Source organism: Polypterus senegalus, chromosome 8 (assembly GCF_016835505.1).
Source record: "Polypterus senegalus isolate Bchr_013 chromosome 8, ASM1683550v1, whole genome shotgun sequence".
NCBI classification, from domain to species: Eukaryota; Metazoa; Chordata; class Cladistia; order Polypteriformes; family Polypteridae; genus Polypterus; species Polypterus senegalus.
In genome coordinates this window covers 160,073,963-160,140,487 of record NC_053161.1, presented here as the reverse complement: position 1 = coordinate 160,140,487, position 66,525 = coordinate 160,073,963, and the positions used below count along the sequence as shown (strand labels likewise).

The 66,525-nt window shown below is 40.1% G+C and overlaps 2 protein-coding genes and 1 long non-coding RNA gene across 3 annotated transcripts; 2 read left to right on the top strand and 1 right to left on the bottom strand.

Moving 5' to 3' along the window:
* Positions 1-6,554: 6,554 nt before the first annotated feature.
* LOC120534438 lies at positions 6,555-7,392 on the bottom strand. Its single transcript, XR_005634747.1, has 3 exons — positions 7,304-7,392; positions 6,759-6,816; positions 6,555-6,648 (listed from the first exon to the last, which is right to left on the bottom strand). It is a non-coding gene; the product is annotated as an uncharacterized LOC120534438 (long non-coding RNA).
* A 17,539-nt stretch (positions 7,393-24,931) lies between these two features.
* On the top strand, positions 24,932-25,469 carry LOC120534648 (C-reactive protein-like). Its single transcript, XM_039762238.1, has one exon. The coding sequence runs from the start codon at positions 24,939-24,941 to the stop codon at positions 25,467-25,469; it is 531 nt and encodes a 176-aa protein (XP_039618172.1). The 5' UTR covers positions 24,932-24,938.
* Positions 25,470-34,981: 9,512 nt separating this feature from the next.
* LOC120534435 (pentraxin fusion protein-like) lies at positions 34,982-56,295 on the top strand. Its single transcript, XM_039762007.1, has 3 exons — positions 34,982-35,057; positions 51,463-51,534; positions 55,444-56,295. The coding sequence occupies exons 2-3, from the start codon at positions 51,471-51,473 to the stop codon at positions 56,049-56,051; spliced, it is 672 nt and encodes a 223-aa protein (XP_039617941.1). The 5' UTR covers positions 34,982-35,057; positions 51,463-51,470; the 3' UTR covers positions 56,052-56,295.
* Positions 56,296-66,525: the final 10,230 nt, after the last annotated feature.

Here is a 66,525-nt window from a genome sequence, read left to right as displayed (position 1 = left end):
CTGGAAAGTTTTGTGGAGAGTTGTGAGCAAAATGGGCTCTGATACTGTATTTACATTAAATGTACAAAAGTATTGGGACACACTTCTTAATTATTGAATTCAGACCCAATGCCACAGGTGAATAAAATCAAGCAGCTAGCCATGCGGAAGACCATGTAAACTCAAAGAGTGGGGTCAACAACTGCTAAGTTTATGGTGCATAAAAGTCAGCAACTCTCTGCTGATTCCAAAGCTGAAGAGTTCCAAACTTCCACTGGCATAAACTGTGTGGCAGGAGCTTCATGGAATGGGTTTCCATGGCAGAGCAGCTGCATGCAAGCCACACTTCACCAAGTCCAATGCCAAGTGTCAGATGGAGTGATATAAAACACACCGCCACTGTACTGTGAAGGAGTGGAAACGTGTTCTATAGAGCGACGAAACACACTTCTTTGTTTGACAGTCAGATGGGTGAGTCTGGGTTTGAACACACAAGTCGCTAGTGTAGACAATCAATGGAAGTACTTTTTAAAACAATATTAATAATCTTCCACATTTATATAGTGGTTTTCTCATTACTCAAAGTGCTTTTACATGGAAAGGGGGGACCCATTTCAACCACCGGCACCATGCAGCATGCACCTGGATAATATACGGCAGCCATTTTTGTGTCACTATGCTCACCACACGTTAGTTATTAAATGGTGACAGTGTGGAAGAGATAGTCAATTAGAGACGGGGGGGTGAGTGGGGGCCAGAATGGTCAGACTATGGTGGCCAATTTAGCGTGGACATTAGGATACACCCTACTTTTTACAAAGGAGACCCATGGATCTTTTTTAAGCACAGTCCAAAAGACTGTGTCATTTTTACAACTCGGTGTTCCCGTCCCTACACTGGGGCTTTGGGTATACTCACAGACCTCAGGGTAAGCGCTCCCTGTTGGCCTCTTAAACACCTCTTCCAGCAGTAAGCCAACCTTTTCCTAGCTGGTCTGCCATCTACAGTAAGTACTGTATGGGCCTAAACATGCTTTGCTTCAGGGGAATTCCCTGTTCTAAAGTATATGTGGCATGGCTGTTTTATGAAGCACAAAGCAGGAGAGATGTAAGAATCTCACAGGCAAGAACAGGTGAAAAGAAAAAATATAGTGAACCATGCACATTATTCACCATGTCTCTAGTCTGGCCATGGGAGACCCCTTAATTGAGCTGTGCTAGCATTTAGAATGACCAAGTGATGCCATCCTGGACCCAATGACACAACCATGGATGTCACTTCCTCTTCTACTTCTCTGCTCCTCCTGTTTTATTTCTAGTAAATCGCAACACCTAAGCTAACAGCCACAGCACCTGGCACTCACATTCGAGCTTTATAGTGGGTTTGCTAACCACATCAACCTTGTACTTCACTGACCTTTCTTCCTGCCACTTCACAGCTCATCTACAGTATATGCCAAACGTGTTCCTGTCTCTTTTTCTTGTCCAGTAGAGCCCCACTCTTCCCTCCACCCGATTGGCCAGGTAGCTCTACGTGTACCCCACCCATTGCTTCTGCTGGCAGCCTTCATTTGCATAAACCAGCAAGCCCTGTCTCAGCTATTTTTTTTTCTTTAATGTCACCAAATTTCTATCAAATCAGTATTATTAAAGATTTTGGGATCTTTAGCTTTTCTGTTGGAGTAAATGCTTCTATATATATATATATATATGATAAATATGGACAAATACTGCCTTAGATGTACAATTCTTCAAAAAATTTCAGTTTTTAAATTAAACGAGAAACAGTGTATTTATAAATGAGGTAGTCAGTCAGTCAGCTAACTTTGAATTTTTAAATATATAGATTTCATTATGAGCTAGGACATACTCAACAAGAATAAATTACTTTGATTTGAATTGGCTTTAACACACACTCTAACTACACACTATTTAAGACTCCTTTTTAGAACAATTTGAATTCAATCCTTACCTTCTTGCACTTGCAATGAGCTTTTCAGCTTCATTGCTTTTGTCTACAAACTCCCTGAATTTAGAAGGAGGACCTAAAGAAACAAAAATGTTTACAATGAAGAGCAGTAAAAGTAAAACTAACTAGAAAAACACAGGACACACGGTAACAGGAGTGCCATGTGATCTTTTCAGAGCACAAATGTTAACAGTCTGCTGGCATTGAATGTGAAAGGGCAAATCTATCTATCTATCTATCTATCTATCTATCTATCTATCTATCTATCTATCTATCTATCTATCTATCTATCTATCTATCTATCTATTATATAGTGCCTTTTGCACCATCATGTTGTAGCAATGACAAAACTAAAGTGGTGGAAAGAAAAGTAGCACTGCAAGAAGATATTAAACAAACATATTTAAAAATTAATGTTATGCTATAATGAAACTGAAACATAAAGGTCTATCACGTCAGGATTACAAATATATTTATAAGTAAAGCAGAAAAAAAGTTATGTGAAAATAATTTAGCAAAATATTTCATTAATACTTAATTCATAATTTATTTATGCCATTCTATTGCTGTTCTGAAAAATGACAGTTTAATTTTTCTAGCAGAGGGGAGTAATAGATACTATATAATATCACTATATAATAGATAGATAGATAGATAGATAGATAGATAGATAGATAGATAGATAGATCGAACGAACGAACGAACGAACGAACGAATGAACGAACAAACAAACGACCTACAGTGTATATTTGTACCCTGGGGGAAATTTGGCTTTTTACAGAAGCTCTTTAAATAAAAAAACACATAAATAGATAAGTAAATAAATAATACACACATACTTTCATCTGAACACACATCGGAATGACTATAAAGCAAGAAAATTCAAAAGATAGAAAACTTCTGACTTGGCAGTTTTAGGCACAATGAGGTATTAAGCAGAGATATCACTGTTGGTGTAAAGGAGCCCCCATAATGTTTCTTGACACACTTCTACTGAGTGATTCGTTGGCTGAAAGTCCTCAGTGTTGGGGTGTCAGAGAAACCATGTGCAGCGTTGTTCATAATCGCATAATCGTTTTTACTTCTCTTCTCTTCTACTCTCTCCAGAGGATCCAGTGTGGGTCCCATAACTAACCCTACTGTTTTAATTATCTTGTTGATCTGGCGGGCCTCTTTTAAAGTGATGTTTCAAGTCCACCACAGCATAGAAAATCGCACTGACCATAACAGATTTGTTGAAGATGTGGAGGAAGTCACTTCCCACATTAACAGATGCAGTCTCCTAAGGAAAAAAAGAGTCTGCTCTGCCCTTTCTTATGTAGTCCCTCTGTGTACTTTCTACATCCAATCCTTGAACAGTGTCCAGACAAAGAGGCTCTTTGGTGTGGGTATTATCTGCTGATTGTTTGTGAAGATACCAATGCAGTGTGTTACCATCTTTATACACTCACAGCGTGACAATGTTCACATGTATAGCAAGCATATTGTTATCAAAATAATTTGGACACAACCATGATAAAACAGCATCATGTAAAAAATGGTAAACAGTATTAATAACATGATAAAGAGTAATTAACATTAAAATAACATTCAAAGACTTTTAAATTAATAACACCCATTCTTGCTTTCATTCATTTTGTTAGTTCTGTTATAGCATCTGTGTGCTTACTGGAGAGAGGAGCCATTTCTTTCTATATGCAGATCACGCACTCGGTGTGGGTTTGTGACCAGATGACCAATGTCGGTTCACAGACCTTTGTGATTCAAGAGCTCTCTCTGCTGGACAGCCAATTGAATCCAACATTTTTGTAACTTGGTTTATTTGACTTGAACCAGATAACTCCACCCGCAACTCTAACCATAACTGTATCGTGTAACAGAGCACACCATGTGACATCACTAAAGTATAATGCAAAGTGACAACCTCCTCAATGGAGCAGAGCTCTGTTTGGGTTATTGCTGTTTTGTGAATTATGAAATTAATGTTGTTGATAGTCAAATGATCTCATAATTTTCTGTTAATGAGGGTTTCAAATCCACACCATTCAGGAGCACAAAAATGAAAAAATCGAAAGCATAAAGAAGCAGCTCATGCTGCACTTGAAGGTGCATTTTAGAAAGTTACATTTTTTTAACTTCCAGAAAGCTGGCTTTACATCAATTGCCACTACACTAAAGCTAGTGTTTTTTTTTGGATTAAGTATAATTTCGATATCGAGAACTGCCTGCTTCCTTAACCCCTTATCAAGCGGGGTCATTTTTGCTAAATCGCTTGTAATTCGACCTCTCCAAATTAGAATCATTGCTGTTATTGAACTATCTGGAGTATAAACACATGTTTGGTCTCTTTGTAAAGGTAACATTCTCTAGTTTCACCCTTAGTAGTCAGAATCACTGTAGGTGTGACTGATCAAAAGTTATGCACATTAGAACTCACAAAAAAACGAAAAAACAAATTTTTTTGTTCTCGCCTAAGTTTTTTTGTGAAAATAAAGGAAAATAAAGCTGCAGTAGGTAGGTGAGGACAGAAACACACTATGTACCAACAGAATAACTTGTTGACTACTCACATTTCAAATTTGAAAAGAATACCTGTAAAAATGACATTTTTACACCAGTTTTATGTGGGCATGCCCAGGTGCTTTTTAGAGGGACCATTATCCACATTTTGGAACGTATGGAAAAAGTGTAATAACTTTTGAATGCTTCAACCCACAGATATCAATGAGGGCTCTACTGAAAGCTTACACCTAAAGGAATCTATATCTACACACAGTGTCACTCTATTAGTTATAAAATAATAAAAACAATAAAAAATACACATTTCTATGTAAAAATAGTCAATACAAGTCTTATGGGCCAAAAATATATATATATATTTTATTTTTTACTTTTTTTTTTTATAAAATGCACACAAACTATATACATTTCTTTTACAAACTGTTAGAACACAGCTCAGCGTTTTTCCATGTGCCACTGATGGCAGTAATCCCTAGCCGGCAGAAAGCAAAAGGGCGTGGCACATGTCGCTCTCTGCCATTAGACGTCTCCTGGGCCGATTGATTACTTTCACGCCGCGTACATGCCTCTAATACTTTTAATCGAGAGTGTATTTACATTTATCTGTACATTTATTCATATTTAAAATGCGAAAAAACTTGGCGAAATCACAATAAACAACCACGCACCAAGTCTGCAGACTGGCACAAATGCCACCTTCGCGCAGCTCCGATCGTTTTGTTTACAAGTTAGTATGGCAAGTTACATATCTACGTGCTCGGCTGCTCATTGGCTGTAAGTTTTGACTGTCAGTCACAGTGTCCAATCAAACTGGTAGATTCTACCAGGGTTTGGAGTTGTACGTCATCGTTCAGCTGTCTGTGACACTCGTTGGCTATACAAGGTGCCAGTCAACCCCAGACCCGTCGTAATTGGCCAACTTAGGTGTCAATCAGAAGCTAACACTTCAGTGTAACATGCTGTAGCATGGTTATCGCCGACAGAAACAAATTACGTCTGATATGATCAATAGAAATGAAAAAAAATGACATAGCTAGTCTCAAGTTATGAAACGTTTTCTGGAGTTTTTGTCCCTTTGAGGATATATCGTGTGTTTTTGACCTAATCGTTTTACTGGATTATATTCGCTGGAGCCTTACGGACAGAATGAGATCAATACTGCTCGGAAATATTGATGTTTGACTTGCAGGGGGTCTTCAAAGGTAGGGAAAGTCAACTCTTAAAAGTATGTACTTCTCTGTATAAAAGGCTTTAGTGTCAGTGCTGTGGTTGCTGTGTGTCAAAATGGTTTATATCATCGGAAAGACGAGACTTTGAAGTTTCATTTGATGGGTAGTATGTCGAGATGCATGGCAGATGGGCATGCACACATTACTGTAACGTTTTTAAAACGCTGTTATGTCCCGGGACCGGTACGTGTGCGCGTTATTAGAACATGTTTGTAATTTCTTCCTTTGAAAATTGACAAGTTCTGGGGATGTTGGTTTCCAATCAGCACATAGGTAGTGACAATACCATTGTTTAACAAGAGGAATTTGATATGTACCATTGTTTGAACTGATCATTATGCTGACGTTGAAGTAGTTAGATACCTCTGAGTAAATGACAATAATAATAAAAACAAGTAAGTATGGTCAGAGATTCCTACCTGCTGCCTGTTTCTTTCATGCCTATGGCACCTTACTGTGGTGGGTACACGCTGCAGCAACATTAGCTCGTACCTGGCCCAGGTTACACTTGACCTGAAGTTGATAACACTTACCTTATAAAGTTAAAGAAAGGTAGAGTTATTTCTTCTCAGCATAAACTATTTTTTTTCTTGAAATTGTGGATTTTGTATGCTTTTCTCATGCATTTAATACTTTAAGATGTTTAAAGCTAAAGGCAAATGGTCCAGGGACAGCAGAAATTTGATGATATCAGTTTCTTTGTACTTCTAACAACTGTTTAGCTTTTAGAAGATTTTTTTTCCTCTCTGGAATATGTCATTTAACAGTTTGATAAGTGTGTACATTTACATGCAAACAGAAAAAAAATTAAAAATCAAACTGACCTTCAGGGCTGCTTCTGCGAGGATCATCTGGATTTTTACCTGGCGGTGGAGAGCCCCCTGCTATTAGTATCCAAATCAGCCCAATTATCAACACATTCCACGACATGATGGATCCTTTCAGGCGACCGCTGTAATTTGTGTAAAAATGTGAAATTTAGGTGTAGCATTTATAATAAATGAAATCATCATTTTGTGAATACCTTATTTTTTTTCTTTACTATATTCTATTCATAATTACCTGTGTTTACCTGTTGAAGGGCTGTGTTCTGGCCAGGAATGCAAAACTGAATGTAACTCTACAAAAAAATGTATGCAGTGAACAGTAATTTATTAATAAACAGTGATTCTATATCTCCATTTAAGAATATTTTGTAAGTGTCCCAAACTGCTTCAGCACTGCCTAAGAACTTAAAATTTTAATGTGGACCTCTGGCATGTTTTCACTCAATGCCTCCAGCGTGCTACTTTATGTCACTAAGGGGATATTAGCAAACTGGAAAGGTGTTCTCAGTATGCCAGGTTAAGATATTACTGAAGAAGGGTATTATTAAAATCAAATTTAATGTACAAAATCCAGGGAAAACCGTTTAGTGTTTTCTTATTAAGCAACAAATTAAAAACACAGACATCTGACAAATCAAGGACTGTAATGTGGGAACAAAGGTCTCTCTGCAATACAATACATTTATAAAGATGTAAATATGAACTGTCAAAGTGAAAGTTTAACTAATAGATCAAATACTGATATTCAGAAATATTAATAATAAACTAATAATAACTTACTGTTGTTTATTGCAGCAGCTGGTTACTTTTTTTCACGCATCCCCCATTGTCTACTCTCTTCTAAATAATGTTAGCCTGCTGCAGTCTGAATGGTCCATTTCTCCACCTGCTTCCCAGGACACAGATTTAAAGAAAATACATCATGAACTTCAGACCTGCCATCACTATTTATTAAACCCTGAATTTAGTCAAATATTTAACTGACCATGGAAGGTTTTTTATTATTAACATGTTTTCACATTGATCTGGGATGTGTTTCACCAAAATTAGGACTCGGACTGATAGAAAACTTTAGAACTCTATGAAGGCTTTCATTCCCTCACTTTATATTCTTCCAGTAGTGATTCTTTCATCTTTCCAATAACTTGCTCTAATCAATCCAGTTCTCTCGATTCATATCATACTTATTGATTGAATCTAATCTAAGGCCCCAGATTCATCTGTTATATTTATTATAAGAGAGATGGCCAAGTCTTATTCTAAATACACCACAAAGGTGTCTGCTATGTTATTATTGCTTGGTAGAGAAGTTAGCCCACAATGTTTGATGATCACCTTTGTTTTAATGTGAGCTACTGTGTTCAAAGCCTCTTTCTAAGTCATATTATGATTAGATGTCAGGTGATTTAAATTGTTTGCTGGAGTTTCTCCAAATACACACACATTTTGATGAAGAGTTACAATCTGGATGTTGCATTGTCCTTATTTTAATATATGATTGTACTAGTTAGGGCATAACTAAATAAAACCTATTTGAATAGTGGTCAGAAATAACTTAATTTAGTAGAGTAATATTCAAATTTTAAATCCCAACTCTGTACATAATAATTAGATCAACTATGTGGTGTCACACAAGTGCGCATGGGAGACAGCTAAAGGGCTCAAAGGTTGAAAGGAACTACCTTTTCATGACATTGGAAAAATTTGGGTTGGCCTAAACATATGTGCATGGATTATACAGCTGTATGCCAGTTCAGAAGCTTCAGTTTGTATTAACAACGTTAATTCGACTACTTCAAACTAGAACGTGGTACTAGACATGGATGCCCCCTGTCACCACTACTTTTTGCAATCACCATTGAGCCACTGGCAGTTCACTGTCAAAATGCTATTGAGTTAAAGAGGATTATCAGAGAAGGACTTGAACAGAACATTTCTCTGTATGCAGATGATATGGTACTGTATATATCAGACCCACAAAATACTGCGCCTGCAGTCCTAACAGCACTAACAGAATTTCAAAAATTTTCAGGTCTCAGAATTTAATAAAAGTGTGCTCTTTCCAGTGAATTCTCAAGCATACAATATTAGATTGGGCACCTTCTCTTTTATCATCGCAGATCAGATTAAATACCTAGGTGTAAATATAACAAGTAAACATAAAGCTCTTTATCAAGTAAATTTCGCTGTCTGCTTGGAAAAACTTAAGCAAGACTTGCTTAGATGGACCATCCTTCATCTCACTTTAGCTGAAAGAATTAACACTGTCAAGATGAATATCCTTCCAAAGCTTCAATTTCTATTTCAAAGTATTCCTTTGTACATCAATTAATCATTTTTAAGAAGTTAGATTCAATCACAACCTCATTCATTTGGAACTCAAAACATCTACATATCCAATGAGCAACCCTACCCTAAGGCAGAAGGTGGCCTGGCTCTACCTAACTTCAGTTCTATTACTGGGCAGCAAATATACAAGCTATAAAAACCTGGACATGGAAACAAATAGACAAACATACACAGGCCTGGTGCACAATAGAAATAAAACCCTGCAGCACTTCTTTATATTCCTTGCTTTGTACCTCAATAAATAAAAGTTATCACCAATATACTGACAACCCAATTGTGCTTCATTCACTCAGAATATGGAACCAATGTAGGAAGTACTTCAAAACAGAGAAGCTTTTATCTGTGGCATATCTCTACACGATAACCACCTTTTTCCATCCTCTCAAACGTATGCAGTTTTTAATGCCTGGAAAACATTCATGATTAAATCACGTCTTTGCATCCTAGGAACAATTACACTCCACATTTAACCTTCCAGCAACACATTTCTTTTACTACTTCCAAATTAGAAACTTTGTTAAACACATTTCGAAAAAGGAGTGGAATGCAGCAATACAAAGAATCCACTCTAGCTCAAAATGTGCAAAGCATACAAACATTCAACTTAAAATCATCTATTGAGCACATCTCTCTCGTTTAAAACTGTCCAAAAATGTTTCCAAGGCAAGATCCAGCTTGCTTCCAGCCTCACTGGGTCACATGTTTTGGGCCTACACCAAATTAATATCATTCTGGACCAAAATCTTTAAATGCCTTTCAGACAGCCTTGGTGTCACAATCCCTCCTAACCCACTAACAGCTGTGATTGGTGGGATCACAGAGGGTCTTAAAGTGGAGAAGAACAAACAAAACTGGAATTGCCTTTACTTCACTATTGGCACGTAGACTTATTTTGGTCAACTGGAAGAATCGTAACTCACCTCTTTAAAGTCAGTGGGTACTGGGTATGGTGTGAACTTATAAAGTAAACATGCAAGGCTATGTAATTTTAACATCTTTAAATTCAAAGTTCTTTATTTACATTTGTTTATTTTATTATAAATACTCAGAAGAACAATTTATTTCATTGAGTTGCTTTTTTGCTTTTTTTACTGGGCTTTTTCCTTGGCTCAGTCCTAGAAAATGTGTTTGCTGTTTGTCTGAGCTTTCCTGGCAATGTAAATATTAGTCATTTAGTAAAGCAAATCAATGACCTGTGGGGGTCAACACTGGACCTCCGATGAAGGTTAATGAAAAAAGAGCACAGCATAAATGAACGGAGTTTCAGAGGTCCTTGCACATTTTCTATGGGAGGATTCTCGGCCAATTCTAACTCAGGGGTAAGTGGGCAACTTTTATTTTACAAAGCAGCATTTTAAACACAAACAGAATCAAATTATTGGTTTATTGTCATCACTTTCATTGATTCCATGCTGCAGTTCCAAAGCTTTTTAATGAAATTTAAAGGAAGACAAGAACAAACGAAGAGGAGACCCATCAGTTTGTTGCATTAAGCAGATTGAGGTGGAGGAAAGAGTTATATAAGAAAAGCATATTCTTATTATTTTAATTAATAATAATAATAATAATAATAATAATACAATAATAATAATAATACAGGGCGTCACGGTGGTGCAGCGGTAGCGCTGCTGCCTCACAGTTAGGAGACCTGGGTTCGCTTCCCGGGTCCTCCCTGCGTGAAGTTTCCACGTTCTCCCTGTGTCTGCGTGGGTTTCCTCCCACAGTCCAAAGACATGCAGGTTAGGTGGATTGGCGATTCTAAATTGGGCTTGGTGTGCTCGTGTGTGTCCTGCGGTGGGTTGGCACCCTGCCCGGGATTGGTTCCTGTCTTGTGCCCTGTGTTGGCTGGGATTGGCTCCAGCAGACCCCTGTGTTCGGATTCAGCAGGTTGGACGATGGATGGATAATAATACAAAAGCAAAATCTGAGTGCACTGGTCATGTAGGTCTGTAGTTTTGTGAGTTTAGCATTTTATAAAAATATAAGAAATACAATTCATTTCTTGGCCCATTGGAACCTTCTGTGAAGATGTCTGTTAAGAACTTAAGAGTAATCATGGATGGGGATTTTAAAATGGAAGGCCACATTAGTTTGGTTATTAAGTCTACTTTTCTTCCAGCTGAGACTCCTATCCTAGGTAAAGGCTTTAATTTCTTTTGAGGATTTTTGAGAAAGTCACACATGCTTTTGTTTCATCACGCCTCGACTATTGTAATGCCCATTATTTTGGGGTTAGTCAGGCTTCTCCTTCCTGCCTCCAGTTGGTTCAGAATGTCACTGCCCGTCTTTTAACTGTGTCTAAAAAAATACTACCCCAATACTTAAGGCATTACACTGGGTTCCTATTAAAGTATAGGATTCATTTTAAGATTCTTACAATTACCTTTGAATTTTAAAAGGTCTGGCCCTGGGCTATTTATGTGACCTGATTAGCCCCTACATTCCTGCTAGGTTACTGAGGTCCGCTGACAGAACAAAAACGGAGAGGTGACTGGCATTTTCTGTCCTGGCTGCAAAATTACAGAATGAGTTACCTTTAAATATTTAAATGGCTCCATCATTATTGATTTTTAAATCTCATCTCCAAATTCATTTTTACTGTCTGGCTTTTAATTCACATTGAGTGTTGCTTGTCTTCACTTGTGACCTTTTAATTTTTGTATTTGTTTTTGTCATTATTTTTTATATTTATTGGTTATTCTCCTTGTACAACACTTTGGCCTCAACTCTGTTGTTTGAAGGTGCTTTATAAATAAATAATTGATTGACTGATTGATTGATTGAATTTCAGCTAAAGGCTTGTTTGTTCTAGACAAGTCATTGTCACATAAGACTGGCACCATTTAAAGCACTTAACATTCTGGCAGACCTCCTTGCCTACTGGTGCTCATCTGGTGGACTTTGAGACCCTGCAGTGATCTGAGAGGGCCGCTCAGTTCATCACTGGAATCACACAGACAGGAGAAGAGAATCCTGAAGAAATGGCTTGACGTGACCGCAGATACTGACAGCAAACAACTGGGTGCCCCTCTGTGATATTGTAGCATTTGATTTAGTATCAAATGAATTGTTTATTTATTATTTATTTATAGCACCCTTTAATTAAACAGCATGACATCACAATACATTTTAAAGAGTAAACCACAATTTCTTTCATAATAATGTTTTTTTTCCTAAAATGATCCACTATTTTATTGGTTTCCATCCATCCATCCATTTTCCAACCCGCTGAATCCGATCACAGGGGTCTGCTGGAGCCAATCCCAGTCAACACAGGGCACAAGGCAGGAACCAATTCTGGACAGGGTGCCAACCAACCACAGGACACACACTAGGGCCAATTTAGAATCACCAATCCACCTAACCTGCATGTCTTTGGACTGTGGGAGGAAACCGGAGCGCCAGGAGGAAACCCAAGCAGACACGGGGAGAACATGCAAACTCCACGCAGGGAGGACCCAGGAAGCGAACCCAGGTCTCTTTACGGCAAGGCAGCAGCGCTACCACTGCGCCACCATGCTGCCCTTTATTGATTTCATAATTGTATTTAAAATTCTGACATTTGTCTTGATTTCAGTCAGTATGTCAGCAAAACAAGATATTTCAGAAAGGATATTTAGTTTAAAATACCAAGGAGGTGTATAAGTGAGCCCATGGGGAGGAGGGCCCCATGGGCTCACCACCTATGGGAGGGGCCAAGGAGGTTGGGTGCAGTGTGAGTTGGGTGGTGGCGAGGCGGGACCTTGGCGGTCTGATCCTCGGCTACAGAAACTGGCTCTTGGGATGTGGAATGTCACCTCTCTGAAGGGGAAGGAGCCTGAGCTAGTGCGCGAGGTCAAGAGGTTCCGCTAGATATAGTCGGACTCACCTCGACGCACAGCTTGGACTCTGGAACCAATCTCCTTGAGAGGGGCTGGACTCTCTACCACTCTGGAGTTGCCCCAAGTGAGAGGCGCCGAGCAGGTGTGGGCATACTTATTGCCCCCACTGGAGCCTGTGCATTGGGGTTTACCCCGTGGACGAGGGTGGCCTCCCTCCGCCGGGTGGGGAAGGGTCCTGACTGTTGTTTGTGCGTATGCACCAACAGCAGTTTGGAGTATCCACCCTTTTGGAGTCTCTGGAGGGTTGCTAGAGGGCATACCTTCTGGGATTCCCTCGTTTTGCTGGGAGACTTCAATGCTCACGTGGGCAATGACAGTGAGACCTGGAAGGGCGTGATTGGGAGGAATGGCCCCCCCGATCTAAACCCGAGCGGTGTTTTGTTATTGGACTTCTGTGCTCGCCACGGATTGTCCATAACGAACACCATGTTCAAGCATAAGGGTGTTCATATGTGCACTTGGCACCAGGACACCCTAGGCCTCAGGTCGATGATCGACTTTGTGGTGTGTCGCCGGACTTGCGCCATATGTCTTGGACACTCGGGTGAAGAGAGGGGCGGAGCTGTCAACTGATCACCACCTGGTGGTGAGTTGGCTTCATGGTGGGGAAGATGCCGGTCAGACCTGGTAGGCCCAAACGTGTTGTGAGGGTCTGCTGGGAACGGCTGGCAGAGTCCCCTGTCAGAAGTAGCTTCAACTCCCACCTCCGCAGAACTTCAACCACGCCCCGAGGGAGGTGGGGACATTGAGTCCAATGGGCCATGTTCCGTGCCTCTATTGTTGAGGCGGCTGACCGGAGCTGTGGCCGCAAGGTGGTCGGTGCCTGTCGTGGCGGCAATCCCCAACCCGTTGGTGGACACCGGCGTGAGGGATGCCGTCAAGCTGAAGAAGGAGTCCTATAGGACTTTTTGTCCTGTGGGTCTCTGGAGGCAGCTGATAGGTACCGCAGGCCAAGCGAACGCGGCTTCGTTGTTGCTGAGGCAAAACTTCGGGCATGGGAGGAGTTTGGAGAGGCCATGGAGAACGACTTTGGACGGCTTCGAGGAGATTCTGGTCCACCGTCCGCGTCTCAGGAGGGGAAGCAGTGCAGTGTCAACACCGTATATGGTGGGGATGGTGCGCTGCTGACCTCACTGGGCGTTGTGGTCGGTGGGAGGAGTACTTCAAGACCTCCTCAATCCCACTAACATGCCTTCCAATGAGGAAGCAGAGCCTGGGGACTCTGAGGTGGGCTCTCCCATCTCTGGGACTGAAGTCACCGAGGTGGTCAAAAACTCCTTGGTGGCAGGGCCCCGGGTGGATGAGATACGCGAGTTCCTTAAGGCTCTGGATGTTGTAGGACTGTCTTGGTTGACACGCCTCTGCAACATCGCATGGACATCGGGACAGTGCCTCTGGATTGGCAGACCGGGTGGTGGTCCCCTCTTTAAAAGGGGACCGGAGGGTGTGTTCCAACTATAGAGGGATCACACTCCTCAGCCTCCCTGGAAAAGTCTATTCGGGGTTCTGGAGAGGAGGGTCCGTCGGATAGTGAACCTCGGATTCAGGAGGAACAGTGTGGTTTTCGTCCTGGTCGCGAACAGTGGACCAGCTCTTCACCCTTAGCAGAGTCCTGGAGGGTGCATGGGAGTTTGCCCGACCGGTCTACATGTGTTTTGTGGACTTGGAAAAGGCATTCGACCGTGTCCCTCGGGAATCCTGTGGGGGTGCTCGGGAGTATGGGGTACCGGACCCCTGATAAGAGCTGTTCGGTCTCTGTACAACCGTGTCAGAGCTTGGTCCGCATTGCCGCAGTAAGTCGAGCCCGCTTCCAGTGAGAGTTGGACTCCGCCAGGGCTGCCCTTTGTCACCATTCTGTTCATAACTTTTATGGACAGAATTTCTAGGCGCAGCCAGGGTGTTGAAGGGGTCCGGTTTGGTGGACTCAGGATTGGGTCACTGCTTTTGCAGATGATGTTGTCCTGTTTGCTTCATCAGGCCGTGATCTTCAGCTCTCTGGATCGGTTCGCAGCTGAGTGTGAAGCGGCTGGGATGAGAATCAGCACCTCCAAATCCGAGAGCATGGTCCTCAGCCGGAAAAGGGTGGAGTGCCCTCTCAGGGTTGGGGGAGAGATCCTGCCCCAAGTGGAGGAGTTCAAGTATCTCGGGGTCTTGTTCACGAGTGAGGGAAGAATGGAGCGTGAGATCGACAGGCGGATCGGTGCGGCATCCGCAGTGATGCGGGCTCTGCATCGGTCTGTCGTGGTGAAAAAGGAGCTGAGCCGTAAGGCAAAGCTCTCAATTTACCAGTCGATCTACGCTCCTACCCTCACCTATGGTCATGAGCTATGGGTAGTGACCGAAAGAACGAGATCGCGAATACAAGCGGCTGAAATGAGTTTCCGCCGCAGGGTGTCTGGGCTTTCCCTTAAAGATAGGGTGAGAAGCTCAGTTATCCGGGAGGGGTTCAGAGTAGAGCTGCTGCTCCTCCGTATCGAGAGGAGTCAGATGAGGTGGCTCGGGCATCTGATCAGGATGCCTCCTGGACGCCTCCCTGGTGAGGTGTTCCGGGCACGTCCAACCGGGAGGAGGCCCCGGGGAAGACCCAGGACACGCTGGAGGGACTATGTCTCCGGCTGGCCTGGGAACGCCTTGGGGTTCTCCCGGAAGAGCTGGAAGAAGTGGCCGGGGAGAGGGAAGTCTGGGCCTCTCTGCTTAAGCTGCTGCCCCCGCGACCCGACCTCGGATAAGCGGAAGAGGATGGATGGATGGATGGATGTATAAGTGTCTAAGACGGCATGAGCACCTGAAGGAAAGGAGCTCTTAGACATGGACATCCTGCTTCTGGCAAAAATTGAAGAATTATTAAAGGGCCAAGGGTACTATTCTGGCCAAAATAATAAGACCCTGAGAGAAACTGGATGGATACATTCAAGATCTGAAAACATCTTCATTTACATGCTGGTCACTCCACACATACTGAATATATGTCTGTATATACACATGCATATTGTCACATAGGTGCATAAATGAAATTAATATACGATACATTTCTAAGCAATCTTTAATTCTTGAAGTTGTAGAAATAAATGCAGACTCTTTCAGTAGTAAGTCAAGTCAAGTTGTAGAGCATGCACTGGTACAGTGTGTTGCCGCACCCACCACACAACAAAACAGCTCAGGATCCCAGTTAGCAGCCCCCCAGGCAGCCACACAGTCCAGTCCCACCCTCCGGAAATGACCCTCTATCTGCCGAAGCCAGGTGTTATGTGGGCAACCCCTTGGCCTGGTCCAGCCACTCAAGTCCCCAACAATAATGATCCTACGAGTTCCATCTCCCCTCGAGGAATCGTGCCATAGTGCCGTAACTGACGCTCCCTCCCAATGCAGGTAATGTGCCTCATTCAGGACTCCATGAGCAACTTCTCACTCGACACAAAGTCAAACCAGTGGTACTCAAAGATTCTCTGAAGAGACATAGTACTAAAGGAGTCCAGTCTTCATCTCAGGTCACTGGAGAGTGCCCATGTCTCACAACCATATAGCAAGACAGGAAGCACTAGGACTAAAGACTTGGACCTTCGTCCTTTTGCATAGATACCGGGAGCGCCACACACCCCTTTCCAGTGACCTCATGACCCCCCATGCTCTCCCAATCCGTCTACTGACTTCATAGGAAGAGTCACCAGAGACATGAATGTCACTGCCAAGGCAAGTAAACCTCTCGATAGTAAAACAGAAAATTTTTGAAAAGCAGAACATTACACACCAAACATCAGTGTTATCTGCAACCCAGAAAAGATGACTCTGTGATGCTGTGCATAATATGCTTTTCCAGTCATCTTCTGACCAAAGTCTGTGTTCTTTTGCCTATTTTAAACAATTCTTTTGTATTTTCCAGTTTCACACTTGGCTTTTTGTTTTACAGTTTACTTCTAAAGCCAGCACCCCAGAATCATCTTTTCACTGCTTCAGAGGGCTTGTACTTGGTGTGTATTTAAAAAAAGAGGTCAACAAGGCAGTTGTTTCTCAAACTACAGATGCTGATGTCCTTATCCTCTTTTTCTGTTGTCCATCTGGGTCTTCCCCTTCTTTACCTGTACTGGTCTGATCCAGTTTGCCCTCTTCTCTCAAGATAATAGCAGACACCTCTGTATGAAATCTTCATTTTCTTGGCAATCTGTCACATGGAATATCCTTCTTTCTGCAAAACACCAATAGACTGACATGTTTCCTGAAAAAGCTGTTTTGTTTTGACCATTTTTGAACTCAGAACTTAAGTTTAGAAATGCATAGAATCTTGCAACACAAGTGAACACTAATCCATTAATTTCAGTGGTGCTAATGCACTTAGAAAGGTTTCTCTAATTACTATTTAGCATGTAAACATAAATAATTAAGGATAAGCGAACAGAGTTCACCTTTAGAACACTGAAGGAATCGCTGCTGGAAAGGATGCAGTATATGTGAATAAATAATAATAATAATAATAATAATAATAATAATAATAATAATCCATCCATTATCCAACCCACTATATCCTAACTACAGGGTCACGGGGGTCTGCTGGAGCCAATCCCAGTCAACACAGGGCGCAAGGCAGGAAACAAACCCTGGGCAGGGCGCCAGCCCACCGCAGGGCACACCCACACACCAAGCACACACTAGGGACAATTTAGAATCGCCACTGCACCTAACCGGCATGTCTTTGGACTGTGGGAGGAAACCGGAGCACCCGGAGGAAACCCACGCAGACACGGGGAGAACATGCAAACTCCACGCAGGGAGGACACGGGGAGCGAACCCACTGCGCCACCGTGCCGCCCCATAATAATTAATTAATTAATTAGTTAATCAATTAATTCATTAATTATAAATAATAATAATAATGCAGCCATATGTGAATAATAAATTAAAAATCAGTCATTTCAAGAAATAATCACCATTATACACACTAGTGATGCCTTGGCTTTAAATCTGTTAAATTGTATTTAGATGAAAAAAGGTATCAATTTCTATCAAAAACATGGAAAATTCTGAGTGACCTCCATCAAATCTTCAACTGGCAATGTATGTTCTTTACTACAATTTGTTTATTAGTGCAAAGTTGTGTTTGACAGGTAAGTTCTTGTTTTACTGTGTTTTAAATGTAATGTTACTGTTTCTCTTTAAAAAATGTGCTGACAAATGAAATTTACCTACTCGGACAGTAAGCTTGAATAGAATAGAATAGAGGTGTACACCAGAAGTCATGACTTCTCAAAGTGGAACTGTCTCTTAACTTTGAGGATTTGGGGGATACAGGAATACGAAAATGTCATGTGGATAAAGTTCGGGCTTCAGAGGAACAAGACACGTTCCCAAAGCTGAATCTCAGGAGGTACAGTCACCTGATATTCCAACACCCTCTACTCAAACTACGATCTCTGCAGCTAAAGAAGGCCAACAGCACACCTCTAGTGAAACGTTTGAAGATTTTCCAGAAATCCATACAGACACCATGCCCATCAACAGAGTGACGTAATTCATGTCACTATGTTTTTTGCATGAGATCACCTGACATTGTAATTGAGCAGCTGCTTTCATGCAGTTGTAATACTTAAAAGTGTGGCTAAGTATTCTTTTTTAGGTCTTTCGACACAGTTCTCGATAACCTCCTTTTCTTAGTCATTTTTTGAGTGCTATTATAAAGCAAAGACCTCATATTGGACGGGGATACAGTAATAGTATCATAGGATACCCTGGACATAACAGTACACTAACATTTTAAGTCTAAAGAGGGGCATCCAAGAGGCCAAGTCAGACTATAAAAGGAACATCGAAGAACACCTGGACAGCAATAATGTCAGGCAAGTGCGGATGGGTGTCCAGCATATGACCAAGTACAGGACCAGTCCCAGAGCTGTGGGAGGTGATTTATGGCTGAGGAACTGAACCATTACTTTACCCGGTTTGAAGTGGATCCACCGGAGACAGCCAGACCCCATCCAGAAACCAACAACAGCCCCATCTTCACAATGGGCGAGCACAAGGTGAGACGCACGCTGCGGGCTGTCAACCCACGGAAGACAGCTGGACCTGACGGCATCTCAGGACACGTACTGAAAAACTCTGCAGACCTACTGGCTGGGGTCTTCACCAGGATATTCAACAAGTCTCTGTCTCAGTCCACTGTGCCATCCTGCCTGAAATCCACTGTCATAGTGCCTCTGGCCAAGAAACAAACCATCACCATTCTTAATGACTACAGGCCAGTTGCACAGACCCCTGTGGTTATGAAGTACTTCAAGAAGCTCATCAGGAGCCACATCATGTCATTCATTCCTCCCATGCTTGATCCACACCAGTTTGCCTACAGAGCAAACAGGTCTACGGAGGACGATGTGGCCACTGTTCTCCATGCTATTCTGTCCCATCTGGAGCAGCAGGGGAGCTACACATGGCTGCTCTTCATAGACTTCAGCTCTTTAGGAATAACAACTTGCTCCTAAATACAGCCAAGACCAAGGAACTCATCATGGACTTCAGGAAGAAGGCAGGCAACATCCAGCCACTCATCATCAACAGGGAATGTGTGGGGAGGGTCTCAGACTTCCACTTCTTGGGAGTCACCATTAGGGAGGACTTGACCTCGGGAACACACACTGCTGAGGTAGTAAAGAAGGCCCAAAAGAGACGCTACTTCCTAATGGTTCTGAGGAAGAACAACATCCCTGAGAAACTGCTATTGTACTTTTACCGCTGCACGGTAGAGAGCATTCTGGCCTACTGTCTCTGTGCGTGGTTCACCAGCTGCACAGTAGCACAGAAAAAAGAGCTCCACAGGGTCATTGAGGTCACCCAGCGGATAGTCGGCTGTCCTCTCCTCTCACTAGAAGAATTACATAGTTCCTGTTGTCTCAGGAACATCAAGAAAATTCTTCAAGACCCATCACACCCAGGACATGCATTGTTTGAACACCTGCCGGGCAAGATGTTTCAGACCCATAAAAACTAAGACAAATAGACTGAGAAACAGTTTCTATCCTTCAGCCATCACCATGCTAACTGCTGCTAAGTGGTCAATCTGACTGAGTGCACCTTCATGTTTACAATATAATACACTCTCATGTTTACAATACGGCTCTAAGTCAACATTGGATAAGGGACAAGTGAAATATGACGTATGTATAAATGGAAAAAAGTGTTCTGCTGTTATGGACTATTTTCTCTATATGTTTATTTATTTTATTTATAACTTGAGTGATTGTGTTTTTTTTTATTTTATTTTTGCATTGGAAAATTTCACTTAAATTTCATTATACAATGTCTCATTGTTACAATGACAATAAAGATTTTGATTGCTTGATTGATTGATTGATTGATTGATTGATTGATTGATTGATATGGGAATGTGACCTGTAATGTACTGGCATCCCATTTACAGTTGGCTCCTACTGTGTTCTTAATGATATCATGTTAGAGTGCAGGAGTGGGATTAAAAAATTGATTGTTTTGTAAAGATGCTTGGGTGGACATTTACAATGGAGACAATTAAAATTTGATTCTGCTTCAAATCAAAGATATGCTTCACATTAGTGAAAAGATCTGTACTGACAAAGAAAGCTGCAACACACTCAAGCATGTTTCTTGAGTATGAATAAGTTGTGGGTAGGGTTGTGACTGTCTAAGACAATGAATCACTTTTTATTGTTCACTAAATAGATGGACATACAATAGATGGCACAAATGGTGGAGACAATAAAGAAGTGGACATCATCTGTAACCAAAATGCGAAGGAGTTTTGGATAATACCACCTAGACCAGGGGCCTCATGCATAACGCCATGTGTAGAATTCGCACTAGAACAAGACGTAAGCACAAAAGCCAAAATGTGCTTACGCACAGAAAAATCCACATGCATAAATCTGTGTGTTCGCCAACTTCCGCGTTCTTCTGCTACATAAATCCCGGTCAAAAGTAACGTTCGTGCATGCGCCTGCTGTCTCGCCCCAACTCCTCCCAGAATTACGCCTCTTTCAATATGCAAATCAAAATAAATAGCCTTTAAGCTCAGCCTTCTGTGAAAAGACAATGGGAAAAGCACGGGGGAATTATAAGAATTTCAGTGAATACCAAGTGGAGGCAAGGAAAAACGTACTATTTGTTGGTTTAAACAGTGGAATAAACAGCAAAAGGAAGTTGATCGACTGACATAGCGCGTCGGAGAAACTCGAAAGCTCAAGTTCACAAAGTCGCACAGTGCCGGAAATAAAAAAGAAGTTGTCAGATATCAAAGTCGCCATGAAAACACGAGTCATAGCCCAGCGTCTGAGTGTCATATGAAAGCTTATTAGGCTACAGAGAAAAAAAAGGCACACAGTGGGAAAAAAGCACGAAATGTCAACTTTAATCTCGAAATTTCCACTTTAATCATGTAGTTTATTTTGTCATTAAAGTAGAACATCATAAACTTCATCTTAACATCATTTAATTTACTATTTTCTCAAATCCCGTCATAACTAAAGTAGCACGTTAAATGCTTTGTTTTGTATTTGATCTTCTATGTGTGTGAATCACTACGTGCTTCCGGGTTTTCTCTTCCTCCGACAGGACACAGAATCCATTATATTCGTAATATTACAGCTCTCTGAATAATTAAAATACTGAGATGTATACTTGATATAATTTTCATGATGATAGGAGTTAAAGCAGGTTATTAAACATGGGAACACGGTGGCGCAGTGATTGTGTGTGACCTTCGATGAAATACTTTATTGCAGCAGTACTGTCTCTTTCAAACGTACTACTCCCCAATTCCTGTCCTTCCTTTTCCTTCTCCAAATACCCAATCACTACACAATCAGCTCTGTAATAGACGTTAAGCCATCTTTAAGCTTAGAACGCTGATTTTTCAAAACTTTTAAGGAATATTGAAATATCTTCGTAGTACATGTTTAATTATTCTATCCTTCATGCCAGTCCCAGTGAAGCATACAGTGCGTGGCAGGAACAACCCGTCAACGGAGCGCCAGATCCTTGCTAGCGTAGCGACACCATGTCCCTTAATTATTAACAATATAGATTTTTTAAATGAAGTTAAAGTTTTATCTGTATAATATAATAAACATATTTTGCTTCATTTCATCTTAAAAATTATATCTTCATCATATGTAAATACGCGCTTTATAAGGTGGCTCAGGTTGTACAATATTATAACTGTAGTACTTTTAATAACTGAAACAGACAGTTCTACAAGGTGCACTTGATGGAGTGATTGAGTGCGTTTAGAGCTCTTGGAATGAAACTCTTTTTGAACTGCGAGGTCCGTACAAGAAAGGTTTTGAAGCATTTGCCGTGTGAGCAGCAATTCAAATAGTAAGCATGGTTAAGGCAGCGTGTGCTTGATGCTGTATACCGATAATTCTCTTTCCGATCAGCTGCTCCGAGTGGTGCAGTGAGAATAATATGGAAAAGATGATCCGCTGTGGCAACCTCTAACGGGAGTAGAGAACTTGCGTACGACAGAGTATGAGGTACCGTGGAAATATGTGTGACTTTACGCCAAGTTTAGGTTTTATACATCGCGATTTGAACGTGAAAACGTTGTTACGCAGCATTTCTGTGCGTACGCACCATTTATACATGAGGCCCCTGGTGAGCAGATTGTTTAGTTTTGTAATTTTTTTTCTCTATTCTCTTTATTGACGGATGAAGTCAGTACATGGATTGGGAGAGGATGGGGGGTCATGAGGTTGCTGGAAAGGGGTGTGTGGTGCTCCCGATATCTATGCAAAAGGACGAAGGTCCAAGTCTTTAGCGACCATGGACACTATCCAGTGACCTGAGACAAAGACTGGACTCCTATGGTACTGTGCCTGTCCGGAAAATTCTTGGGTACCATTGGTTTGACTTTGTGTCGAATGAGCAGTTGCTCATGGAGTCCCGATTGAGGCACATTACCTGTATTGTGAGGCAGTGTCAGTTACAGCAATATGGCCATGTGGCGCGATTCCCCAAGGGTAATCCACTTCATAAGATCCACATTGTTGGGGACCCGAATGGCCGGACCAGGCTGAGGGGATGTCCACTTAACACTTGGCTGCAGCAGATAGATGGTCATTTCCAGAGGGTGGGACTGGACTGAGAGTCTGCCTGGGGGGTTGCCAACCAGAATCCCATGCTGTTTTGTCGTGTGGTGGGTGCGGCAACATGCTGTACAAGTGCATGATACCAGACCTGACCTTTTACTGAGTGTCATTGCAATTAGAACTGTGTTAATTTGCTTTTACTAGATTTATGTTTTTATTTAATCATCTTAAATAAACATTTACCATTTTTTTCATTTGACTATTTTTCTTTGACTTGATTTTCTTTGACATGATCCATTCGGTTGTAAGTCTAGAAGCTCAGGAATGTGAGTTATGCCAATTCTCAAGTGGTAAGTGGCATCATAGGAGTCAGCCCCTTCATTTATCAAAATGATGTCAAAAAGGTCTTTCAACAAATTAAACTAAATTAAATAAAAACAGCATAACTTCAGAAATAGTGGTCTTAATGTTTTTATATCAAGAAATTCTTTGAAAAGTTGATTAAAGCAGAGTTGCTAAACAAAACTTAGACCTATCCCATAGCATGAACTGGGCAGGTACGCAACATGGCAGCTACTCTTCTTAATCTGCTGTATGAGCACGTGAAGCATCAAACACCCACATAAAACTGCTGTTTAGTTATTTGTTCTTTGCTTTAAATATGACGCGGTCTTACCTTTTCATTCAGAAACAGATTGATAAACATTATTTGGACTCTAACTTGGCAGTCTGGTGTATGGGAATGGAGGGAGGGTGCTTTAACATTTTCAATGGACAAATTTGAAGTAAATGACAAAAATATGAAAGACTTGTCAAGATGAATAAGAGTGCATTCTGGGAAAGCTAAAAGGCTAAGCTGGACCTTAGAATGTTTCATATAGTGAGTCTGTTTGTAGCTTAGTATAGCTTTGATTCCAATGGGGAAAAATACCCTTGAGCATGTGTGATAAAGTCTTAGTAACATTGTTGTGTTTCGAGAATCTACCTGTTCTTCTAGATGAAGAAAGCCAAGAGCTTACTTTGGGTGAGAAGGGGGGAGAGAGAGTTCTGTCTTTTATTAGAATTTTTTAAAAAGAGTATCCATCCAGTTTACAGCTTAGTTTTCATTCAATTGGTGCTTTGATGTAAAATGGAAAGTTTGGTTCTATTGCTGCATTTCTGACACTTTGAGAGGAGCCACTAACATTTAAATGAGGCTTACTGACTGCTTAGCTGCTGGACACTTTCCAAGTAGTTCTCTTTCTCAAGCAACAATTTTTCTTTTCACTCTTCAATTAAGGATATATATTTTATAATCTAAGGAACTGGTGCAATCTGGGAACTGTTATCTGGGACTGAATGAAGACTGCATGAACCCAACCAGGTTGCAAAATTCTTTGCATTTCTTATATTTGCTGCTATTTCATAATATGCAATTAAATATACTTTTTAAGTAAAAGTTAAAACTCAATGACTCAGTTTGATTATTAATTACTAGCATGGCCAAATGCTAAATTATTGTTCTTTGTCTAGCTGCAGTCCCCTAAGGGCATGAGGGATGCTTTGTGTAGTCTTCATTTGGTGGTAAACCAAGTTAAAGTAAAGGAGTGAAAATTAAACATAGCCTTAGTAAGCAAGTAGTCTGCCATTAGAGGTCCCTAGGGGTAAATAAATGGGGTACAGTAAAGTCAGTGGAACAGGTGCAAGGTAACAAGTAGCAGTTATATAGTGTAAATTGATCAGACTGTATAATATCCCTGGCTGCAATGGGTTTTGAAAATCAAGACAGATGTGTCTTTGATGGAGTCCAAACAAGAGCTGAATCATTGTCATTAAGATGGTGGCTTTAAGTGCCAAGACCAGATATGATGTAAGAGAGCAGAAGTGATGTTTTCAGGGATGAATCAGACAGGTTTTCCCGTGTTTGGTCTACAGAGATAACAGAAGAAGGTTTAGAGCACCCTGCCCTCCCCTTGCTTGGTGTGGAATTACCCTCACTTGGTCCATACAGCTCCTACTCGCATATGTGTGACACAGAACCCACCCCCATCCCAGACCCATTGGGTCAGGCATACCTGTCCCTGAGGCCGTGGCTTCGGGAAAGAGCATCGGCATTGGTCAGCAGTGCACCTTGACAATAAATGAGGTCTTAAAAAGATGTCATTGATTTTTCCTGAGGAAACTGACAACAGTTATGTGATACTCCGTCCAGCTAAGCCCATGAGCTTCACAGCCTTCACACTCTGCATGAGCTTCGGATCGGAGTTAAATTTATTGCGGGAAACTATCCTATCTTCCTATTATAACTCAGGAGATGCACTAAATCTGTGGGTTGAATATGGAATTTTTAATGTTTACTTGCTTCACTCAAATCCTGTAAGTTTCAAACTTCCTCATCTCAACACATTCTGGACCAATCTGTGTGTAACATGGGAGTCGTCATCTGGACTGATTGCCGTTTGGGTTGATGGTAAAAGCAGTGGCAGGAAAGTTTATAGACAAGGACACAAGGTTCAGGATGGGGGAATTGTAATTCTGGGACAAGATCAGGATAACCTGGGGAATGAGTTTGACAAAAAGCAAAGCTTTATTGGGGAAATAACCAGCGTTCATTTGTGGGACTACGTGCTATCGTCTGATGAACTATGTCTTGTCAGTCAAGGACATACTGAGCCTAGATTGTTCTAATTCTAATTCTAATTCTAAAGGGAATGTGATTGATTGGAATACAGTGGGTTATGAAGCTAGAGGAAATGTTTTAATAAAACCTGTTAACAACTATAAATTGTCAGTTAGTTCTTCTAAAATGTGGTGAATAAATGTTGGTAATCTATTCTTATTTGTGTAAGGTGTTCCTGATTAACTTAGAAAGACCAGAAGCTGTACCAGACTATCGAAACATGAAGTTGTTATACGTGGAGTTCAGTAGCAGAATCTCTGCTGTATCTGAGCATCTCCACACATCTCAGTCACATTAAATATGACATGTATAAAGTACAAGAAGTCTAAAGATGGAATTGTGCACTTCCGTGACTCCTTCTTTTGCTACTATTCTGTTCATTTTAATTACTTTTTATATGGATTGTTCTATTCTATTTACAATTTAGGTGTGCTGTATATGTTCACAAATATAAATGTTATAAAAAAATAAATAAATACCTAATTAATATAAAAAAGTATATTCTGTGCAATAAACTTATATCCTCTGTGACAGAATTGACAGGGTACCAGAAGAAAACCTGGGACGCCAACCAGGTCTTCCCATTTAAGATTATGACAAAACAAAAAGGTTCACTCTTTGGCATCTTTGCCCTTGGGCGACAAAAAAAAAAATATTAGGCAACTAGCCAGTAGTCAGGGGCAGGGGCCGTCTAGATGGTTGGTCTTACCAAAAATGACTCCTCCTTTCTGGGCTTTTATGGATGGAGAATTGGAAGGAGCAGAGTCAAATGTCCTTACTGGGTGGTTTCTCCACACTGCAGGCAAAGAAGGAGATGGCAATGCTGGTGATAGCACGTCCCTCTCATCCTGGCAGGTATTACATACCTTGACAGAGCCTGAAAGGAGCTCCTCTGGCGCACATGCATGACAGCTCTTATAGTTTATCCACAGATCACTTTAGTTGGGTTTCTAAAACCTCTAAGAATTAAAGACATTAGATAATTGTAACATTTCAACAGATAAAGGTATGGTCAGCTAGCAAGGTAAGATGGCAAAGCAAAATTCTATCCAGAAAGAAAATTCAGTAATTATGGATTCAGAGGAAACTGGGATGAAGGGAGGTCAAGAGTCATCTGACAGAGGCTATCTAGCCAACCATTCTACAGTTTAGTGCCACTTATCTACATTGAATTTGACAAAAGTCATGGATCTTCTCACATTCCATTCTTGGGCGAGAAAGAATAACTTCACCAAAGCAGAGGTGACACCAAGTGACATCACAGGACATTGAGAAAGAAAGTAAGAATGAGAAAGATTCGGTAAGTGGAGGGTTACATTCTGATGAAAAGGCTTGCAACTTTTGAAGGATGGGCCATTAAATGAAGTCAAACGAAACAAGCTAAAGTGAAATTACTCACTGAAGTAATCACTGGAAAATGACCAGAATCAAAACAAAACATTGTTAATTCTATGAGATTTCTCATGTACAGTAATGGAAACAGACGTTTCAAGGTAAGGAAGGTAAAGGTTTTGAGGTAAGGTAGGGTGACCACAAGAAGGCGCCAATGAACCCCAAACCACAGACACAATAATACCTAACATGATTCCAGGTTCTATAAAAAGGTTTTTATTTGTCTCCAGCACCATCTTTATGCAATCACCAGCTACAATGCACAAATACAAAATCTTTCCTTCCACTTCTCGTAGAGTGTTTTCCACTGCCTCCCAACTCTGACTCAATTAAGTGAGGATGAAGGCTCTCTTTTAAATCCGACCCAGAAACTCCTTCCGGTGTCATACCCGGCATTTCCATGTTGTGTGGAAACCAGTGCAGTCCTCCACTGGCAGCACCTTCTGGTGGTACCTAAAGACCAGGGCTGTCTTAACGTATGGCCACACTGGGCAGTTGCCCAGGGGCCCCACAAGCATTTGGGTACCATGCTAATCTATGTATTTTATGACTTGCTGTCAATAAATAAATACTATACTAAACTTTAAATATTTGTTACTGTCTTAAAAGTTTATTTAGTATAATGGTCACCTCTGCAGCCTCACATGCATGTATGTGTATGGATCTCACGCACTACATAACGTAAAAGCGTATATGTTATCTCCACTTCAACTCAATTCTCTGCAAAGAAATTTCGCAAATGTTTGTGTTGATTAATAATAAATAATTCATAGTAATTTCGTACTGTGTCATCTCCATCTGTATGGTTTACCAATTAAGCATCATTTATATGTTAACATTTTTGTGTTTTTCAAGGCTCATGTTATATTGTTCAAACATTTGTGTTGATTAATTGTTGGTGTTTAATGTTTAAACACTGATTTTTTTGGAAGTACCAATATCATAAATATGTGTTTAATTTTATCAACCGTTTACATTTTTATTTCTGTTAGTGGTTGTGTAGGTAGGGGCCCCAGTGGGGGGCCTATAATGCTGTTAAGACAGTCCTGCCAAAGACCCCTACAAGGCTGTGTTTCCAGACTCCAACTCCCATGCCACCCTGTGGGTGTCCTAATCAGGTTCAGCCCTGAATGACACTGTCACCTCTCATGTGAGGGAATGAACTGCTCCTGGTATGACCAATTGGCCAGTCTATCCATTATGGCCTCCTATCCCTATGGGACCTACAGTAGTTATACACACTAAGATTCTGAATTTTTACAATTTCTATCTATCGACTATTAATATTTTCTAATTTTCAGTTAGGTTTTGGTGTTTTGGTTAGCACTGATTTAACAGCTTTTGACCCTGATTGATTCTGGCAATAAGTTCTTCTCTCAGTCCTCTCATTTAAATTTCCTTCTGAACAACCATCAAATTAATCTTGGCAAAAAAACAGTAAAGGAGAAAGTGATCAACCAAGACAAGGATGTAGCAGGAGGTCATACGCAAAATGCACTAAGAGATGAGTAAGAGATCAGCAGATGTCCTGTAAACAACAAAAGGGGGCAGTTGTCACATATGAAGAAATTTCAAGAGTAATAGCTGAAATCTAAGAGATATGAAAAGTCATTTGGGTGTGTAAGCCATCTGACCAAACAGAGTAAATGTCAGGTGATGTGTATGCATTAATAAGCACTGTTATTATGCAAATTCTGTTGTTTACGAAAAAGACCTCCTCCGTTATTTTTTTGATACAATACAATTTATTTTTTTTTTTAGCCCAAAGAAAAAGAGCCGCAATGGGCTTTAACAGGCCCTGCCTTTTGACAGACCCCCAAGCCTTGACTCGACAAGGAAAAACTCCCCCAAATAAACCCTAGTAGGGAAAAAAAATGGAAGAAACCTCCGGAAAGGCAGTACAAAGAGAGACCCCTTTCCAGGTATGTTGGGTGGGCAGTGGGTGTCAAAAAGAAGGGGGTCAATACAATACAATACACAGAACAAAACTCAAGTAATCCTCAATACAGTTGTGAAAGGCGCTATATAGCACCTGACCCGGCATAGACTACGCAGAGGCATGTTTAAAAATCACACAGGCTTTTATTTTTCTTCACCCGTGGGCACACGTCTTCCCCGTGTCCCACAGGCCCAACACAGTCCCAAAAAGCACTTAACAGTCACAATACCAAGAACTCTCCAACTTGCACCACCACTCCTCCCAGGCAACCTCGTCCTCTTGCTCCCGATTCTGTCTCCTGAGTGGTGGATGCTGGCCCTTTTTATAGCCCACCCGGAAGTGCTCCAGGTGTTTGATCACCTGTGGCTAATTGCACTTCCGGGTGGGGCTGCAGAGATATCCAGGTGGGTTCCTGGCTCCATGCAGCACCCCCTTGTGGCCACCCCAGCTCCCCACAGGGTTGTGGAGAACTCCATCTCCCATGAAACCCTGCGGGAAACTGAGGTACCATCGTCAGCCAGGGAGGCTGCCACCAAGCGTCCCGGGGGAGGTAGTGAGATGTCCATAACTGCTCCCCTGGAACATATACAGAAGGGGCATCCCGGCCAGGCATGGGACCCGGCCGCCTGTCACATAATATAATAGTAAAATAAAAATATTACAAGTACAGAGCAGAATTTAACAGTAGATAATATCATATAATATGATTTGGATTTGTTCAGTGTCCTGGAGACCTCAGCCATCATGTTGCCTTCCCCTATAGGCCATTTCACAGCTGAGTCAGTGCTGGGCCAGCCAATCCAATGAAAGGACCCCTCTACCCGACGATTCCTGCAATCCTCCATCAGAGATGACTTTACCTTAGGCAGGCAAAACAGCTTGGCAGGTGGGCTGTGGCATCAAGTGCCATATTTGAGTACTTGAGAAGAGGAACAGAATAGGTGAGGGTTAGTAACAAATTATAACTCTCATGTTACTTATGTTTTAGTGCTAATGACCAACAACAGAGATGCAGTCTGTACAGTTAATCAGCAGCTCTAGTCAGGGTGTGCTAAACTGAAGTAGTGAGTCTTCAGCCGAGATTTGAAAGCTGAGACTGAAGGGACATCTCTTATAGTAACAGGCAGACCATTCCACATTTTGTTAATTTTCTAACAGACTAATCTGATGAATACTCCCTCTTAGGCATTTGCTGAAGGGATAATTAAAGAACCAATGAACAAGTTTCCTCTTACTTAGTTTCTGCCTCAAAGAGGTTTGATCAAACTTGTCCTAGTACAGGATAAGTGTCTTTCTTTAATTAATATATTTGATTTGTACCACAATAGCCCTCCACGCAGGTTAAACCAGTAATTCAAATCAATCCCATGTAAACTTGAGAAATAAAGAATCAGTCATAGTCATTCAGGACAGAGGAAATTTAGCAAGTCAAAAAGGCAGCAGAGTGAAAACACCCCCCAAAAAAATAAAGTTTTTGTCCAGTATGAAGACTTAGCCTCATGGATGGATCAGGTTCAAAGGTCCAAATCACACAGTGGAAAGGTTGTTACTCCCTAAGTAGTTTTAACACTAACTAAACGTGCAGACAAGTTGTAAAATATCCACAGCAGCCAGAAACAATAAATGAAATGGAAGTATTGAAATCATTAATTTAAGAATAAAAAATAATAACAACTTTAAAAAGAAATTAATAGTGTTCAATATGAGCAGAAACTTGGAAAATCATAATAATTATAAGAAAGCAAGTTATTAGAACGTCATGACTGTGACCCTAATAAATGTCGGAATAGCTAAAATGGTAAGAAGTTGTTTTTTCAATTATTGAATCTTTGTATGATTGTCTGTTTATTATTTGCTAAATATTAATATGTTTTGTTTTCTCTTTTCATTTTGTAGGTACCAAGGTATGGAAGGAAAAGTGTCACATCTGGAGTAGTTGTTGATACCATTCCTGGCTGGGAAGATATAACACAAAAGACAGGGAAGGTCTGTCTCTTGGAGCCATGTAGTCCCCCAGTATGTCAGATGGCAGCATTACTTGGGTAAAGCTCCCATTTGCACCCTCGCAGGGTGTAGGGGAAGGTGATGGTGTGAGGAACCTCATCAGAACTGGCCAATGTTAAGAGTGGTGTTTGACAGAGGTCAGTGTTAGGGCTGCTGCTATTTTTAATATATATAAATGATTTAGATAGGAATATAAGTAACAAGCTGGTTAAGTTTGCAGATGATACCAAGATAGGTGGATTAGCAGATAATTTGGAATCCGTTATATCATTACAGAAGGAATTGGATAGCATACAGGCTTGGGCAGATGAAATTTAATGTCAGTAAATGTAAAGTATTACACATAGAAAGTAAAAATATTAGGTTTGAATACACAATGGGTGATCGGAAGATTGAGAGTACACCTTATGAGAAGGATTTAGGAGTCATAGTGGACTCTAAGCTATCAACTTCCTGTCAGTGCTCTCTGGAACTGTGACAGCTAGGATTGTGTCAAGGCTCAGATCTGGGGAAGGCTACAAAAATATTTTTGCTGCATTAAAGGTTCCAAAGAGCACAGTTGCCTTTCTAATTCTTAAATGGAAGAGCTTTGGAACAACCACGACTCTTCCTAGAGCTGACCAAGAAGTGGTTTTTTAAGAGAGGTGACCAAAAACCTGATGGCTACTCTGACTGAGCTCCAGAGATCCTCTGTGGAGATGGGAGAAATTTCCAAAGGTGGCAGCCATTACTCAACACTCCACTGATCTGGGCTTTGTGACAGAGTGGCTAGACAGAAGCTTCTCCTCAATAAAAGACAAATGAAAGGCTGCTTGGTGTTTACTCCACCTTCAACACAATCATCCCTCAAAAGCTGATTGTAAAACTGAGCAGGTTGGGTCTGAACACCACCCTCTGCAATTGGATCCTGGACTTCTTGACTTAGATGCCCCAGTCAGTTCAGATGGGCTGCAACACTCCCAGAATCATCACACTGAGCACTGGAGTGCCGCAGGGCTGTGTGCTTAGTCCACTGCTCTTCACCCTGCTGACTCACGACTGCAAAGCCACACACAACACCAAAGACTTCATCAAGTTTGCGGATGATACGACAGTGCTGGGACTGATAAGCAGGGATGATGAAACAGCATACAGAGATGAGGTGGAATGGCTGTCTGCATGGTATGAAGACAATAATCTATCTCTCAATGTTGACAAGACAAAAGAGATAATTGTGGACTTCAGAAAATCACATCCTGCCCACATCCCACTCAGCATCAACGGTTCAGATGTGGAGACTGTTAGGAGTACCAAGTTCCTCAGTGTGCACATAACTGTGGAACTTACATTGATATTTAACACCTCATTACTAATCAAGAAAGCCAGCAGAGACTACACTTCCTCACCATGTTCTACAGAGGAACCATTGAGAGTGTCCTGACCAGCTGCATCACTGACTGGTATAGCAACTGCAACATATCCAACTGCAAGCACCTGCAAATGATAGTGAAGACAGCAGAGAACATTATTGGGGTGTTTCTCCCTTCACTACAGGACATATTTTACAAATGAAGTGTCCGCAAGGCCTGCAGCATTGTGCAGGACCCCTTACACCCCTCACATGGACTTTTCACACTTCTGCCATCCAAGAGAAGATACTGCACCATCAGAGCCAGATCTGCCAGGCTACAGGACAGTTTTAAGAAGACTGTAGGTTGTAATTGCTGTCAAAAAAAGTACTGAGCAAATGTTCTGCCTACTCGGTTTTTTACTGGCAAAAAGCTTTTGCTTTGCCTTCCTAGAGCAGGGGCGTCGAAGTTAGTGATCGGTTTTTGCTGTTAATTAACTTCTTTTGCCTTTGTTTTAATTGAAGTGACTCAGACCCCTTAGTTGTTTCTTTTTCCTTAATTAGCAGCCAAACACAGACACAAAACAAGCCGTCACATGACCAGCTAACCTGTGTCCATCACACAATAGCTGAAAATAAAGAAAGGCGAAAGTCTCAGTAAAACAAAAAATCAACAGTTTTGGAAATGTCTGCTGTGGCAAAATGAAAGCAGCAACAAGCTGTGGAATTAAATAACCAGTTTAATTAACAGCAAGAATCAGCATCTCATTAAGAAACTGGTTGGAGTGAAATTGGTTGGAGTTTGAATCCCCAGTTTAACTGGTCATCTGTTGGCTCATTTCATGTCTCATTTCTGTTTGGCTGTCATTTAATGAAGAAAAGAATCAATTCAGGGGACTGAATCCTGAAAAACAGGGCTAAAGAAAAGAAGTTAATTAGCAGTGAAAACTGGTCATTTATTACAAAAAGGGCTAAAATGAAAACCTGCTGCCACTGCGGCCTTCCAGGCCTGGAGTTTGACACTCCTACTAGCGAGGATTGAGTGTTGCTCGATGAGGAAAATAAATGAATGAGTTCAAATGAATTTAGCACAAGGCTTCATCATATGTCAACCTTGTCGAGAGGTTTACTTACCTTGGCAGTGACATTCATGTCTCTGGTGACTCTTCCTATGAAGTTAGTAGATGGATCGGGAGAGCATGGGGGGTCAAGAGGTTGCTGGAAAGGGGGGTGAAAGGTGGGCGCTCCTGATATCTATGCAAAAGGACGAGTCCTGGTGCTTCCTGTCTTGCTATATGGTTGTGAGACGTGGACGCTATCCAGTGACCTGAGATGAAGACTAGACTCCTTTGGTACTGTGTATCTTCAGAGAATCCTTGGGTACTATTGGTTTGACTTTGTGTCAAATGAGCAGTTGATCATGGAGTCCCAAATGAGGCACATTACCTGCATTTTGAGGGAGCATCAGTTACGGCACTACAGCCATGTGGCGCAATTCCCCCAAGGGTGATCCAGCTCATAGGATCCTCACTGTTGAGGACACCAACAGCTAGATCAGGCCCAGGGGATGCCCACATAACACCTGGCTGAGGCAGATAGAGGGTCATTTCCAGAGGATGGGACTGGATTGTGTGTCAGTGTGGTGGGTTGCCAACCAGGATCCTGAGCTATTTCGTCGTGTGGTGGGTGCGGCAACGTGCTGTACCAGTGCCTGCTCCCCAACCTGACCTGACTTGACCTGACCTTCATCATAGCAAAATGTGAAAAAGTAAAGTGGTCTAATTACTTTCTGAATCTGTTATATAAATGAAATATCTCTCGTTCATTTGCTATTTGCTACTTTCTGTTTGGTGGGGTATGAGAAGTGGTGTAGCTGGGGGGTCAAGGGGGAACATCTGTCCCCGGGCGCAGCATCCAGGGGGCGCCAAATTGATGTTACGAAATTTTAGAATGAAATGTTTTCCACTATTAAATGCACTAAAAAGTAAATAAAAAAACATTTGCATACTCAGTCCATCACTCCATCAGTATGAGGATATCTTTTTCCGATGTTTTTTGTCTCTTTCTGATTTCGAAGCATGTATTAGTTCTATGTACCCAACAGACAATAATTTATCTCCTCCACTACTCTAACATGCTTGACTCCCACCCAGAAACATTTTGACGTTATTAAACAGGTCGCGCGACTGACATGAGGCTTTAGTGTATCATTGTCTAAGATGTTGCAAACGCCATTTCTGTGCCAAGTGATTTGTGTTTATGTGTTTGATAGAAAATTGATTGGGCTGTGGTGATGTATTCTAGTAGATGGCTGCAAAAGTCTAGACGTTTCTTCATCATATTTTCGTATGAATAAATTGTAAGTAATGCAGTTTTTATAAATAGATAATTATTTTGCTTTATAATTTGCTATATACTTTCTTTAAAATCATTTTTAAATGCAGAAAATGATTTTTTTCTTACAAAAACTAATGACGGATTTTAAAGAACACGAGGCGGCGTTATCATTTTCGGAGACTTATATCATTTTTTTTTTCTTAAAATACTAGCATTTTAAATACATTTTTTAAAATTTTCTTTCCCTTCCCCATTGCATTTTAGCAAACAGGAGGGGGCGCAAAAACTTCAGTTGTCCCCGGGCGCTGCAAACCCTAGCTACGCCTCCAATTTTTCATGGAGTATTCTTGGAACAGATTGCTATGCTTGGCTCTGCTGTTTTCACCTGTTGAGTTGTCTGCTGTTTGTTTTGGCTTCCATCGCAGTTCCTCTTTCCATCTGTTACTAACCTCCATATCACTGACCCACTTTATAAATATTGAACCCCTCATGAAGGTTATTAAAACAAGAGCACAGTATAAATTGGAGGAGTTTTGTTAATCTGTACACATCTCCATTTTTCTTTAAGGGAAGATCTCAGTCTATTCCAGCAGAAGGGTAAGTGGGCAACGTTTAGTTTTATTGAGCTTTGAGTTACACACAAAACAGAAATCAAGGACTTTAAGTGACATCTTGATTTAGTTTCTTCACTGTCACTGATCCCATGCTTCATGGCGGAAATTTTGTGAACTGTAAAATTTAAAATAGTCCATCAAGCCTGTTTGGTTATCTAATGGCTGACTGCTGTCCCTCACACTGCAAAACCAATCAGTGATATGGGAGCAGAATCTGAGACTGTAGGCCATGTGGGTCTGCAGTTCTAGTGAGTGGTTTATTTTGTAAAAATATAAAGAAGAAACCAATCTGGGCTGAAGGAGTGTCTGTTCTAAACAAGTCATTGTCTCTTAATGTTTGCACAATTTGGGACACTTTTGGTTACAAATCCCTTTACCTACTGCTGTTCATAGCTGCCTGGTAGACTGTGAGATCCTGCAGTGGCTCCTCTGAACTGCCCAGATAATTACTGGAGTCACACGTACAGGATTAGACAGTCCTGAAGACTTGCATTCATGACATCACATGTGGCACACAACCAAGATGGCAACCATAAACAGACGAACGACAAAATGATGGCATCCATACAAAATAAAATGGCACAGCAATAAGATGTGAAAAACTATCAACATATTCCAAATCAGGACTAATGTAAAAACAAATTTCAAAAACCACAATTAGATCGCAAAACACTGTGGCAGACGGCTGGGGGCCAAGCCCAGCCGGGACGCCTGGAAGGACCCAGAGAGGGACTATACCTCAGCTGGGCCACAACAGGCAGCCACCTTGGTTTGTATGGGGGCCACGGGAACAGAGAGTAGAAGCCAACCCTATTGGGGCTTGTGTTAACCACAGGGGGGCCCCCACAGGAATTGTGGAGCCCTGGACATCAGCACTTCCGCCACACTTGTAAGTGCTGACTTAAGGAATTCCTGGGACACCCAAAGTGCTTCCAGGTGCTCATGTGGCACTCCCTGGTGTGGCAGAAGAGTAGCTGGAACACATCCGGGTGTTTATAAAAGAGGCCGCCTTTCTCCACACAGTAGCCGGAGTCGGGAGGAGGAAGACGAAGCTTGGGAGGAGAGGTGTAAAGGCTGAAGGAATACGAAGAGTGACAGACAGAAGGGACTGAGATTGGGCAGATGAAAGCACTGTGTTGTGTGCAGGACATTATTGTAAATAAATAGGGTGCGTTTTTGGACATTCAGCGTCTGTGTGTCAGTGCCCAGGGACTGTCTTATCACAACACATAAGAAAAGTTTCCAATAAACACAGGAAAAAAAAAATGAATAGAAAAGTCAGATCATAAGAGGATGGTTACTTTTGTGCAAATCCAATTCTAAAATTGTTGTACAGATGATGTCATTCGGATCAACTTCCTGCAACAGCCCACGTGCCTCCTACTGTTGTGACATAGCAATGACAAGCTGTAATAAGTGTAAAAGTTTAATATGTCACTGTGCTCTGTGCAAATATATTTTATAAATCTACTTTTCTTTTTACTCACATGCACAGTTGACACAGAGCCAGATTTAGCACAGGGGCTCACCACATAGAAATGTTAGGCAAGCATTATAAGACAAGACAGTTAGGGACAATTGGGAAACGGGCAATCAGACTGGGGACTGTTGTAGTATTTTTTGGGTGTCAAAGTCAGCATGAAACTGTATCCTCTTTGCCTTGTTTGGAATGGCATGATTCACCGAAGTGGGGGCCTGCACATGAAGAAAGAGCATAAAGCTGTGGTGTAACAGGTTCACGGCTCTGAAGAAAAGCCCCATTTTTAAACAGATAATCGCCGCACTCGCGTGGTAGTGTGGCCGGAGAGGTTCCCAGGCCCTTTGTGATACGTGCATTTCCTCATTTAAGTGCACACGTGAGTAATCGTCTCTATCCGTAATTGATGCCGGGAGCTGCTAATCGCCACACCTGAGCCACGTCCCCTTTATATAAAGTAGGACCGTGAGCGTGTAGGTTGGAGGAAAAAAAAGAAAATGAACAGAGGCTAAGGGAGAAGAAAGGCGGCAGGAAGGAGAAAGGGTGAAGGCAGGCTCATTAGTGAGATCAGGCTGACACTCGGTGGAGCTGAAGGAAGCGGTCAGTCCAGCTGAGCGATCAGGGAGCTGGAGTGACCCGGAAGGTTGTTGGCTCACCGCATAAGGCTACGGTAGGCAGCGGGAGCCAGGAAGCCTTAGGAGAGTGAAGCCCTGTATGAGCTCCCTGGCTGTTGGGGAACCTAAGTCTTCGTCTGACGGAGCCAGGGACCAAAAGGACAGCTGCAGGTAGGGTGACTCCCCTGGTTCTCCCATCCAGTCTTTACACCAGTCTACAATTCTCTGACTTAAAGTTTAAATCTGAACAATATATTCAATCTCTTTTTGCTGTTCTGTTATTTCTCCGAGTAATAATTTCCATTTGTTTGTGCTAATGTGATCTTTACTATCATTTTTCGGAGACTTTCGATTTTTCACACTTCCATTATCTCTAACCTGCTCTGCATGTGTACCAACATTTTTGAATTCTTTACAACGTTCTACTTTGTCATCTACTCTATTTATTTCCGGCCTTAGGCGTGGTTAAATCTCTTGGCACAAAGTCTCATCTCGTGGGATGTGAAAGTGTCTGTCTGAGAAAATCACATCTCATCTCCTTGCTAAGATTTTTTTTTATTATAATAGAGAGATTTTACTGTATAGTTTCAAAGCCTCAGCTCCATTTTGGGCCTGTGTGGGCCTGTAAGCCAGCCCTTTGAGCTTTGAGGTAAGACTGACTGGGGGGTGAGGACTATTTTGGAAGTAGGCTTAGTTAAGTCCTGTGCCCGCATTTATCACGTGTCTCAGGATTAGTCTTGGAGATTACACTAAACGTCTGACAAATATAAGACTTTGTCCTACCCCAGAGTAGGACATGAGAAGTAGTTATAAATTGTCCTATTCTTACTCCCAGCAAGCAGTAGGAGGTCACTTTTGAGAATGAATGACATCACGATTTTACTGCACCCCGAGTTTTAAAATGGAACCCATGATGATGTTTTGTAGTTTTCTGATACTAGATGCTAAGACTTCATCACAAAGATAATAAAAATAAGAATAATATTCAATCTTATGTGGAGTTCTGAATTTGCATGTCATACTACATTTAGCGGAGAATATTTAGGCTTCATGTAAAAGTACACAAGCTGCACTTAAGCTTGTTTTTTACTTGTGCATGTAATGATATTCTAACAGTCAAGAACACAGGAACAAGGGACCAAGAGACAGCGTGTCTGATGGCACATCCAGAAGCTTAGATGACAGAAGCTATCTCACCACATGGAGGAGACAGCTGGTTAGTAAATTTGGAGATTGCTGCCTTGTGAATAGCTATGGGAGGGCAACGTTGACCCGCTTAAATTTTATTACAAAAAGACATTTGCATGCAGCAGCACAATAGTTATACCCGGTGCAATCATTTGTGCATACGGCCTACAAATTATTGTAGGTTAATTTATGCAGGGGTTCTGGTTATACGGATTTGTTTTTTCTTTTCTTACTGAAATAGACAAAATTTGTGCACTATACAAGAGTGCGGGCTATATAATTATTGTTTTATTGATAGAGACAAACTGCATGAGATGTACAAGGATGCAGGTTATATTCGGGAAAATATGGCACTACTATTACTACTACTAGTACTGCTACTACTAAAATGACTACTACTACTAGTTCTACTATTACTACTATTACTAATATTAATATTAATAAACTACTACTAATATTAATAAGAATTATAACTTATTGTAGCCTAAAAGTTCCAGGCTTTTCTTTTCAGGCTCACCAAACTGTGTACTGTTTTCTATGTAATGTTGATCATCTGCAATCTCACTGGTCCATTTCTTCGCCGATTTATGGGAAACTATTGGACTTCAGACTTGCTATCTCTATCTATTAGATTCTGAACTTCATATGATATTTATCTTAACAATAAAACATTAACCTGAAAAAAGTGTTTATACTGATTTTGGGTCAGTGCCCCAGAACTAGGTCTCTGACTGATAGAAACCTTCAAATTTGGCACTATATCTTTTTCCCTAACTTTCCATTCCTCCTGCAGTGCTTCTCTCAACCTTCCAATCTTTTGTTTTAATCATTCCAATCTTTTGATTCGTGTTATACAAATATATGATATTTGGTCTAATTAGAGGCCTCACATGTGTGATTTATATTTTTCAGACCATAAATACTACTGATATCACTTCCCATTTCCCTCAGAAACATTTTCAGACCAGGAACAGTTAGTTATAGTATAATTTAAATTAATATGACATTCACTACAGAGAAAAGCTATGCGATCTTTTGAAAAATAACAAAAACTAACAATACGTGATATTTAAATTATTATACCATTTGTTCCCAGTGAGAGATTAAAGGAAGAAATATAGCAATAATAAAACAAGGCATGTTCCATAATATTAAAATTGTCTTTTATAAAAGCTAACACTTTGAGGTCAGGTGGTGTGGTGGACGGTGGGACTCTGGGGAGTTTCAGGACTTGACTTATCGCTGGCGAGCTTTGTTAGACTGGGTGGCCTGTTCTCGTTCGGATTGTTCTGATGTTCTAAACCTCTATCACTAAAGCAGTGCAGAGATGTTAAAGTAACGTACAAAAAAAAAATGCCACACTTCAAGACCTTCTACGATCAACCCCGGTGTGTCCCTTTCATTATGTACGAAGCAGAGCTTTTAAACCACCAGCACAAATAAGGATTAGAAACAAATTAGTCACGGCAGTATTTGTGTGTACTTAGTAAAATAATAAAGAGTAACATATATTAATAGATTCAATAATTAAATGCATTCAGCCTCTTTATTATCTTATATATAAACGTCTACATGTGGAAGTCTGTCTGTCCAGCTCAAAAGTGTGAGGCAAAATGAAACCATAACAAAAGAGAACCTCACTTAAAACGAAACATTCAAGGAGAGAGAAACTCGCTTAGCCACTGATAAAGCACGTCTACAAAATGAAATCGCCAAAGAAAGAGAACTTTGTGTAGCCGCTAATGTAAAACCGATGTGATTGAGTGATTGAAGTGCCAGACTCCATGGTTTCTAGGAGCCTGTGCCTTTTACAGTACAGGTAGTTATTATGTAATAGTCCATATTGCTTCTTTTCCTACTAGTAAAATATGAAAAATGCTAAATATTTTGCAATTGATGATTTGCTAGTATAATAGATTCATAAACATAACATTTAAGACATCTAGTTTGGCACTCACGATGATGATTTTCACACAAATGTTTATGGTTTCATTTAATGTCTATAAAGTCAGTTTACTTTCAACAGCACCGTGGGATCATCCAAGGTGTGTCTGTTCCTTGAAAAATAAGGAACGTTGGATTGTATGTAATAAATTAATATGGAACAGCCTAGTTTTTCATGATGCAAAATTCAACTTTATGCGCAATTAGCTGAAACCAACAACTGCAAAGTCAACCTGCCACAATCAATGCCTGAGCAATGTGCAAGCAGCATTAGTATGTAGTGACAGTAGATTTGAAGCCTCTCAAATGTCCTAGGCACAACATACTGCACTCGTGTGTGAATAACGGCAGCGACAAGCTAATCAGAAACTGAATTTGTAAATTACAGATCATTTATAGCATCAGTGCACCGGCCAATCCTTTTAAATAATATTTTGATGAAGGCAAACTAGTCAGCAGGAGTAGCATTGGGGCATCACACCAATGGCAGAAGCTGCAGCTTCTTTGGATTGCTAAATGTGCAATATATGTGTGAATAAAAAATATATATTCTAGGCAAGTACTTTCTTGTGTTTTGTGTTGCTGCCAAATATGCTTCACGTTGTTTCTGAATACTTACTTTTTTAAGTGTTTCAAGTAAGACATTCATATGTCATTCCGAATGAGCCTCAACTGGAAAACAAGATTTATTCAAGCACACTTAATAGAACACCACACACGCTACCTGACTGGCATTCAAAGGCCAGTTGGTGTCCCTGAGCAAGTCCTCATAGCAGCACTGAATGTGACCAGGGAGCGCAGGACTGGCTGTCCTGAACAATATGTGCCGTCTAGTTGCTATGATTTTCCCAGGGTTTCATTTCTGGCTTTAGTTTCTTTCATTCTTGTTTGTTTACTTTGCTTTTTTGTATATTATGTATATTGTGTTAGTTCCTTCATTTTTGTGTTTCCAGTTTTTCATTAATTACTTTGCTGATTTTCATTTATTTTGTAATTTTCTTTATGTCTTTTAGTCATGCCTATATAGTTGCTTGTCTGTTTTGTCAATTGTGTGATGAACCTAAGGGGCCGGGGCCTCCTAATGTTTCAAAGGTCTAGCTGATTAGACTGCCTATTTAAATTCCTGTGCTGAGCATTGGTTCCTGCTCATATTGTTCAGTTCAGTGTTCATTTTTGCAATCTCTGTACATTTTCTTGTTCTTGTTACTTTTTCATTTGATTTTTTTCTATTTTATATTTGGCTCTGTTCAGTATTTTGATTTTTGATATTATTTTTGTAATAGTTATTTTTTATTTTTGTCACTTTTTAATTATATTTTTATTTCTTTTGGAATTTTGTTATCTGTTGTATGATTTTTTTTGTTGATCTTTTGGAGTTGTGATTACTTTTTTGCATTTGTAATTTCTTTTGTTTGATTTAATAAATGATATTTAAGTATTTGTTTATCTTGTTTTTTGGGCAAGGGCTACTGTGATCTGTCAACATAGAGGAAATATGCCAGACCGCAAGGGCCATTTTGCAAGGAAACTAGAAGATAGGCATTTGTCAAAAAGACAAGCCAATGTAATTTCCAGACAAGCAAATAAGATAGCGTCAAAAAGCCCAATAAGTAAATTGAAGCTGAAAAATTCAGAACATAAATCTGGCATCAATAATCTTTATAACACACATGCTGTTTGATTCTGAATTTCACAACAATGACCTTTATACTGTTTCACTTGTGAGGTCATGTGGCACACAGTTCTGGGGCCTCATGCATAACGCCATGCGTAGAATTGACAGTAAAACATGGTGTTACAGACAAAAGTGTAAATGTGAGTACACACAAAAAAATCAGATGCAGTAAACTGTGAGTAAGCCAACTTCCACGCACTGCCACTACATAAATCCCAATCAGTGTGAAATGTAATGCTTGTGCATGCGCCTGCTGCCCCTCCCAGACTCCTCACAGAATTACACCTCTTTGATTAAGCAAATCACTATAAATAGCCTTGGAGTTCAGAGTTCTGTGAAAAGACAATACCAAAATCATGGGGAAATAAAGAAGAATTTCAGCGAATGCCAAGTGGAGGTAAGGAAAAACTTGTAGTATAAACAACAAAAGGAAGTTGATCGAAAGTTCAAGTTCAGAAAGACGCACAGTGCATGAAATAAAAAAGAAGTGGTCAGTTATCAAAGTCACCATGAAAAGATGAGTCGTAGTCCACCGTCTGAGTGTCATATGGAAGCTTATAAGGAAATAGGGACAAAGTGGAAAAACATGTTTGAAATGTCAACTTTCATCTAGAAATTTCCACTTTAATCACATTGTTTATTTTGTCATTAAAGTAGAATGTCATAAACTTCATCTTAAAATCTTTTAATTTAATAGTTCCTCAAATCCCATTGTAAGTAAAATAGCATGTTAAATGCTTTGTATTCTGTATGTTCTTCTATGTACTCTATGTATGTGAATCACTACTTGCTTCTTAAATGGGCTTTCTCTTACGCAGACAGGACACAGAATACATTACATTCATGATATTACAGCTCTCTGAACAATTTAAATACTATGATTTCTACTTGATGTAATTTTCATGATTAAATTAATTAAAACATGTATTAAACAAGGGGGGGAGTGTGGGGGTGGGAACAGTGGTAGCGACAAACTGGTGCCCTGTCCAGAGATTGTTCCTGCCTTCCGCAAGATTCTTGCTGCAAATTCTTGTCCTTCCTTTTTCTTTTTCCAAGTAACCAATCGCCACACAATCAGCTCTGTGGTAAATGACAAACCATCTGTAAGTTTAGAACGCCGATTCTTCAAAACGTTTAAGGAACATTGAAATATCTTCGTAGTTCATGTTTAATTATTCCATCCATCTACCCATCCAGGGTTGCGCCAGTCCCAGCAAGAATACACCGTGAGCCAGGAACAGTCCCTGAATGAGGTGCCAGTTCATTGCTACCGCTGTTTACTTTATCCACAATTTTAACTATTAACAGTATACATTATTTAAATGAAGTTAAAATGTAACTGTATAATGTAATATACTTTACTGCATTTCATCTTAAAATTGATATCAAGAGCTCCACGAAGATATCACTTGGAAATCTAAATCGACTTAGAAGACAGTCATCTGTAAATATGCACTTTCTTCTATTGAACTGAATTGAATTCCTTTATTGTTATTGTATGGTACAATGAGATTTAATATGTAAATCCTCCATAAACTGATTTTCCTATAAAATGATAAAATAACAGTAATAATAATACGATAAAACAATGAAAAATATATAATATGAAAGCATAAGTGGTTTAGATTGTACAATATTACAAATGTAGTGCGAGTTTACAGTGAGGTACTTATTATTTTACAAACACTTCTATTGGGAGCACTTGATGAACTGATTGAGTGCGTTTGTAGCTCTTGGAATGAAACTGTTTCTTAACCACGAGGTCCCTACAGGAGTAAGGAAATAGTTCAAATAAACTGTGCTCATTTCCTGAGGAAGCATGTGCTAGATGCTGTACCCCTATAATTCTCTCTGCTTTTGACACAACCTGCCATGGAACTTTCCAATAAGCTGCTGTACAGCTGTGATTCAACACCCAGATACAGTGGGTTAAAATATTCTGAGTGGTGCTCTGAGAGTAGCAATGCTAAAGCAGCTATGGTATTTGGAATAGTTTGGCCATGCCATGCATAATTATATTGTTACAGGTTGATTACAATCAGATGCCTTAAACTAAAAAATATGCAGTTAATTTCGGTGTATTTGATAAACTGTGTCAGGGATGTGAATCTAAAAAAGAAAGGTAAACCAAACAGGAACAATAGCACTGCTTTGACGCTGAGTGGTGCCAGTTTGCAAAACTGAGCCGGAAATGTGTGTACGCTACGGTTTGAGCTGGCGTAAGAATGTGCATGGCTTTACGCCAAGTTTATTTTTTATACATCGGAATGTGAGCATGGAAACGGGGGTACACAACAATTTTTGTGCATACGCACCATTTATACATGAGGCCTCCTGGTCTTCCTATCTTGGTAATTGCCACAAAATGGTGACACTCATAGAAGCCCAAGATGTTGCTCTTGGAAGATGTAGAAATATTTTACCATCTTCAAAACTGTTATGCCAAGCCTAGGCAAGGCAAAAAGGAGAGTGATTAGAATTAAGAAATGGATGAGCACAAAATGCATGGTCTGAAACATACATGATCAAAACCGAGAGCAACAAAGTAAACTGCACACCAAAGTCAAATCAACAGAATACAAGCTAAATTTTTAAACCAAAAAGACATACAAAAAACAAAATGTTTTTTTCCTGAGGTGGGCTGGCGCTCTGCCCAGGGTTTGTTTCCTACCTTGCACCCTGTGTTGGCTGAGATTGGCTCCAGCAGACCCCTGTGACCCTGTAGTTAGGATACAGCGGGTTGGATAATGAATTAATGGATGTTTTTTTCATCAAGAAGTTTATCTGGAAACTTGGATGTTGACAAGACTGAAGTGCTGGTTTATATAGTGTCTTAGGAGTGATGTAATGCTTCATGATCCCGACAGACATGTCTCCAACAATCAACAGTAACGACATAGAAATGGCTGGTCATAATGGTGGCAAAAACAACAAAACAAAATGATGTCATGACAAATTTCCATATGAGATGTTAAAAAAAAAAAAAAAACTTGCTCTAAAACAAAACTATACAGGAACTGACAAGCTCAGGATGTTTAAAGAAAAATTAAGCATGAAATAAAGCTCTGAAAAATGCTTCAAAAGGAGAATTTTGTTTTTGATGTGATGCCAAAACTGGGTAAAAGAGTTTAGTTTAGTACCCCAAAAAACTTTAACAAGGATTTTTTAAACAGTTCCCATTTCACTTGAAGTGCAGGCCCCAGGCCTGTTTGGAATTGGCCTAGGACTTTTTTAGGCTTTTTTGTAGTGTTGGGTTCCAACTTCATCACACTATTGGCCTGGATGCATGTTAACAAATCTGTTACAAAACATTTCCAGGTTGTTACCCATCCAACGTTTACAGGAGTAATTTATGTCTTGCTTGTTTGTAGATTCCTGTCACATTAGCAACTTTGTATTTATAAGGTACTTTCTACATGCAAAAGGACTACCAGAATAAATATAATTTAGGGCTTAAAAATTGTATCTTTCAGCTCTTTCAGTTCAACTAGTAAAATCCTTTCGGACCTGGGTGATTTTATTACTTTTTAATTCATTGAAAATCTGAAACATGTCTTACTCTGGAATTTCAAAATGTCTTTTACACACAGAGTTCTTAAGTTCCTCTGCTGTAGACATTCTATTTATTTCTTATCTTATAAAAATACAAATTAAATATTTATTTAGATCATTTTCTATTTATTACTTATTTTCAAATAATCTACTTATGTATTTCTGAGACTTCTTAAATTCTCTTTACAGCTTTTGTTTGAAACAGTACTGGAAACATTGCTTGCCCTCATTAATTTAATGAGCCTGTGACCAGCTGTTTAATCTTTATTGCTTTTATATTCTATATAAAGGTTAATCAAAAACCATCACAATTATACCAGATCAGATGAGATTATACAGTATGTACAAATTCAAAACAAATAACAGCAAAGTCAATGTTATTATTAGACATTGCAATGTCTAACAATTTCACTTCCTTTCTTTCAATTATATTTTACTTGAGCACAAAAGGCTTCAATTTAACTTTCGAAACATAGCCAGATCAGGTAAATAATCCTTAGCTTTGTGATGTTAAATACAGTGGTACCTCGGTATACGTCCTTAATCCGTTCCAGATCCTTGGACTTATACCAAATAAGACGTATACCAAACAAATTTTCCCATAAGAAATAAAGGGAAAATGATTAATCCGTTCCCATGAAAAAAAATCCTATTGTTATTGGCATATTATACATTGATGGGGTTGTATAAAATAATTTAAACACTGCTTAATACTAGAATACATAAATACAAAAGCAATTAGATGAAATAAATGAAAATTTAACCTCAGTTTACTTTTTAATAACGTCTTTGTTTTTCACAATCGTAGATACCGTCGTTCTCGGCAGCAGCCAAGTCCCGGATACGCATACCACCTTCATACTTTTTAACAATCAATTTAAATTTACGCTAAAAAACACAAAATCACGTGAAAATTTACAGAGAGTTATAGCACGGGTTGTTCACTGAATGCTAGCAACTGGCGTACTGACGCTTGTGGGCAGTCGTGGCTTTGAATCAAGACAGGTAAACAAGAGTAGCACGCAGTGTTCTAGCACGCGAGTCATATTCCAAACAAAGGTTGTATACCAAGCAAAACTTTTTGTGTCCAAACAGGACGTATACCAAGTTGGACTTATTCCAAAGTGGACGTATACCGAGGTACCACTGTATCTGAATGTTCAAAATTAATGAAGCCATGGTATTCACAATAAAAAAAAAAACTTGTATCCTTGGATATTTAGCCATTGTCTATCAAGATTGGCATGTTTTGTGGCTGCTACCCCTTCATCAGGGCCAGACACACTGGCACCTAAAGATATAAATTGTGCGCTTACATCTCATTAAAGTTTATGCATTCCATATTTTCTCATGGTGGGGTATTCACAACAAAACATTACCAGTAGTAATGAGTACACCCTGCTGAGTTCACTTCATCTCTAGTTTGGCGAAATCATGGAAAAGTTCTGGAACTTCATCAAACTTGGTGAAATGCATTGATGTCAATTGGAAAAGAAAAACTGAGCTAGTTTTGAGTGGATTATTATCATGGAGCAACGTTCTTTGAAGTGTCCATAACAACAGGGGAAATGTCTACCGACTATGCTGGGACCAGAGCTATTAGGAAGTAGTGCTACACTTTAAATTAACATGACCTCTCTAAGATAAAATTAACAAAATTAAATATCACATTAGTACATTCTTGTGGACAGTAGCAAACACGAACCATGAATTCAGTGAGGTTTCAATAGCGGGTATTCACCTGTCCCAAATCAAATAGTAGAATTTATTTTTTCCCTGATGCTTTTACTCGTTCCCTGCCACTACTACTTAAATATGCTCAACACTAAAGCATGAGAAATCTTCAGACCTTCTTTTTTGCAACAACTACAAAAAACTCTGCTCTGAAGAAATAAATGCGGGAGAGACAGATTAAGGGCTGGGGAGCCTTCCCCATATACTGTCGACAATCCAAAATAAATTAGTATGCACTGATACAACGGTCAAGTTCATGAAAACCAGTCAAGAGCAAACAGAGTAATTTATGTAATCTGGACAGGAAGTAGGCAGAAGAAATAAGGTGAGGTGAACAGAAGGTGATGGAGGTAATATCATCGGATTGGGACCGGAAGTGAAGTTATCAGGGACGGACGGATGAAAATGCGGAAGTTCTTTGTTTATCAGGACAATGTTGGTTGATGTCTTTGTCTTCTGGTGTATATTCTGGTGAGGAAATGAGAAAACCATTAATACGCTGCCTTAAACTCCTCTCTGGTATATTTTCATGTTCAGTCGGGCCCTTTGGCTGCCCCCTAATCGTGTGTGTGTGACACTGGGTCATACTATTAAAGGAGTAGGCTCAGTATTACACCCGGTTCACAAACATGTCCTCACAATAGGACCTTACCTTTAAGACACAAATACACAATGTATTTCTGGTTTCTTTCTTCATTCCTTCTGTTTTGTGTTTGTGTTTATGTAAGTTTTCCACTAATTTCTAGCCCACTACTAGGATCAGCATTATATGTTCTTGGGGCCTGTAATTAGGTTTAGGGTGCTAAAATTAGTTTTAGGGTGTCTATGATATCACACTGGCTTTGCAAAGCATTATGGTACACCACAAAAACAAAAAAAAAAGTGAATCCAAGCCTGCCATACAGCGAATTTCTAGGAAAATATCTACCAAACAAGGTCACCAGTAAACACAGCATATTCGCTGTGAAAAACACTTCACGATATTTGTCGATTAACACTCATTTCCTGCAATACAGGATGTCCCACTATTCTGAAACACTCCTGAGGTAAACATGTTTACTCACAAAGGACATTGAGCGTCTACTGAAAAAGCACTAAGCTAAAGTTAAGTTCTTGTGTGTCCATATCCACAGTGTATCAACTAAATTGTTAAGAGTTTCTTAAAACCAGATAGACTGAGGAATGTTATACAATATTGTTAAATAAATGAGCTCCCAAATTCCCAACACAACATATAGAGCGAACACTAAAGGGTTTACGTATAATCACTTTATGTTCTAATTTAAAGGGCAAATCTGAAAAACGACCCTGCTGGTCTTTGTTTTGAATTATTTATAAAGATCTCTTTGAGATTGTTAACTGTAACCATACGGCTCTCTTTTTTTAGTGTGTGCTGATTTTCCTGGAGTGTCTGTTGAACAGATTATTGTATTTGGCTCTGCTGCTATCACTTGTTGACTTGTTTGCTGTTTGTCTTGGCTTCCATGACAGTTTCACTTTCAGACTGTTACTAGCCTGCACAACACTGGCCTGCTTAGGTAAATATTGATTTTCTTATGAAGGTTATAAAAACAAGAGCATGGTATAAATGTGAGGAGGTGTGTTAACCTTTACACATCTTCTTTTTTACCTGAGGGAGGATTCTCAGTCCATTCTTACATGACGGTAAGTGGACAACATTTAGTTTTATTGAGCACTTTGTTACACACAAATAGAAATCAATGACTTGAGATGCCATGTTGATTCATTCTCTTCACTGACACAGATTCAGTGCTGCATGTCAAGAGATTTTTGAACCCAAACATTTAAAGAAATTAAGAACATAGGCTAGACAAATGGAGTGAGACCTATTAGGCATTCGGTTAGCTTGTAGCTGATTGCTATTCACTCAGGCAGCAAAGCCCAATAATGGCATTCGACAAGTGACAGACCATTGCAACATTTGGATAAGATTGGCAACATTGAGAGCACACTAGGTTACAAACATCAGTGTCTCATGGTGCTTGTAGATTTCTGGTAGACTGTGGGGTCCTGCAATGTCTGGACAGAATAGCCCAGGTCATCACTAAAGTTACACTCACAGGACAAGAAATTTCCATCATCTTGACATCCAACAACAAACTGTATGCAAGATGTGGTGGGAGGTTCCTGCAGTGGGAACAACACCTATTGTCTCACTGCAGGGTCAGTGAACTGCAACAATAGAAAGCATATGGAACAGGACCCCAGTAAACGCAAGACATTTTGCCTGTTTTGCAGGTAAACAGATAAAATAATAGAATAAATAATAAAACTACATTTGCAGCACTATGACTTGGTTTAGTCTTTTGCCAGACATGACCTTTAATTGATGGGGTAGGGGGATGGATAATCACTTAGTGCTACCTAATATGGGGTGCAGCTGTTTTGAGTTCACCGGGCCTTATGTTGAGGCCTGAGGAATAATTATGCAAATTCGAAGCCTCACTTTGAGCTTGCGCACCAGGTAGATCTTAACAATTTCATTTGACTGCGTACACATCTTAAGCTGGCCTTTTCACCAAGACGGTTAATTTATTTTAATCTAACAGTGTGCACTATCCACAGATCTCAATCAAAAAAGCATGTTCAGGTTAAGGTGAAATGGTACTTGCAGTAAAAAAATCTGCACGAACAGCATGAGCATGGATCAAAAATCCCTAAAAAGTACTTCCTGCGCCTTGAAAGATGCATCACAAATAGAGGCCACTAAGTATGTATCTTACACAGGTCAAATATATAATACGGGTCAGACAAAAATAAATATTGGCATAGTGAAGGCCAATCCTAGCTCCCATGGTGACAAGATGATACAAATTGCTATTAAATTTGAAAGCACTGAGGGCAAGAGCCAAGTTTGTTAGTCACAGGATGGTCTCTGTATGTGTCCATCCATCTATCCATCCTCTTCCGCTTATCCGAGATCGGGTCGTGGGGGCAGCAGCTTGAGCGGAGATGCCCAGACTTCCCGCTCCTCAGCCACTCCTTCTAGCTCTTCCAGGGGAATCCCGAGGTGTTCCCAGGCCAGCCGGGAGACATAGTCCCTCCAGTGTGTCCTGGGTCTTCCCCGGGGCCTCCTCCCGGTTGCACGTGCCCGGAACACCTTACCAGTGAGGCATCCAGGAGGCATCCTGATCAGATTCCTGAGCCACCTCATCTGACTCCTCTGGATGCGGAGGAGCAGCGGCTCTACTCTGAGCCCCTCCCGGATGACTGAGCTTCTCACCCTATCTTTAAGGGAAAGCCCATATGCTCTGCGGAGGAAACTCATTTTAGTGGCTTGTATTCGTGATCTCATTCTTTCGGTCACTACCCATAGCTCATGACCATTGGCGAGGGTAGGAACATAGATCGACTGGTAAATTGCGAGCTTTGCCTTACAGCTCAGCTCCTTTTTCACCTCGACAGACCGATGTTGTGCCTGTAGCACTGCGGACGCCGCACCGATCCGCCTGTCAATCTCACTCTCCATTCTTCCCTCACTCGTGAACAAGACCCCGAGATACTTGAACTCCTCCACTTGGGGAAGGATCTCCCTCCCAACCCTGAGAGGGCACTCCACCCTTTTTCGGCTGAGGACAATGGTCTCGGATTTGGAGGTGCCCCATACTCCCTTAGCAGGCGTTTGATCGTGTCCCTCGGGGAATCCTGTGGGGGGTGCTCCAGGAGTATGGGGTACCGGACCCCCTGATAAGGGCTGTTCGGTCTCTGTACAACCGGTGTTAGAGCTTGGTCTGCATTGCCGGCAGTAAGTCAAACTCGTTTCCAGTGAAAGTTGGACTCCGCCAGGGCTGCCCTTTGTCACCGATTCTGTTCATAACTTTTATGGACAGAATTTCTAGGCGCAGCCAGGGTGTTGAAGGGGTCCGGTTTGGTGGACTCAGGATTGGGTCACTGCTTTTTGCAGATGATGTTGTCCTGTTTGCTTCATCAGGCCATGATCTTCAGCTCTCTCTGGATCAGTTCGGCTGGGATGGGAATCAGCACCTCCAAAAATCTGTGTGTGTGGATTTTGATAAAAGCAGCAGCAGCCTGCCAAGAAAAAGAGAAAACTAAACAAATAAAAATGCTGCAACAAAGAGAAATAGTACAACTCTACCGCCTTACTTAATGTTAAAAGTCAAGTTAATTGTCAATGTGAATTTCCTTTATAATTTACATTTTCTGCTTTTCATCTTTTGATCAGGAAACAAAATGAAGCCGACTCAATTTGCTTTATTCCTTCTCATTTCCTGCATCAGTGTGTGCTGTGAAAAAGGTATGAGTTTTAATAATGGCTCACTTTGTGACTTTTAAGATTCCTATGAAGTACATTGCATAATTTTATGCTGCTGTTTTGTTGGGAATATCATTTGCACTAAGTCAGTCAAACAGAAGATAGATAGATAGATAGATAGATAGATAGATAGATAGATAGATAGATAGATAGATAGATAGATAGAAAGCTAAATCTATACTAATAAAAGGCAAAGCCCTCACTGACTGACTCACTGACTCATCACTAATTCTCCAACTTCCCGTGTAGTTAGAAGGCTGAAATTTGGCAGGCTCGTTCCTTACAGCTTACTTACAAAAGTTGGGCAGGTTTCATTTCAAAATTCTACACACCAGGAAATCATGCATTGAGAAAAGTTCCCCTTTGCTTGCAATGCAAAGTGTGATTAAATGCATTATTTTTTAACGCGTTATGGAGCACATGCATCGAAGCTTCTCAGCTGTGCTTGTGCTAAGAAAAGGAAACATTTTAAAAATAACATAACATGATTGTCAATGTAACCTTTTGTAAGTAGTGCCTGGAGGATTCAGTGTGGAGAAACTCTAGAGAGAGCGTGTGTATTAACTTGTGGATTTTTCTGTGAGTATTTGGTGGCAGTGTGACGAAGTTGCTTCAGAAGACGGCGTTAGCCGCGGAGCTCAGCTCAGAGCGAAATGAGGTAAATGGGAGGGGAGATGATGACGTGACTCCTCCACCCGCCTTAACTGTCAATCCCCCACCAACACAGTCTCTCGGAATTTGCATAAGCACACCCCTTCACCTACAATTTTAACTTAGTTACAAAGTGATCAAAACTCTCATTTATATCCTCTCATTAAACTTGTATCCCGTATTAGCCGTGGGCATGAGAAATGCCAGCGGTAGCCTGTCTATGAACTTAATTTAAAGTTTAGGTTTACACCGTGCTTTTTTTCCGAAGTAGCAGCACTCATGAATATGGTAGTATATGTCACTCGCTCGCTTCTTATTGTTTCGCTGCCTTCTCAATTATATAATTCATGTTTTCTTCAGCGCTTTTTGGAGGTCTTCCTGGTTTTCTACGCACTGCGTTGACAGTCAGTTCTTGTGATTACGTGGGAGGCGTGATGATGTCACACGAAACTCCGCCCCCCCGGCTTTCAAGCTCAACTCCTTTACAGTAAATGAAGAAAAATAGCGTCCAGTTATGACCATTAAGTGTAGAATTTCGAAATGAAACCTGCCCAACTTTTGTAAATAAGCTGTAAGGAATGAGCCTGCCAAATTTCAGCCTTCTACCCACACGGGAAGTTGGAGAATTAGTGATGAGTCTGTCAGTCAGTCAGTCAGTGAGTGAGTCAGTGAGGGCTTTGCCTTTTATTAGTATAGATTTAAATAGAACTTGAATAGATACGATACTTTAAGTTACCCACGCAGCACTACAGTAAGTGCACGTAAGAGCGGGAGTCATCCGTTTTAACAAACAGCGTATTGCACTCATACAAAATAGCCTGCCCATTTAATTATTTAGGAATGGATAAATAAATTAATTTTGTACAAATAATGTTTTTCATTTTTCTTCCTCGATGGATTCTGGCACCCCCAGCAACAGCTGCTCGCACCCCAAAGGAGATATAAATATAGATAATAGATATATAGATAACAGTGACAAAAAATTACATTCATTACATTGACAATCATGTTACGTTATTTTCTTTTTCATTACTTCTTTAACACACTACTTTGCTGCAAAGCGGGTATTTTGATTTATATATATATATATATATATATATATATATGTATGTGTGTGTATATATATATATATATATATATATATATATATATATATATATAACAGCAACACTCATAACAGTGACAAAACAATTACATTGACAATCATGTTACGTTATTTTTAAAATGTTTCCTTTTTTTTTCATAACTTCTTTAACACACTACTTCTCCGCAGCAAAGCGCAGGTATTCTGCTAGTACAAAATAATTATAAGACTACTAGTTTTGTGCCACAGTGAAGTTCGAGTCCTGACCAAAATGGGTGAAGAGAGAATAAATGTTCATAAGAAGAAAATATTTTGGAACTTTTCTGATTCTGTTAAGGAGTAAAGTATGCCTAAAATAAAACCAAACAATGAACTGAAACAACAATATAAAGAACCCATCCAGAGATGAAAAGGACTGGAACTTACAGGGGATGCAGAAGGGTGCTGGTTGGTCATCTGGGTGGAGAAAGAAGGAAAGAAAGACAGAAAACAAAGTGGCTGGATGATGTGATTGGCCTCTAGAACAGGGGTTTTATTAATCAGATCCAAAATGTACAAAAAGGGGTCAAAAAGAGGCCTAAAAACTCCAACAAAGGCCTAATGGCTAACATCTCATCCCTGTACCACTTAAACAAAATATTTAACTGAAATTGAATTTATCTAAATAAGAGAATGACCAAGCAAAACCAATTTAAAGAAATTCTCAACCACCAGTTTATTTATTTTTAAATATTACCCTGTGTAAATACCAATGAAAACAACCACAGTAATAACAACTTTAGAATGTTGTCTTCTCGGTTCGGACAATAACAACGATAATACTCTCAATGAAAATTGTAATTAAACAAGGCAAACATGTTTTACAATGAAAATAACCACAACAATAACTCAAAATATTTTATAAAACATATGTTGAATATTCTCTTAGATCCATACCATAATAGCAATAAAATGACAGTAATCTATTCAAGAATACAATAGATCAGAAGGTTCTTCAAATATATTCTGACAAATAATTACCGTATATTCTTGCGTATAAGTCGGGTCTTGAAACCCGAAAAATCAATCATAAAATCAGACCCTGACTTATACGTCCGTTCAAAAATGCGACCCTTAATTATTTTTTTTACATGTTCTTGCTTCCTCCAATCTTGCACCAGTTTCTCAGACACATTGAGTTTTGTTGCAGCAGCGCAGTTAGCAATTTCAATGACTTTTAATTTAAAACCAGCTTCATATTTTCTTCTGATCGAAGTTCCATCGTAGATAATGGATACTCTTTCGATAAAGGTGTATGAGGGTGTGAGATACAAAAAACACAAAACAGTGCAAACAACTCTTCAGAAAACAGTTTGGGTATTACCGTGTGGTCACGCAGGCACAATACATAGATAAAAAGGCAGTGTGCAGCGTAGTTACTCTCTCAGGTGGGCATTAGCATATCATGATTTCTTGGATCAATAGCGCGAGTTTTCTGCATTCAACTTATACGACCGACATTATAAAATTATACGGTAAAATCAAACCCAGACTTACCAGCGGGAGAACTTATCCGCGAGTATATATGATAATTCAGACAAATATTCCTCGATTATATCCTGACAGAAATATTTTTTTCAGAAAAAGGTTAGCCCCAAACTTTGGAATTTCTACTTCTTCTCTCTAAGCCTTTGGTTAGAAATTCGGTCTTTTTTGCGTAGCGTTATATTGGTTCAGTATCTTGGTTAAACAGGAGATGCTAGCAGACCACAAAAAAACCTGAGAATCCTGAAACCTGAAACAATTCCTTGGATCAACAATGGCAAGAAGCAACTTCCTGCAATCATAATTGGGAAAAGCGTGGTAACCAATTATAGAGATCACATGGTCAATTGATAAATTATTTAAATTACCTTAATAAATATGGACCAAATGTTTGTGTGATTTGTTCAATCAGTGCCCCCTTTGGCCTAATATTTTGTTGATGCTGAAGATCTAATCACCCTCACCAAGAAAAGTATGAGAGAGTAAAGAAAAAAGACTTTTTCATGGCACAGTATGTGTCACCAGTTACAAGCATCATAATGTGAAAACGATGTAGAAGAGCACTTCAACTGTTGTTGATGTTAAATGGTATTGTTTCCAGAAGCTTTGAATAAAACTTTTTTATTTCACAGGTCTTGAAAAGAAGTCTCTGATTTTCCCTGAGGAAACTAACAGCAGTTATGTGATCCTTCATCCTGTTAAGCCCATGAACCTCACAGCCTTCACACTTTGCATGCGCCTCGCTTCAGAGTTACCCAACAAACGAGACACTATCCTGTTTTCCTATTATATGGCAGGAGATGCACTAAATCTGTGGAGTGAACCTGGAGTTTTTACTTTGTACTTGCTTAACTCAACTCCTGCAAGTTTCAGGTTTCCTCAGCTCAGCACATTCTGGACAAATCTGTGTGTAACATGGAAGTCATCATCTGGATTGACTACCTTTTGGGTGAATGGCAGGAGGAGTGTCAGGAAAGTTTATAGACAGGGACACCACATTCAAAAAGGGGGAAGTGTAATTCTCGGTCAAGATCAGGATAGATGGGGGAGTTCATTTGACAGCACTCAAAGCTTTACTGGAGAAATAACCAACGTTCATCTGTGGGACTATGCGCTATCGTCTGATGAAATACTCAGTGCTAGTGAAGGATATACTGAGCCCGAAGGAAACGTAATTGATTGGAATTCTGTGGAGTATGAAGCTAAAGGAAATGTATTAATAGAACCTGTTAATGACTAGGACTCTAGCATGTAATGTTGTTTTTTCTTAAATGCGGCCAATGAATTTTAGTCATTTTTATTATAATGTTCCTAAATAAAGAAGTGGCAAGACTTGAAGTTGTGCCAGAGTTTCAAAATGTGGGACTGTGTGTTTTCATCTGAAAAAAATATATGCCGGCAATAAACAACATGCTTAACCCAAAGGGAATGTGACTCATTGGCTCTCTGGAAATGTTTTAATAAAAGCAGTTAATGACAAGGCATCCGGTTGGTAATTTAGTTCTTCTGAGATGTTGTGAATGAATTTCAGTCAATCACACCAACCTGTGTGTAGTTTTCCTAAGCAAAGTCCTGTACCAGACTATCACAATGTGACGTTGACAGAGATCAGCACCAGAATCTATCAATCTGAACATTTCTGCATTGGCTTTTTATCAAAAATGTCAACATTCTTTTTTGCTTCCCAAACTGTTGAAAACATACAACTAACAAATGTATAAACACTCTATGTGATCATTTTGAAGTGCACGACACAGTTCAAGGCAACAAAGTACATGCATTGCTAAGTCAAGATGTTTGCAGTACGTGTTGCACTGCTCATAGCACTCTCATTGCCACTTTCTTTTGACAGCTCAGATCTTCATCTGACAGTGCAGAATGTGAGTCATGTTTGACAGTTGAGGCGGGTGGGGCGGGTGGGAAAGTGACGTCATCCTCTCCCCTCCCATTCACCTCATTTCGCTCTGAGCTGAGCTCCGCAGCTAACGCGGTCTTGCGGAAGCAACTTTGTCATGCTGCCACCATATACTCACAGAAAAATCCACAAGTTAATACACACGCTGTCTCTAGAGTTTCTCCACACTCTGAATCCTCTAGGCACTACTTACAAAAGGTTACATTGACAATCATGTTACATTATTTTTAAAATCTTTTCTTTTCTTAGCACAGCTGAGAAGCTTCGATGCATGTGCTCCATAACGCGTTAAAAAATAATGCATTTAATCACACTTTGCATTCCAAGCAAAGGAGAACTTCTCTCAATGCATGATTTCCTGGTACACAGATTACATTGATGCAAACATCAGAGCTACAAAAATATAAGAGTCGGAAGAAAGCGCGTTGGACTGATTGGAGGAAAATTTTATTTCAAAAGACTACCCGATGGAAGCCTTGATAAAAGCGTGGTTTTGTGCAAACTGTGCAAAAAGGAGTTTGTTTAACACCGAGGCACTTCAACCTTACGGTACCATCTAAATGCAAAACATGTTACAGCGAACACAGAAACTGTGTATGCTGTTAGCACTAGCAGTACGAGTTCGAGTACCAACAAAAGGTGTCGGCAGCCCAAAACTGATGAAATGACTGGCTTCAGGACCAAAATTAGTAAGTCAACATCGGTCAAACATACAAAATGGATTGCTTTGGACTGTAGACCACTACTAGTGGTGGAAGCTAGGGGGTTAGAAAATGTGCTACAGTTAGCGTCAGGCGATCCAACTTTTCAACTGCCGTGCCGAGAGACTATTTCAAGTAAAATTCAACAGCTTTATGACACTGAAAAGCAAGCAAAATTAGATGCATTACAGAAACCAGACTTTTTGGCTCTTATTGGGGATCATTGGACTTCCGTGACCGTTAGTAATTTTACTTACATCTAATTACAAAATGTTCAATGATCACACTGTTTTAGCCTAATGTACAAAATAATTTTGGCAAAGGTTACTCAGAGTTAAAGGTGAAGCTGATCAAATTACCTTTTATGTTTCTGCCTTATTTTTTTAAGATGAAAAACTGCACTTTATGTTGAAACTTTTCTTATTATTATTTAAAGACAGTACCATTCTGAACATGTACTTAAAGTACTTAGAATACCACTTTATTTTTAAGTCTGCCCAATTTTAACCACGGATGATGATTCTGATTTGAATTTAAATGCAGTTTAAATGCATTTTTTTTTCAGAAATGAAAAGAGCTTGAGTTTACAATATTCATGTCCCTGTCTATTATTTGATTCTGTCGCCCACTAAAACCCTTTTAAATTAAAAAAAAACATTTGCGATTACATGCGATGAATCATGATTGATTAATTACAAAGCCTCTAATTAATTAGATTAATTTTTTTAATCAGGTCTCACCACTAATATATATATATATATATATATATATATATATATATATATATATATATATATATATATATATATATATATATATATATATATATATACTGCTCAAAAGAATTAAAGGAACACTTTTTAATCAGAGTATAGCATAAAGTCAATGAAACTTATGGGATATTATTCTGGTCAGTTAAGTAGCAGCGGGGGTTGTTAATCAGTTTCAGCTACATTGGTGTTAATGAGATGACCCCCCAAAACAGGAATGGTTTAACAGGTGGAGGCCACTGACATTTTCCCTCAGGTAGTCCAACTTCTCCAGGATGGCACATCAATACGTGTCATTGCCAGAAGGTTTGCTGTGTCTCCCTGCACAGTCTCAAGGGCATGGAGGAGATTCTAGGAGACAAGCAGTTACTCTAGGAGAGCTGGAGAGGGCCATAGAAGGTCCATAACCCATCAGCAGGACCAGTATCTGCTCCTTTGGGCAAGGAGGAACAGGATGAGCACTGCCAGAGCCCTACAAAATGACCTCCAGCAGGCCACTGGTGTGAATGTCTCTGACCAAACAACCAGAAAGACTTCATGAGGGTGACCCAAGGGCCCCATGTCCTCTAATGGGCCCTGAGCTCACTGCCCAGCAGCATGCAGCTCGATTGGCATTCGCCATAGAATACCAGAATTGGCAGATGCACCACTGGTGCCCTGTGCTTTACAGATGAGAGCAGGTTCACCCTGAGCACGTGACAGAAGTGAAAGGGTCTGGAGAAGCCATGGAGAACATTATGCTGCCTGTAACATCATTCAGCATGAGCAGTTTGGTGGTGGGTTAATGATTGTCTGGGGAGGCATATCCATGGAGGGTCACACAGACCGATACAGGCTTGACAAAGGCACCTTGGCTGCCATTAGGTATCAGGATGATATCCTTGGACCCATTGTCAGACCCTATGCTGGTACAGTGGCTCCTGGTGCACGACAATTCCTGGCCTCATGTGGTGAGAGTATGCAGGCAGTTCCTGGAGGATGAAGGAATTGATACCATTGACTGGCCACCACACTTTCCTGACCTAAATCCAATAGAACACCTCTGGGACATTATGTTTTGGTCCAGCCAATGCCACCAGGTTGCTCCTCAGACTGTCCAGGAGCTCAGTGATGCCCTGGTCCAGATCTGGGAGGAGATCCCCCACAACACCATCTGTCATCTCATTAGAAGCATGCACCGATGTTGTCAGGCATGTATACAAGAACACAGGGCCATACAAAGTGCTGCGTACAATTTGGAGTTGCTGCAATTAAATTTTTGCAAAATGGACTAGCCTGCCACATAATTTTTTCACTCTGATTTTTGGGGGGTCTTTGAATTCAGGGCTCTGTAGGTTGATCATTTTCATTTCCATCAAACGATGTGGCATCCTTTCATTCCTAACACATTACCCAGTCTATATCAGTATAGATATCCAGGAGGATATATATATATATATATATATATATAGTTTGGATATGTATATATATGTGTGTATATATGTGTGGCAGAAAAGTAATGAGACTGATTTTTTAAGTTTTTATTTTTTTCAAACATCAATGTTATCCCCTTCAAAGTAGTTCCCTTGGGCAGCTACACACCGATGGAGACGTTGTTCCCACTGTTGGTAGCAGTGCTGGAAGTCTTCAACCGGTATGGTCTTCAGCATGTCCATTACACTCTTTTGGATGTTTTATAAAGTCCCGAAATGACGTCCTTTGAGGGCATTTTTCAGTTTAGGAAAAAGGAAAAAGTCACACGGACTGAGGTCAGGTGAATAAGGGGGCTGGAGAACCACAGGAATGCCTTTTGAGGTCAAAAATTCTGTTATGGAGAGGGCAGTATGACATGAGGCGTTGTCATGATGGAGCATCCATTTGTCTGCAATGTCTGGTCTCACTCGAATGACCCTTTTTCTGAGCCTTTCAAGGACGTCTTTATAAAAAACTTGGTTGACAGTGTGTCCTGGAGGAAGAAATTCTTTGTGGACGATTCCCCTTTTGTCAAAAAAACAAATCAGCATTGATTTGATCTTCGATTTGCTCATTCGAGCTTTCTTTGGTCGAGGAGAGTTTGTAGTGTGCCACTCCTGACTTTGCCTCTTGGTCTCAGGATCGTATTCAAAAATCCATGATTCATCACCTGTGATGACACGACTAAAGAAATCTTGCTCATTAGCGATTCTGTCAAGAAGATCAAGACACTTGTTTTTTCGATTGTCCTTCTGCTCAATTGTGAGGTTTTTCGGCACCATTTTGCCACAGACCTTTCGCATGTGCAAATGTTCAGTCAAAATTTGATGAACGGTAAATCTGTTCAAATTTAATTGTTCACTCAACATTCTTAATGTTAAACGATGGTCTGATCTCACAAGAGTGTTCACACGTTCGATGTTTTCATTGGTTTTCGAAGTTGAAGGCCTCCCTGAACGGTGTTCATCTTCAACGTGTTTTCTGCCTTCCAAAAATGATTTGTGCCAGCAAAAAACTTGAGCTCGGGATAAAGAATGTTCCCCATAGGCCTGTTTTAACTTTCAAACGTCACACTTGCCGATTCTCCAAGCTTAATACAAAATTTAATGGCACAACGTTGCTCTAAATTCCGCTGTTCTAATTTGCATGTCGCACAACCAAAAACACAACTTCGCTAATAGCAGTCACAAAAATCACGTAGTTAACGGAAGGAGTTGAAACTCGCACTGAGCTATGGGAGGGTACTGATACACGTGCTCCATCAAGGACAACAGCGCAGCGTTGCCAGATCGCTTGCAGTGTTGCCAGTCTCATTACTTTTCTGCCACACCTCGTATGTTTATGCATATATATGTATATACTGTATATGTGTGTGTATATGTATATATATGTTTGTGTGTGTGTGTGTATATATGTATATATATATATATATGATATATATATATATATATATATATATGACAGCAACATTCATGACAATGACAATGTCAATCATCTTAGGTTATTATTAAAATGTTTCCTTTTCTTTTTCATTACTTCTTTAACACAATACTTCTCCGCTGCGAAGCGCGGGTATTTTGCTAGTGTATATATATATATGTATGTGTGTGTGTGTACATGTGTGTGTATATGTTTGTAATTATGTAAATATATGGTATATGTACATATATATGTATATATATATACATATATATATCTATACTAATAAAAGGCAAAGCCCTCACTCACTCACTCACTCACTCACTCATCACTAATTCTCCAACTTCCCGTGTGGGTGGAAGGCTGAAATTTGGCAGGTTCATTCCTTACAGCTTCCTTACAAAAGTTGGGCAGGTTTTATATCGAAATTCTACGCGTAATGGTCATAACTGGAAGCTGTTTTTCTCCATTTACTGTAATGGAGATGAGCTTGAACGCCGTGGGGGCGGAGTTTCGTGTGACATCATCACGCCTCCCACGTAATCACGCAGTACATAGAAAACCAGGAAGACCTCAAAAAGCGCTGAAGAAAACATGCATTATATAATTGAGAAGGCAGCGAAACAATAAGAAGCGGCGAGTGACATATACAACCATATTCATGAGTTCTGCTACTTGAAACAAAGCACGATGTAAACCTACACTTTAAATTAAGTTCATAGACAGGCTGCGCTGGCGTTTGTAATTTAGTGCCTGCCCATATAAGGCCGTCCGTCAGCGGCAATCCAATAGCAAACTCCACTAAATATTCACGGGTGAAGGACTGTGTTTATGGAGAGGAAGATGAGATGGTCAGGGTGGTGTTTGGCACAAACTCAGCGAAACTGCGAGAGAAAGTTTTAAGTGCCAGGACTAAGGTAACATTAAATACAGCCATGGACATAGCACGAGATGGCACCAGCACAGCTGGGAACCTTCGATGCATGTACACCGAGTGGCTCACGTGAACTGGCGCAGTGCACAGATAAAAGCAACAGTTCCAAAGAGCGCTGAACAAAAACCGAATTACACAATTGAAAAGGCAGCAAAAAATATGAAGCGTCTGATACATATAAGCATATTCATAAATCCAACTACTGCGGAAACAAAGCACACGTTGGAAAAAGTCAATGTCCCGCTAAAGGAAGACAGTGTAAAAAACCGTGCATGCAGTGTGTCAGGTCTCAGATAAAGAAGAAGACGAGCTGTTTATTGATGCAGTAAGAAACGAATCGATGAATGAAACCTGTCATCTTTACAACGATTGACAAACACGGAATGTAACTTGAACACAACACATCCTACAAATACGAACCTGATTGAAAGAAATAATGATAATCAAATCCTTGATGACAGCAACACTCAGTAACACTCACAAAACAAATACTGTATATTGACAGTCATGTTACGTTATTTTTAAAATGTTCCCTTTTCTTTTCTAGCTTTTTTAACACACTACTTCTCCGCTGCGATACGCGGGTATATATATATGTATATATATATCCCGATCTACATACTCGAATAATGGATACTTTATTCGCCATCAATGATTGTTTTGGTAAAGCCATACTCAGTGTATTCATTAGATGAGCGGTAAAAAGTAAGAGCGAGGGAGGATGACTTATTGAGGCATGCAGGCTGTAGTCTTGCGTCAACTCTATCTGAATTGCGATCACATTTGAAAAAATATATCTTTTCAAGTTCTATTTAGTCCATATGTGTCAAACTCAAGGGTAGCGGGCCACATCCGGCCCGGCGTGTAATTATATCCGCCCGCGAGATCATTTTATATACTGTATTATTGTTATTAAAGCCCGGTATATGAAGCGCTGGTAACACAATAAACTACAGATCCCATAATGCAGCGCTTCAGCTGCCTTGCGAACACTTACCGTTAATCAAGTCTAGCTTATGATGCTGCAAGTTATTGCGAAGCTAGCTCACACGATGCTGAAGAGAAAAGTTGATTCTGAAAATAGAGCCTTTAAAACCGATGGGAGGCTGAGTATATGTTTACTGAACCCGTGTGTCTCATTTGTGGAGCTAATGTGGCTGTAATTACAGAATTTAATCTAAGACGGCACTATGAGACAAAACATCAGGGTAACCTGAATGCAATGCAGAAGATACAGAAAGCAGATAATTAAATAAGAATCTGACACTTCAGCGGACTTTTTACCCGTGCACAATCACAAAGTGATTTCAAGTGAAGCTGCTTTTATGGGAGACACAAATGCACCAGTTCACCTTGCCCCACTTTCCCTGTTGCCAAGTAATGTTAAACCAAGTCGTCACTACGGTGTTCCCAAATCGCACTTTGCTGATAAACTGAGCGCACTGAGTTTGCACGCTTTGGTGACTTTGAAGAACAAAAAGTCCGTCTACATGCGGCTCGAACCTTGTGCATGTTTGGTAGCACATATCTGTGTGAGAAGCTCTTCTCAGTGATAAAGACTAACAAAACAGCACACAGGAGTCGCCTCACTGATGAGCACCTGCAATCCATCCTGAGAATCTCCACAACACAGAACCTCACACCAAACAGAAACGAACTTGTGGCCAAAAAGATGCCAGGCGTCCAGCTCTAAAATGACATATGAGCAAAGACAACTGAATGATTTGATTTGTTATTGCTGAAAGGAACACATTTTATTTATATTTCCAGGTTTTGTTATGCAGCATGTTCATATTTGAATTTGTATAATTTTGACAGGATATATTTTTATGGAGAGCAAAATCTTTTGGGATATTTAAAATCTAAGTTTATTTTTATATAAAATTACATAAGAGTAAAGAAATTTGAATGTTTGTTCTTTTAACGTTTACTTTATTTCTAACTTGTATAATTTAGACAGGATATATTTTTATGGAGAGCAAAATATTATAAGTTGTTTAAGGTTTGAGTTGATTTATTCAGAATAATATTCCTGTCTGTTTTTACCATTCCTACCAAAGATATTTCTGTCGACTAAATAAAAATTCCTTCTATTTAAAATTTAAATAGAACTTGAACAAATACGATAGTTCATAATATCCACGCAGACTTGCACGTAAGAGCGGGAGTTATCCGTTTTAACAAGCAGCGTATTGCACTGATACGAAATAGCTGTGTGTGTATATATGTAGATATGTATGTATATGTATATATATGTTTATATATGTGTGTGTGTATGTATGTATATATATATATATATATATATATATATATGTATTTGTGTGTATATATGTGTGTGTATGTATGTATGTATGTGTGTATGAGGCAGAAACCAAGTAAGAGGAAACTTGTTCATTGGTTCTTTAATTATCCCTTCAGCAAATGCCGAAGAGGGAGTATTCATCAGATTAGTCTGTTAGAAAATTAACAAAATGTGGAATGGTCTGCCTGTTACTATAAGAGATGTCCCTTCAGTCTCAGCTTTCAAATCCCAGCAGAAGACTCACTACTTCAGTTTAGCATATCCTGACTAGAGCTGCTGATTAACTGTACAGACTGCATCTCTATTGTTAGTCATTAGCACTAAAACATAAGTAACATGAGAGTTATAATTTGTTACTAACCCTCACCTATTCTGTTCCTCTTCTCAAGTACTCAAATATGGCACTTGGTGCCACGGCCCACCTGCCAAGCTGTTTTGCCTGCCATCTCTGATGGAGGATCGCAGGGATTGTCTGGTAGAGGGGTCCTTTCATCGGATTGGCTGACCCAGCACTTATTCAGCTGTGCAATGGCTAATAGTGGGAGACAGCATGATGGCCAAGGTCTTCAGGACTCTAAACAAATCCAAATAATATTATGGGATATCATCTACTGTTGAATTCTGCTTTGTACTTGTAATATTTTTATTTTACTATTATACTGTATTGAGTATTACTTGTGTTTTGTTCTGTGTATTGTATTGTATTTACCCCTTGTTTTTGACACCCACTGCACACCCACATACCTGGAAAGGGGTCTCTCTTTGAACTGCCTTTCCCAAGGTTTCTTCCATTTATTTCCCTACTAGGGTTTTTTTTGGTGAGTCAAGGCTTGGGGGGCTGTCAAAAGGCAGGGCCTGTTAAAGCCCATTGCGGCTCTTTTTCTTTGGGCTATAAAAAAATAAATTGTATTGTATCAAAAAAATAATGGAGGAGGTCTTTTTTGTAAACAACTGAATTTGCATAATAACAGTGCTGATTAATGCATACACATCACCTGACATTTACTCTGTTTGGTCAGATGGCTTACACATCCAAATGACTTTTCATATCTCTTAGATTTCAGCTATTACTCTTGAAATTTCTTCATATGTGACAACTGCCCCCTTTTGTTGTTTACAGGACATCTGCTGATCTCTTACTCATCTCCTAGTGCATTTTGCGTATGACCTCCTGCTACATCCTTGTCTTGGTTTATCACTTTCACCTTTACTTGGCTTCCTGATGTGCTTGAACAGGCTTGATCTGTACCACCACCACCTGATCAAGACCCCATGCAGTCCTTACATTGATGGATTGAAGGCCAGTGGTCCACATGACCGTCATCATCTAATTCTTCCATGTGAAGTCTGAGGACTAATTTAGATCATTTATGTTAGATAGAATGCCCAGTCATGGCTGGGTGGTCTCGTGACCTCAGACCCCCTGCAGATTTTGTTTTTTGTTTTCTCCAACCCTCTAGAATATTTTTTTTTTCGGTTGTTGTTTCTGTCCTCTTGGCCATCAGACGTCACTTTATTGTTTGTAACTTAGTATTGCCTAATTTTATTTTTATATTTTTCTTTTTTTTCTTCATCTTGTAAAGCACTTTGAGTTACATCATTTGCATGAAAATGAGCCATATAAATAAATGTTGTTGTTTCTGACATTTATTGACTCTTTATTCTATTTCTTAAGACAAATGCTATGTTACCACTTAATTATTCTCTCACACTAGTTGGGCTATTACTGCTAATTTCACAGGCATGCTGTTAAAATGGACTGCTGAGCCCCATGCACTTTGCATTGGTATTTGTGTTTAATCCTGTTTTTTTGCCAAGAGTAATTTGATGGTTGTTCAGAAGGAACTTTAATGAGAGGACTGAGAGAAGAACTGATTGCCAGAATCAATCAGGGTCAAAAGCTTTTAAATCAGTGCTAACCAAAACACCAAAACCTAACTGAAAATTAGAAAATATTAATTGTCGATAGATAGAAATTGTAAGAATCTTAGTGTGTATAACTACTGTAGGTCCCATAGGGATAGGAGGCCATAATGGATAGACTGGCCAATTGGTCATACCAGGAGCAGTTCATTCCCTCACATGAGAGGTGACAGTGTCATTCAGGGCTGAACCTGATTAGGACACCCACAGGGTGGCATGGGAGTTGGAGTCTGGAAACACAGCCTTGTAGGGGTCTTTGGCAGGACTGTCTTAACAGCATTATAGGCCCCCCACTGGG

Excerpts from the sequence above, each read along its gene's own strand:
- LOC120534435 (XM_039762007.1), top strand. The coding sequence starts at position 51,471 with ATGAAGCCGACTCAATTTGCTTTATTCCTTCTCATTTCCTGCATCAGT. Across the intron at positions 51,535-55,443 it reads CAGTGTGTGCTGTGAAAAAG|GTCTTGAAAAGAAGTCTCTG; the intron begins GTATGAGTTTTA and ends TTTATTTCACAG.
- LOC120534648 (XM_039762238.1), top strand. The coding sequence starts at position 24,939 with ATGTCATTGATTTTTCCTGAGGAAACTGACAACAGTTATGTGATACTC.